General features: G+C 40.4%; 2 protein-coding genes across 2 annotated transcripts; both read left to right on the top strand.

The window, feature by feature from the left end:
- The first annotated feature begins 8008 nt into the window (after positions 1-8008).
- Positions 8009-32499, top strand: LOC125235569 (xanthine dehydrogenase-like). The gene is made up of 17 exons (XM_048142166.1): positions 8009-8123; positions 9452-9606; positions 10766-10926; positions 16895-17268; positions 17571-17794; positions 18063-18165; positions 18244-18371; positions 18640-18927; positions 19454-19615; positions 19996-20124; positions 20375-20862; positions 21131-21314; positions 22113-22308; positions 22894-23657; positions 24025-24213; positions 24795-24908; positions 32461-32499. Exons 1-16 carry the CDS (start codon positions 8072-8074, stop codon positions 24906-24908), a joined length of 3711 nt encoding a protein of 1236 aa, XP_047998123.1. The 5' UTR covers positions 8009-8071; the 3' UTR covers positions 32461-32499.
- Positions 32500-35639: 3140 nt separating this feature from the next.
- On the top strand, positions 35640-48562 carry LOC125235570 (xanthine dehydrogenase/oxidase-like). The gene is made up of 18 exons (XM_048142167.1): positions 35640-35682; positions 36266-36420; positions 37335-37495; positions 39009-39181; positions 40095-40295; positions 40688-40905; positions 41532-41634; positions 41841-41968; positions 42619-42906; positions 43203-43364; positions 43819-43944; positions 44608-45092; positions 45467-45650; positions 45921-46119; positions 46522-47282; positions 47350-47542; positions 47924-48037; positions 48429-48562. Exons 1-18 carry the CDS (start codon positions 35640-35642, stop codon positions 48494-48496), a joined length of 3762 nt encoding a protein of 1253 aa, XP_047998124.1. The 3' UTR covers positions 48497-48562.
- The last annotated feature ends 7555 nt before the right edge of the window (positions 48563-56117 follow it).

The raw sequence follows: 56117 nt of genomic DNA, 5'->3' as shown, positions 1-56117 counted from the left end.
TTGATAATAAATAATGGGTTTAAAGACTTCGAAATAATCTGTAAACCAGTATTTATAAACGTTGGTGAAACACGTGATGACAATATAGGAATTTGTAAATAATGAAAACCTTACTTTTTACACAACGAAAAACAACTGAACATAAACATTATAAGTAAATCACTAAATAATTGCCTTAGGTCGAAGTTGCATGGTAGGGTGCACAGTGTGAAGGCTGGCCGCATTGATCCTCTGAATAGCCATGCTAATCCTAAAATTGTGGCTAGCCCTTGGCATTTTATTATTCATAGTATCCAATCCATACTAATATTATAAATGTGTGTGTGTGTCTGTTTGTTTCTCCGTCTTTCACGGCAAAACGGAGCGACTAATTGACGTGATTTTTCAAATGGAAATAGTTCAAGAGACGAAGAGTGACATAGGCTAATTTTTGTCTCTTTCGAACCCCCACTTCCCTAAAATGGGGGGAGGGGGTGTATGGAGCATTTCGCAATTTTCAAAGGCCCACAATTTACATTTTAAAGTATAAATAGATAAACAAAATATTGAAGCGATATATAATAGCGTTAACGCCAAACGCCATAACACACTTTAAACAGTGAGGCGTCACATTTTGCTGGTTTTGAAGTCATAAAAGTCAAAAACACATTGGTCATAAAACCGCAACTGAAAGCAATGTAAACTACGAGTATATTCCTTTTCCTAACTTTGTACGTTTTGTGGAGCTAATAATATTTCTCCAGCTAGCAACATTGCCTACATTTTATATTTAGGAGCTTAGTTTCATTGCGGTAAGCGTCTCGAATACAATTTTTCCAATCCGTCACCAATTTAAACACTTTATACAGCGGTTACAAAAATATATAGACTGTGACAATTGGCTGAAGTTTTTGGGCGTCTATTTAGAAAGAGCTAGTCATTATGAGTAGGAAAATACATTCAACTTCTTAACTAAGAAAAAAACTTTAGTAGAAAATCTGTTCTCGAGAGATTTGCAGACAGAGCTAAATATTATGTCGATGAGATGAGTTATTTCCGCCGCTTATAATATCTAAAAACGCTCCATTTATTTCTCGCCTATTTTGGAAACGCCGTCTCGAACTTTTGCACATCAATTTAGATTAGATTCGATTTCGATTGTATATATCACTAGCTTCGCTCTCGAAAATTGCGGAATGCTCTCATAGAAACCCCTCTCCATTTTAGGAAAGTGGGGAGTTATAAAGATACAAAAAGTAGCCTTTGTCACTCTCCGTCCCTTCAACTATCTCCACTTAAAAAAACACGTCAATTCGTCGCTCTGTTTCGCCTTGAAAGACGGACAAGCAAACAGACGCACACACTTTCTAATTTATAATATTAGAATGGAAATTAAGATTAAAACGTTTAACCCTTAAATGCATGAATTTTTCTTTTAAAAAGATATTAATATATGTGATACAACGGTTTTATGACTCTAGGAAAAATAACAAAAACAATATTTAATACCGATTTTAATACGAAATCAGTGTTAGAAGTTAAATAGGCCAAAACTTATTTATATACAATACAATACTGAAGTGCGGGGTGGCGAGGGGCGACGTCGAGTGAAAACCCAGTGGTACTAATAATCAATTTATTACGACTAATCTTACACAGATACTATTTTATGAGTACTTCCCTGAGCCTATGTGACCTAGCTGGGGTAGGTGCACATGGGAACAGGTCAGTAGTTTAGCTTTCAGACACCAGAGCGCTTAAACTAGGTTAGGTCACTAGGTGTGCATCAGGCTAATCCCTGCCGCGAAAGTTCAACGATTCCCGGTCGAGGCCGGAGGGTCATGTTTCTACGTTGACCAAACGTTAGCGTGTTCTATTTTTTCCACTGGCGCCATCTATTGGTGCACCGCGGAAACACTAAGGAAACATGCAAGGCGCAGATGCGTCGGCGCGTCGGCTGCGCTGCACCCAACGCTGTGTACGTAGTTCGATACTATTAGCGACAGATGGTGTTGTGTGGCGGTAGTGGTGCTACAACTACTCCCCCTCTGTCTACGAAGTCGCCCCGACGAGTGGGACAGGAATTATTTGCTTGGTTACTTCATCTTACGTGGTCTACCACGGGGTTTGCCCACCCCTTTGACAGCAGTTGATTGCTTCTTGGGTCTACCCCTCTTTCTAATAGGCAGGGTAGGTGCCGGTAGCGCAGAATCTTCAGATCGGAATGGGGTTAAAGCTGACGCGTGATATATTCCGACAGGAGTACGAGAGTCCGTAGCAGCAATCTCAAAGGAGCTAGGGCCATGTCGACGTAAAATAATATACGGCCCGTCGCGTCGTGGAGCAAATTTCGAGCTGAATCCCTGACTAGCTTTGCTTAGCACATGCGTGGTAGCTAGGACTAAATCTCCAGGCTGGTAGTCGGGACACGCTTGTCTTTTCTTATCTACATATTCCTTCCTCTTCTCTTCTTTTCCCTCTTGCACTTCTCGTGCTCTCACTAATGTGTCAGCTATCATGAGCAATCGAGGAGTCACTTCTTGGATGAAGTTCTCGTTGCTAACAACTGCTCGAAGATCACGTTCCACGTCATCTGGCGTTCTTAACTCACGTCCGAAAGTTAAGTAGGCGGGCGTATAACCAGTAGAGCTCATCATAGCAGTATTCATCGCAAAACGAATGCTAGGCAGTTTCTCTGCCCATGACGTATGGTCATCTTCAACAAGGATAGCTAACTGGGTCTTTAAATCCCGATTTCTTCGTTCGACCGGGTTACTTTCCGGATGATACACCGGTGTGAGACCATGCTCGATGTTGAGACAGTACGTCAATTGCTGCATCACACTGCTGACGAATTGCGTACCATTGTCACTTATAAAACGACGAGGGGTGCCATATCTTAGTATTATCTCGTCTAGCAGAAGCTTGGCACATTCTTCGGCGGTGGCTCGTTCTAACGCGAACAACTCCACCCATCGGGAGGCAACATCTTCGACGATAAATATCCAGCTATGGTTTCCAGCTGTCTTAGGTAAGGGTCCAAATAAATCGAACGCAACTACCTCGAACCGCTGATTATGCGCCGTAGTCTGGAGCAGACCAGCAGGTTTTTGGTTAGAGCATTTGTAACGTTGGCATTGGAGGCAGTTACGAACGTAGGCTTCTACTTGTTTCCTCATGCCTTTCCAGAAATAGCGCTTTGCTATTCGTTCAAAGGTCTTCTCCATCCCATAATGACCAGCGGTCGCTGCATCGTGATATGCTCTTATAATGCTTGCTTGCTCTTGTTTGGGGATAACTAACTGGCTGGATTCTATATCAGAATCTGGACCGTATCGATACAGTAAACCATTATTCATGAAGTATCCCTTTCCACTCCAGTATCTAGCATTTTCTTCATTGTTACCTTCCAAACTGTTGACTATCTTTACTATATCATCATCTTTGCTTTGTTCTGTCCTTATCACTTCTTTACTCTTAGCCGGCATATCTACTACCACCGTACAGAGTCCACAATCAACTTCTGTTGCCGGATCGCAGCTGGGGCGTGACAGTGAGTCCGCGACGACATTTGTCCTTCCAGGAATATACTTGATTGTGATGTCGTAGGGCTGCAGTAGTAGAGCCCATCGGGCTAAACGTCCAGTCGGTGATTTTAATGACATAAGCCACTTGAGGGCCTGATGATCCGTCATAACTGTTATCTTGCCACCTTCGATATACCCTCGAAATTTGTTGACAGCCCAGATGAGAGCCAGCGCTTCTCGTTCCGTAGTGGAATAATTACGTTCGGGCTTGGTCAGGAGTCTACTGGCATATTCCACGGGGTGTTCTGTTTCACCCTCCCCCTGGACCAAGACTGCCCCGATAGCATAGCTGCTTGCGTCTGTCTTAATAGTATAAGGCTTTGTCTCATCAGCTTGGGCAAGTACAGGAGTAGACGTCAGGAGTTTACGAAGTTCGGAGAAGGCATTCTCCTGTTCTTCTTCCCATTTCCACACGACGTTCTTCTTGGTGAGACGTGTTAGTGGTTCGGCGACTTTCGCGAACCCGGGAATGAACCTTCTATACCAGGAACACATCTGGACGAACGATAACAAGTGTTTCAGATTTCGTGGAGGTAGCATTCCCAATATGGCACTAACTTTCTCGGGATCTGGCTGTATTCCTTCAGCAGTTAGGTAGTGCCCTAAATATTTCACCTTTTGACAGCAAAAGTTACACTTGTCACGGTTTGCTGTAAGATTATACTCATTGAGTTGATCGAAGACTTCTTGTAAGTCCTTAATGTGATCTGCGAAGGTTGGTGACATGACAATCAAATCGTCCAAGTAGACCATCAGTTTGATGTGACTGAGAGATATTCTAAAACGGTCCATCATCCTCTGGAATGTGGCCGGGGCATTACGTAACCCGAACGGCATTCTACAAAATTTATACATCCCGAAGGGCGTGACGAAACCAGTTTTGCATTGATGCTCCTCTTTAACGCGTATCTGCCAGTAGCCAGCACGAAGGTCTATAGTACTCATGTACGGCGTCGGCTTGGCATTATGGAGTAGGTCGTCAATTCGTGGCAGTGGGTATGCGTCAGGCGTAGTAATTGCATTAAGTTTGCGATAGTCCACGCACACCCTTGTGCCTCCATCTTTCTTTGGGACCATGACTACGGGCGCAGCCCACGGCGATGAGCAGGGCTCAATAATCTTCTCTGCAAGCATCTTTCCTACTTCCTTCTTCAGGATCTCGGTCTTCACTGATGATAGACGGTATGGCGGTACGGAGATTGGCTTGTGATCACCTGTCTCTATTGCATGTTCAAAACCTATAACAGGCTCACCATTAGGTTTAAACGCATCCTGGTTCTTGTCCAAGAACTCTGCCAATACGGTGATATCCACAGATGATATGGAAGTTGATGGGAAGAGCGTGTAATCCAGGCCATCTATATCACACTCTTCGTCATAATTCTGAAGGCTGATTTCAGCATCCTTGTACAAAGCTTCTAATATCGGCGAATAAGTCTGAGGTAATTCGTGGTGGGATCTCTTCCTTGGTGGAGGCGTTGGAGCATCAATTCGTATGAGAGGCCCGTAGGAGCCCTCAGTGTTACTCCCTTCTGGTAATGAAGGTGACAATGAAGGATCCTCATCAGGAGTTATGGCCGCTAAGTCCACTTGTTCTCCAAACACGAAGCTCTCTTCATAAAGCTCAAATATCTCGGATGGGTCATCGGTGAAGTGCCACGTACACTGAGGCAAGCTGATCTCGATATGCGCATCTTGAATAAATCCTACTCCGAGGAGTGTGCGAGTGCGCCGTGATTCTGGCAAAACCAATAAGGTTGTGAGTACCGTGCGGCCATTCACCTTTATAGGTGCCTGTGTAACTAGCACGTACCGGTGCCTCTGAATACCATCAGCTAATGTCATACCGACTCTCAATTCCTTAAATTTATATCCTTGCCTACTCAACTGACAGTACAAAGAGTATGAGGCAATACTCGACTTAGCACATGTGTCGAGGTACACAGCATTAGCCACTCCTTCTATTTCAACATAAATAACTGGCCGATCTCTAGCGTCGATGGCAGATGCGACTGAACAGAATCCTATTTCCAGTGTGGCTGGGGGTACTTTCTTCGAATGACAGGTTGGGCAGTTGCTACGAACTACTCCAGGAGTACCACAGCCATAGCATTTAAATTTAGGCGCAGTTGGAGAAGGGTACTGCGCAACTGCATCTAATGTTCCAGTCTTCGTAGCTTCTTTAGACACACTGTCCTTATGTGTTGCCAGCTTCCTGCAATTCTCAGCAGCATGTCCAAAGTTCTTACAGTATCTGCATCTGCTTTTCTTCGTGACTACTGGACGGGCACCTTGGACAGAGTGGCAAGGTGCGGTAGAGGTTCCGGCGATCTTTTCATTCAAAACATGTTCGGCGGCTTGTGCAGCTTTAGCGAGTTGCTTGAAGTCCCTCACATCGGATCGTGGAACTTTATCTCTGATGTCCAGACGTAGTAGGCCATACAATATGTCTAGCTGCACAGTTTCAGAATGTCCAGGGCTCGGAAGTTGCGAAAACAGTAGTCGCTTGTTCCTTATAAACTCCTCAGTTGTCTGATTTGGCAGCTGCTTCTGCATTATGTCAAGGTATAATATGTAGGGCTCGCGTACAGGAGCGAAGTTTTCTCGAAGACGTACTTCGAAGTCTGACCATGATGTCACGTTGCTTTTCACGCCTAGCCACCAAACTCCAGCTTCACCTTTCAGCAAAATGGGTAACTCGCTGAGCGCTGTCTGGTCCCCGATGTCAGCTGACCGCTTAAAAATATTCACAGCGGACAGGAAAGCCTCCACAACCTCAGGATCCTTGGTGCCATCGTAACTATATTGGCAGTTAATGAAAGAGCCCCTAGGTTGTGACGCAGAGGGCATCTTCTCCAGAAGTTGAGCGAACTGTTCCGGTGAAAGCATTGCTGGGTGGGAAGATGGCTTTCTCTTGTATGTAGTAATGCGCCCAGAGCGCGTGACAAAAGTTGGTATCTTAGGCTTCGAATTGCCGCAGCCTCCCCGGCTCATTTAGATAACGAAGGTCGTCTGGGAACGTCGTAGCGTAGCTCGTAGCGCACCGTAGCTCGTAGCCGATGACGTCACGAGACGCGTAGCACGGCGGTGACGTAGTACAGTGATGACGTCACGACGCAGACTGGCCCCACGTTGGGCGCCACTGAAGTGCGGGGTGGCGAGGGGCGACGTCGAGTGAAAACCCAGTGGTACTAATAATCAATTTATTACGACTAATCTTACACAGATACTATTTTATGAGTACTTCCCTGAGCCTATGTGACCTAGCTGGGGTAGGTGCACATGGGAACAGGTCAGTAGTTTAGCTTTCAGACACCAGAGCGCTTAAACTAGGTTAGGTCACTAGGTGTGCATCAGGCTAATCCCTGCCGCGAAAGTTCAACGATTCCCGGTCGAGGCCGGAGGGTCATGTTTCTACGTTGACCAAACGTTAGCGTGTTCTATTTTTTCCACTGGCGCCATCTATTGGTGCACCGCGGAAACACTAAGGAAACATGCAAGGCGCAGATGCGTCGGCGCGTCGGCTGCGCTGCACCCAACGCTGTGTACGTAGTTCGATACTATTAGCGACAGATGGTGTTGTGTGGCGGTAGTGGTGCTACAATACTCTTTATTGCACACCTCACATAGTTTACAAGTAATACACAAGAACCAAAACAAATTAAACAGAGGTAACAACAGGCGATCTTATCGCTTATATAAATATATATTATAAATATTGGTAAGTTTTATTCGTAAAGTTTTACTACTACATATTAGAAAGGTACACTATTTGTGAAACCCCCATGATGAAATGTTTAAACATAAACTAATTACTAACTCCGAAAAAATCTGCCTAAATCACATACTTAAAATCGCCATCATCCTGTTTTTTCACACTTTTCTGCCATTTCATCTTTATTCTTAAATCATTAATATCATTATATTATTGTTTTTTTTTATTATTTATTAAATAATAATAAATACTGAATAATAATTAAGCTATAAATGTGATTTTGGATAGCTACATATTGAGCCACGGGCCATCAAATATGTGATGCATATACATATACATCACCATGCATATAAATAAGGGTTAACGTATCTTATTAGGAACTCATAAAACGTGTCTTAAAGTTCATATATTTCTGACCTACGATACCTTGTACCACTGGGCACGGCCCAAATTAGCCGGTTTTTTAAACTTTTTGCGGATACGTAACTCCAAACCAGTTAGAGCTAAAAATATATTTAGGGTCCTTATAAAATTTTCCTATAGCACGCAATTCTTACTAATTTTATACCTTATTAAGTCACAAAAGAGTTTAAAATAACTTAAATAAATATGAAGAGTTGTCGGTGATCGACCGAATAATTGGGCAATAATCAAAACCAAAAAAAAAAATAAAAATTAAACCTGTTGAGACCTAAAATTTGGGAGTACCTACGTCCAGTGTCGGTTGGGTTTGCATGGTGATAAGACTGACAAATGTACTTGAGAGGATTATAATAAGAGTGACCCTATCATGGAGCCCCTGAAACGGGTTAGTTTCCTCGTCAATGGGAAACCACAATCAGGTACCTACATATTTATTTGAATAAAACTCTGGAACTCTGTTCAAGAAGAGGATAATGGGTTCAAATCCTGGTAAAGTCATTATTTTTGTGTTTACCTAACTTCGAATCTTGATTTTGGCAATTTAAAGTGACTCTAAGCAATCGGTTAGCCTAGGTCACGGCCGCAGGATACTGCTACTGCCTAGTTCACTAAAAGTTTATAACTTAAGGGCGTTCCCTGCGCCAATGACCTTCGATTTGAATCCATTAATATTATGATAGTTTCTAAAGCCTATTTTTTTTATTGTTGGTAATAACTTTTGTTTTAAATACTTCAAAATTAAAATCTCTCTTGTATTTTTAGAAAAGTCAAAGGTAAATCCAAACATATCGATTTCATGTATGTAACACCCTTCACTAAAATCAAACTTCGATAAAAGTGTACCATGTTTAAAAAAATCATAAAAAAAATAAGTAAGTTTTTTTTTTCAAAATACGGCTCTTACGAATAGAGATAAAAGATTGAAGAACCGATGGCCATTGGTTTTATAATTCTATCTATTTTAGGAGTTTCAACACTTTAAACTTAAAACTTGTCAAAAATCGATGAAAATCGTTAACATAAAAAAAATATATTTTAACATAAAAAACCTCCAAATGTGGGCAGCACCAGTCGTGCACCTAAATAATACACAAATCTGTACATATGGTGTACAGTCTGTACAAACGTTACCCTATCTGTTATACTTTTAAAGGAGGTCAAAAAAGACGAGGGGCGTGGGTAACAATTTGAGGCGAAGCCGAAAATTGTTAATAAAGACGCCAGGAGTGTTTTTTGACTCAGTTAAACACCGTTGCATACAATACTTTTTCTACAACCATGCACTTAGTTTTTAATAGTTTTCTTGAATAACTTTCGTAAAATTCACACTGTTTCCTGTATTTTGACGCAAATGTTTGCACTGCCAGCGCAGCTGCCCAAAGCCATCCCGTGCACGCGCGCAGTATCGCTATAACAATGCGTTACCGTGGTTACAGAGCAAAACAATGCCTTTTCAATTTTTTCGTTAAGTACTGCGCGCATGCGCGGAAAGCCGGCGGACGCTGGCTTTGGAGGTAGGGGTTTGAGGGGGGGGGGGGTTATGTAGGGTTTTAAAGATCTATGCACGACCCTGTAAATGACGAATAATAGTTCGGGAGTAGAAAAATAAAATCTACTTTTTAACTGAGAAGTGAATTGACGTAATTAATTAATTGGTTTTAATTTTTTAATCAATTGGTGCAATTAGGTGTTCATTACATTTTTTTATCTGTGCAGTTTTCTAAAAATCTGTCAACTGTATTTCCAGTGGGATGCGAGACAAGTTCAGACCTGTCCCTGCTGGAGTACCTGCGCGTGCGCTGCGAGCTGCGCGGCACCAAGTACCTTTGCCGCGAGGGCGCCTGCGGCGCATGCGTCGTCGCCGCTGCCAGACCCGGCGAGCCACCCCATGCTGTCAATTCCGTGAGTACCTCGGCCGGGCCGTGCCGGCAGCAAAGGAAATGCAAGGTGCTCATATTGGTACAAATACGGGTGACAACATACAAGAGGCAAGGTACAACATGAGACCCTATTAGGGTATAGCGGGTGGCAACCATAGCCTGAAGAGAGCAACGGATCTTTTTCTTCCCTGTTACGATTGACGCTGCCACTGCCGATCGCGCATTATGGGTGCCAAGCCGCAAGGCATTCTATAAGGATCGCTAGCTCATTGGCACCATCTTATCTTCTGATATTATGCTATTTATTTTCGCCTTGAAGTCATCATGCATTGGCTCTTACCCAAAGAATATAATACTCACTAGGAGAAGAACGCCAACTCCATCCAAAAAAATGCCCCCTTCCCATCACACACACACTTACAAAGCCTTCACACGTTTATACTAGTGGCGGCCTCACACGAATTCCAACGGACATTACTGGAACTAAAATTGACAACAACCGGTTCAGTGGTTGTGGGTAGTAATTTTATCGATAAACATAATTCGTGGGTAGTTGAATTTTGTTTTGGTGTAATGAAATAAAAGGCTCACTCATCTCCACAGCATCTTTTACATTCATTCGTAATACCGTCCTTGTTTGTTGGTAAAATCTTTTTTTATCTATCTCTTTTTTTCCCATCGTAAAGTAATTATTTTACTGCTGCTACGAGTGCTGCAAGCTGCAACTGACAAAAACTTCCTTCAATCTGGTAAATATTTTTATATATTATATTTAATAAAATAATTTTATTTGTTCCCTAGTTGTAAAGATGGCAACACCATCTGTCTAGCTATACCGCAATCCTGTAAAGGATTCATATAGGGGGTGCAAGCACACATTGCTGGCCCTTAGAGTTGGTCAAAGGCGCCTAGCCCTATCAGAGATAACATATATACTAGAGAAATTTCATCGGGTACCACGGCGGGCGGGTGGTCTAGTGGTAAGGACGTTAGCCGCGTAAGCCGAAGCCTTGTCGTTTCTTCTTTCGTGTATGATATCTATTTCAGTTTGTAATTTATATATATAGTAGTGTGACTACTTGAAAAACAACAAATCAAAAAATATTTTGGATTTGTTCCATAGTTGTGTTTCTGTGACTAGTTGACTTTAATTTTGTTTTAAAGGTATGTTTTCTTTTTAGTGTCTTGTGGCAGTAACGTCATGTCAAGATTGGGAGATCACGACGATAGAGGGCGTTGGTAACAGACTAAAGGGCTACCACCCGATACAGAAGACCCTCGCTAAGCTCAACGGGACACAGTGCGGGTACTGCTCGCCGGGATGGGTCATGGCCATGTACGGGTATGTAGTATCACAATATTCTGGGTGTGTAATGATTGGTATAACTTTTTTTGGTATAGTAACATTTGATATAACAACATTTGGTATATATTTAAGGGATATAATCACTCATATGAAATAATTAACATTTGGTATTACTACAAAATATCTACTTTTATTTTGTATAATCATGATTTCGTATAACACTTATTTATAATAACCGTTATATGGTATAACTATCTATTGATATACGATTAGTATGATGATGATGATGATGATGATGATGATGACGATTAGTCTAAATATATAAAAGAAGAAGCTGACTGACTGACTGACTGACTGACTGACATATCAACGCACAGCCGAAACCGCTGGTCCTAGAGGTTTCAAATTTGGCACGTAGGTTCCTTATATATTGTAGAGGAGCACTAAGAAAGGATTTTCGAAAATTCCCCTCCTAAGGGGGTCAAATGGGGGTTCAAAGTTTGTATGGGGAAACAAGAATAGTTTGACTATTTTATTCGAAACTTCACAGGAAGATTCCTTAAGACATATGACTGAATACGTGTTTCAGGTTTTTTGAAAATTTAACCCCTAAAAGGGTGAAAAGGGGGTGATAAAGTCAAAAAACTAATATGGGTATCGTTTTTACGGTTTATTGGGTCGCTGATCACGATAAATACAACGTTTTTAAAATCTAACGAGGCGGAAGTGAAATACCTTCTCCCCTGTTATAGTGCAATGGGGTTTAAATATCAAAAAATATATAAAAGAAGAAACTGACTGACTGACTAACTGACATAATATATCAACACACAGCCGAAACCGCTGGTCCTAGAGATTTTAAATTTGGCACATAGGTTCCTTATATAGCGTAGAGGACCACTAAGAAAGGATTTTTCAAAGTTCACCTCCTAGCATGATAATTTGACAGGGACAGGGACAGGGACAGGGACAGGGACAGGGACAGGGACAGGGACAGGGACAGGGACAGGGACAGGGACAGGGACAGGGACAGGGACAGGGACAGGGACAGGGACAGGGACAGGGACAGGGACAGGGACAGGGACAGGGACAGGGACAGGGACAGGGACAGGGACAGGGACAGGGACAGGGACAGGGACAGGGACAGGGACAGGGACAGGGACAGGGACAGGGACAGGGACAGGGACAGGGACAGGGACAGGTACAGGGACAGGGACAGGGACAGGGACAGGGACAGGGACAGGGACAGGGACAGGGACAGGGACAGGGACAGGGATAGGGACAGGGATAGGGATAGGGAAGGGATAGGGATAGGGATAGGGAAAGTATAGGGATAGGGATAGGGATAGGGATAGGGATAGGGATAGGGATAGGGATAGGGATAGGGATAGGGATAGGGATAGGGATAGGGATAGGGATAGGGATAGGGATAGGGATAGGGATAGGATAGGGATAGGGATAGGGATAGGGATAGGGATAGGATAGGGATAGGGATAGGGATAGGATAGGGATAGGGATAGGGATAGGGATAGGGATAGGGATAGGATAGGGATAGGGATAGGGATAGGGATAGGGATAGGGATAGGATAGGGATAGGGATAGGGATAGGGATAGGGATAGGGATAGGATAGGATAGGGATAGGGATAGGGATAGGGATAGGGATAGGATAGGATAGGGATAGGGATAGGGATAGGGATAGGGATAGGATAGGGATAGGGATAGGGATAGGATAGGATAGGATAGGATAGCGATAGCGATAGCGATAGCGATAGCGATAGCGATAGCGATAGCGATAGCGATAGCGATAGCGATAGCGATAGGGATAGGATAGGATAGGATAGGGATAGGATAGGATAGGATAGGGATAGGATAGGATAGGGATAGGGATAGGGATAGGGATAGGGATAGGGATAGGGATAGGATAGGGATAGGATAGGGATAGGATAGGATAGGATAGGGATAGGGATAGGGATAGGGATAGGGATAGGGATAGGGATAGGATAGGATAGGATAGGGATAGGGATAGGGATAGGATAGGATAGGGATAGGATAGGGATAGGGATAGGATAGGGATAGGGATAGGGATAGGATAGGATAGGGATAGGGATAGGGATAGGGATAGGGATAGGGATAGGGATAGGGATAGGATAGGATAGGGATAGGATAGGGATAGGGATAGGGATAGGGATAGGGATAGGGATAGGATAGGGATAGGGATAGGGATAGGGATAGGATAGGGATAGGGATAGGGATAGGGATAGGGATAGGGATAGGGATAGGGATAGGGATAGGGATAGGGATAGGGATAGGGATAGGGATAGGGATGGGACGGGGACGGGGACAAGGATAGAGATAGGGACGGGGATAAGAATAGGGATTGGGGTCGGACTAATCGGTCGGCAATCGATATCTAGGCAGTGTAAAATGCAGGTGGCTCAGTGCGAAGGGATTAGTAAGTAGGCATCGGCGAGTATCCTGCATCCGTAATAACTATTACATTCAATGTGCTGTAAGAAGATCGTTGTTTGCTTTCCTTTTATATGTTTACGTTTGCAATAAGTATAAGCAAAATGGAAAAAATTGTAAGCGATAATGCAAGGAAGTACTTTTTATCCTACCGACAATAGCGTCGAGATACTGGCTATGTGGGTTGTATGAAGTTTCCCCAGTATAAATATTTATATAGGTAAAATACAAACATATTCGTACCTACTACCTACGCTGTGGTCGCTGTGTAAAAATTCTACAATCATTGCAAGAATTTCTTTTAAAACAATAGTAATATGTGTAAGTACTACAGTCAGCCCAAAAAGTGGTTTACCACTTTTCGATCAATAGAGTCGAAAAGTGGTAAACCACTTTCTTTGCTGACCGTGCAGCAAATAGATCAGTTACAATGGCCCCCCCAGTCGAGAATTGCCCCGCTTTACCTTAATCGAAGTAATCGCCGTCAGATGTACCTACAAAGAAACCTACGGATCCAAATGAAAATCTTATTTTTTGTAAACGTTTCAATAAGAATACTTTTATTACGCGGGCGAAGCCGCGGGTAAAAGCTAGTATGATATAACTAGCAAACAGTATAAAACATTTCATGAATTAATTTTATCCTTTTTTGAAGGGATCACAGTTCTAACCTAACCTAACCTACTTTTCTGATAGCAGTACATATGTTTAAGGGTTACAGTTCTAACCTAACCTAACCTATTTTTCTGGTAGCATCGCATTGTGTGTAGGGGTCACAGTTCTAACCTAATCTACTTTTCTGGTAAATGATAGATCTAATTTATTGTACTTTTTTTTATTCTGTGCTTTAGAAAGAATTTGCGTTATACGATTTATTTATTATCGGAAATAAGCATTAGTTTCTTGCCTGCCAAATAAAGAATTATTATACTCAAAGTATGTTATAATAAATGTTATTCGAAAAAATGTTCATTAAGTATACCATTTGTTAGTATATTATTTGTTGAATATGATTCAATAATTATATCAAATGATCGTTATAACGACTAAAAATATATCAAAAAAAGTTATATCGATCGATACGCACCCTAATATTCTTGCATTATCCCGGCTTTTTGCTACAGCTAGTGGGAGTTTTATGATCTGATTTTCTAACCCAGAGGGCTTTGTTGGAATAAATCTCTTACCCTCACGATATTTTCCTTCACCAAAAAGCGAGTAGCGAATATGAATGTTTTTAAGTACTCAAGTTTAGAAATAAGCGGTCATTTGAACTGTTTGAAGTTTTAACCCGTTACACATGTTTTTACCACTAGGCTACCATTTCTACTTTTGTACGTTTTCACAAGGTTAACTCGATCGTGAAATTTCGATTTGCTCGCTCGCATATTAGTATAATAAAAAACCGCCTTCAAAAATAAGCGCGTTACAAAACACGGAGAAATTAAAAAGCAAAAAATAATAAACCTTTTCTCGAACATGGTATGAAATATTGATGTTATGTGCCTTATAATTCGCAGCGAAGTATGACGTTGCAGGTGCGGCTAGGACGATTGATAGATAATGGAATTTCATACAAACCTTGCAGGCCAAGGCCGGCAAAGTCCTCTTTTTTAATTTCCAAACACAGATAATTGTGACATAGCATCCAGGTATTTAGCCAATTAAAAAAAACTATAAGGGGCTTTATAGACGTGCCGACTGCAACTGGTACGGGCCCTAGACAATATTTGATTTTGGGTGCGTTTTCATACAAAAAAATTTTATTTCGTTTCTTTTTTGAATTTTTTTTTAACTTTTTGTTTTTTTATAAGCGTATACGGGGTATAAAGGGGAACGAAAATTCGATTATTTTTGCGCTACGACGCACCGTTTAGGAGATACAGCCATCCAAAGTTACTATTTTCAGTAGACTTTATTTATTTCATACCATGTTTGAGAAAAGCACTATACATACCTCGGCGGGAAATGGGGTTGCCGGCCGAAGACATATAGACGGCCGAGCGAAGCGAACCCCCTTTGTCCCGGCCTCTGTAGTAATGTACTATTGAATTCAGATTTCTTATCGGATTGCAATAATCTAAACATCCACATTATGAACAAATCAATAATTTTTGTAGTCGGTACCAGACCTGTTCGTCGCCTTGCTATTTCTTGTTTGCCCCACCCATCCATACGCAGGCTGGCCCCGACTCCAAAAATTATTGATTTGGTTATAATTTGGATGTTTAGATTATTGCAATCCGATAAGAAATCTGAATTCAAAGGTTTATTATTTTTTGCTTTTTAGTTTCTCCGTGTTTTGTAACGCGCTTATTTTTGAAGGCGGTTTTATTTTTGTTAAAAAGTTTATTTATTTGTTGATTTTTAGTGGTTCCTATTAATATTATATGGATCAGTCCCAATATATGTACAGTAGTGAAAGAATTATCCTTTAACTCCTAACCATTGAGGAGTTGACCTTCCATCATCAGCTCAGCCACATAAAATTATTACCATCAGGCGTAAATACTGGTGTACCTTTGAAAGATACACTAAAAACATTACATGTGCCTATAACATTTGAAGAGTTCCCTCGATTTCTCCAAGATCCCATCATCAGACCCCGACTTGGTGCCAATGGGGCCATCTCGGGGTTATACCTAATCGATTGAAAAAAAAATTTTGAAAATCGGTCCATGATTCTCGGAGATATCGAGTAACATACATACAAAAAAAAATTCAGTCCAATTGAGAACCTCCTCCTTTTTTTGAAGTCGGTTAAAAATAAATATACAGATCTACCAAGCCAGACACGTTACCTTATTACAATCATGGTGTATACACGAGAACAAGCCCTTTTATTCTAAATCTATAGATTTAGAATAAAAGGGCTTGTTCTCGGCATATTATTTTTGGCCCTAAGAGGCGTATTATTGTCATAAATACTTAGTCCCTAACTAAGGTCATCTCCGGTCAAGTGAGGGAACAAGGTGAGACGTGAGACTAATCTAATAAGGTAGCTCCTGTTACTTGTTAACTGATAATAAAAATGTAGTCATTATTTATCTTGATTATTGCCCAATATTTCTCGTATTACAATAGTATCTGTCCAGCAGGACATGTGGGTTTGTACAGGTTCTTTATTTAATTCTGGACTTAAAACTGAACATGTGTATCTTATGAGGGCATGCGGTAGGAGATTATGATAATATTTGTAAAGTTTCTCCTTTTGTTTAAGTCGCGTTCGGTTACATCTACACATAGATAAACAAAAATATTTGAACATCGTTGTTTGCTTATAATTTGTATGTCCGGTAATGGTGTTCCGGACTTTAATGAAATGTAAGGGGTACACCGAGCGGATGTTGCCCTTGCCCGTATCATGGGACACACGCAGAGGCAACACCCGCCAGGGTGTAAGGACTATTTGAGAGTTAATGGAATTTAAAATGAACTGGGCTATTGGATGAAAGTGATGGACTAAATACTGGTTTGCTTATAATATTATTATAATTATATTAGTGTTCAGATAATTTTGTTCGTTTTTTTCTACAGTCTGTTACAGAGTAATGAGAACCTTACGATGCTGGATATAGAAAAGTCATTTGGCAGCAACGTCTGTCGCTGCACCGGCTACCGACCAATCTTAGACGCCTTCAAAAAATTCGCTTCCGACGCCCCAAAATCAGATATTATGGATATAGAAGACCTTAAAATTTGTAATAAAACTGGGAAACACTGTCGAAAAGGCAGTGAAGGTGACTGGTGTTTAGTGGAAGAGCGTGATGTTAAAGATGAGGAGAACATAGAGATTGAACTGAGTGATGGACGGTATTTTACTAAGGTGCATCAAGTTAGTGAGATATTCGAAGTACTGGAGAAGAAAGGAGATGATAGTTATATGCTTGTTGCCGGGAATACTGGTAAAGGTGAGTAAAAATTACTACAAAAGTAAAAACTACTCTTTATACAGAACACTGAAAAAGTTCGTTCAGAATCGGATTATTATTGTAGGTTTGGTATAAATATTGTTTCTTGTAATTTTATTTAGGTATTTTTCAAAACTTGAGTTATGGCCCGTGGCTAGGACAGCGTTATCGCTAGATGCTTGATGCTGCTAAAATATCTAGAAATACAAGTTTAGGGTTGATAATGATGATAATAATGAAATAGTGACTTTTTAAATTATAAAATTCGAAAGGTTCTTCTGAAACTACTGCATATTTTGCAGGAGCGTACCCCATAGACAAATACCCTAAAGTCCTCATTGACATCAGTAGCGTTGAAGAGCTGAAAGGCTACAGTTTCGATCAGAACCTGATCGTCGGAGCAGGAACCACTCTGTCTGAGGCCATGAAGACGTTTCACACTGTGTCGGGTTCAGAAGATAATTTCTGGTATTTGGAGAAATTGAAGGAGCATTTGGAGCTAGTGGCTCATATTCCTGTTAGAAATGTAAGTTTATTTAGCTAAATGTTGTTGACCTGATACGTGTTTAAGATTGATAACTTTATCAACGAATAAAAAAGGTCTATGTTGCTTAAAGGTATTTCAAAACAGGTGAAATAAATCTGTAAGTTCCACGTCAAATATCTGCTATCGAAGTCAGACAGTCAAAGTGTGAGTTCAAGCACTTTGTTCTTTCCAATCCAATATACTATGGAACTTAAAACATTACTTAAACACTTAAATGATATTTGCCTATTTGACATTTTTTTTACAGTTAGGATCCATAGCTGGTAATCTGATGGTCAAACATACGCACAACGATTTTCCATCAGATGTCTTCCTTCTATTGGAGACTGTTGGAGCTTATTTAACCATCCGTAAGTTTTCTATTTCACCAACAGAAACTATTTTAACTGTAACTTTTTGTTTGTTCTTACGAATGACATTAATTTCAGAACAAGCTGATGGGCGCCTAAAAAAAGTGACTCCTCAGGAGTTTCTAAAAGTGGATATGAAAGGAAAAGTTATAATAAACGTTCTTCTTCCTCCTATTGGAAAAAACTACAAACTTGCGACATTTAAGGTACATTTACTTTTTGAATAAACGTAAATTAAGGAACAGAAGTACGAGTAACTCTACTTATCATCGTTAAAAGATTTTTAATTTTGAAATCGTAATAACATTAGAAAATATCTCATGGATGAAAATACATAATACTATGTAATAACTATCTAACATTGCAACAAGATCACTAAAGGACTAAGACTAGCTTTTGGTTTCAACAAGATGAAGGAAGACCTTGTATCAAAGGGCGAACTAAGCGAGATAAGTACCTACTTTTTTTTTTCAGATCATGCCACGAGCCCAAAATGCGCACGCGATGGTCAACGCTGGCTTCTTATACAACCTAGATGAAACCAACACCGTTAAAGAAGCCAGGATAGTCTACGGGAACATTAACCCTCGCTTCGTGCATGCTAAGGAAACAGAGAAGTTCCTGATCGGGAAGAAATTGTTCACTAACGAGACGCTGCAGGGCGCTGTAAAAGTGTTGGAGAAAGAGCTCGTGACGCAGGAACACCCGCCAGAACCGTCGGCGAAGTATAGGAAGAATTTAGCTATCAATTTGTTTTACAAGGTAAATCAAGTCTTATTCACCTCGGACTATAATATGGGAGTAAAAGTGTTATTTTAGCTTGAAACATGGACTTAGATTTAGACACTTTTAGTTTGCTTAGATCTATGCCCTTTTAAACGTAACTTTGTGGGCAACTTACAAAGCAAGGCCGTTTTAACCTTCAGATATCGATTCATCGACATCATTATATTAGCCCTTTATCAATTACCACTCAACTATCGGTCCTGAGTCCTGAGCTAGTCTCACCCAATGATTGACGCATAGCTGACCTATATACCTCATCATCATCATTCGCTTGCCCTTATCCCATTTATTTGGGTCAACGCAGCATGTCCTTCCCTTCTTTACCTCTCTATCGTCCGTCATCCCATCACTTGCTTTCGTTTCATATCATCCAAATAAAGCTTTTCTATATTTATCTATCTATCTATCATCTTTATTTTATCATCACCTCACACAGTCCATCCATCTTTTCTTGACCTTCTACTATACTATAATTTATTTCATCAACTTTTTTATGTCCTAGGGTCTCCTCTCCCTATGCCCACCTTGGCAGGTGGACGCCCGCTTCGCCTCTGGAGCGATCACTCTGAGCAAGACTCGCCCCCTCTCCAGCGGCAAACAGGATTTCGTCACCAACCCTAAGCTATACCCGATCAACAAGCCTGTTGAGAAAGTAGAAGCGTTGGTAAGGTTTTATCACCATTATTTATTTGTTTGTAGATTTTATTACTGTCGGATTATGTCTGTTTATAGACGCTCCGACATTATAAAAGATTCAAACAAGGTCAATATGGGTGTGGAATATTAAAGGGGTATGTAGATTTCATTATCTATAATTTTTTGGATCCGTTTACTGCGCATTAATTACATTTGACACCATTTAATGTGCACATCGACTACACTAACTCATATCGCACATTTAACCGAAATGGCTTTATGGGTATCAAGAAATTTTGAAACTAGAATGTTATGTGTGCAAATCGACCACACTAACTCATATCTGGCAACTCGTGGCTCGTAACTTGTGGCAAATAATTTTGAGACTAAACTCATATTTATGTTTAGATCCAATGCGCAGGGGAGGCTCCATACTCTGAAGATTTGCCGAGTTTACCGCATGAAGTGTTTGGAGCCTTCGTTCTCGCAACTGTCGGCATCGGAGACCTCGACAGTATTGACCCCAGCGAGGCTTTAGTGAGTTTCTGTACTAACATAAATTGGTTTTTATTTATTAGTAGCAATACTTGCTTTAATTCTTCTTTTTCTTTATTTTGTCTCTCTTCGCGTTTTACTTTAATAAAGTTTTTCTTCATCTCTAGACACAGATTATATAACATTAAATCTTCAAGCCGTCCAAATTTCAGACTAAGTATAATTTTATTTATGATGACGACCTCAGTAAATATCCTGAGAATGATGTATTTATAAATTCATTTATTTTTAGCGGCACCCAGGCGTCGTCGCATTTTACTCAGCCAAAGACATCCCTGGTACAAATACTTTTACATCCGGCGACACCGCCTACTTTCTCAAAGAAGAAGAAGTGTTTTGTTCAGGTGCCGTCCGATACAACGGACAACCTATCGGAGTCATCGTGGCTGATACTAGAGCCATTGCAGAATACGCTGCCAAACTAGTCCACGTCAAATACAAAGGTGTATCTAAACCCGTAATAGATATAAATGAAGCAATGAAATATCCTGCTAGAGTAAGAAAGGCTGGAGAAAAGGATGGTGGAGGTGAAGAGAAAGGAGTGCTGTTTAATATAATAAGAGGGAAGCAGACAATATATCAGCAGACGCACTTTTGTATGGAGACGTTGGTGAGCGTAGCGAAACCGACGGAGGAGGGTTTGGAACTATATTGTACAACGCAGCATATGGATGGAACGCAGATTGTGGTATCCCGAGCTCTTAATATACCTGAACACAAGTGAGTATCTAGTTTATGAGACAGTCTTAAAGTGACAATGACAAACACCAATAATTTTACGAAAATTAATTTTTAATAGCACTCTCCTTAAGCAGGTCAATCGAGTAGCAGGTCCATGATTATTCACAAGTTTTTGTTTTAACAATGATCTTTTTCTTGCTCCCCTCCCTCTCATTGTTACTTTCTTTTACCCCCTCCCTCTCTCTCTAAAGTTTATTTTTTCTTCTCCATATAGCCACGTTCATATACGATTCATCTTTGTCTTCAGGATTGACATCCACGTACGTCGACTTGGAGGAGCATATGGTCTGAAGATCTCCCGCGGCTCAATGGTAGCAGTGGCAAACGCGCTGGTGGCTTACAAACTCAACCGACCCTGCCGGATAATTCTACCGCTTCCCACTTTATCCAAGGCTGTTGGGAAAAGATTTCCTTGCACTACGGAATATGAGGTTTTAAGCAAAAATGCTGTCTTTTTTCATTTTCTTTTACTTCGTGGTCATATGCAGCTCAACTCAGAAGTCCTCGTAAAGTATGAGGAAAGGTAGATCGTTATACTTTTTAGAGGTTTTCATGAGAATTTTGCGAAACCAAAATGTCACTATTATTTGCTCAGACAATGGTTATATTGTTGATGAGCCATTATATTTGGCAACGACAGACAACTCCCAGAATTGCTACGAGAAGTTGCGCTGGCATTACACAGTATACAATGTAACCACGGATACTGCTAGCAATACATGGTGTCGATCTCCAGTTTTGTATACACTCGTCCACATTTTATATTAATGGCCATTTGTCAATTTTTGAGCCTGATCGTAATCTATAAGGTTCAATATTCACTACGTGTTGCAGTTATATCAGTACAGTCACCTGAAACGTAGGCACAAAAATATCTGACACGATTTTATTTGCAGAGCCACAAGAGGCTAAGAGCGTGTCACTTCTTTTTGCGGCCTTCGGGTAGTAATATGTTATTGCAGTATTCTGGAATTCGCACCATGTTTAGATAGCGGTCACTGGAAGTGAATGAGACGCACACGAGTTTGAATTAATAACCAGCATTCGTTCTCATAGCAATTCTGTTATTTTTCAAAGAAATCAGGGATTATTATTTAGTCAAGAAAAAAGTAAGATAATGTTTAATCAACAAACACTTACAGAAGACAAGAAAATTAACATCAAAATTTCGTGCGTACATGAAGTGTAATAATTGATACATAATTAAAGTAAATATAATTTGCTTTTAGGTTGGAGTGGATCTGTTTGGAAAAGTGCGATATGGGAAAGAAAGCCTTTATACGGATAATGGTTACATCGTAGACGAACCTCTTTTCATATTTACGTTGGAAGTGTACCAGAACTGCTATGAGAAATTACGATGGCTGTACAAAGTATACGATGTTACTACTGACACTGCTAGTAATACTTGGTGCAGATCTCCAGGTTTGTATAGCTAGAGCAATAATGTAACAAAGAGGAAGTCAAAAGAATTACAAATATGGAACAAATGCAACAGGATTAAAAGAAGAAGAATTTGATTTGGAGCTAAAAGCATTGGTCCATGACTTATTATCTGATGACAATATGACAGTGAAAATTATTGTAGCCGAACATGATTTAGCTCTTAAAGAGTGTGGCTTTATAAGTTACAGATTTATATTAAAAAAAAAAAAACATTTATTGCAGGCAAAAGTCCACCAGAGTTAGTCCTTATTACCAAAAACCTTAAAGCTAGGGTTGATATTATTTAAAACTAATAACACTAAACTAACTAAATAAAATTTAAAAAAATAGCCTAATCTTTGGCCCGCCACATAAAGGACTGGGGCATGTAGACGAATCCAGTGACTCACGATCCGAAACAATTCTCAGGATTCTAATAGGGCTGCGATTTTCATCTTAGATTTATTTTAAGTACGAGTATCAAGTCGTTCTGTGTTTCCATAAAAAAAATACTTGAATTGCAAGTTTATACACTTGTCTTGATAATCTGTACCTACAGTAAGGTTAATAGCAATGTCATTTCAGGAACTCTGGAAGCAATAGCTAATATGGAATTCATCATGGAGCGTATATCCTACGAGTTGTCAATCGATCCCCTTACAGTGAGGTTGAGAAATCTCGACATAACCGCTATCGAACTCAGGTTTATGGTGGAGAGAGTTAAAAGAGAAGGCCAGTATACTGAGAGAAGAGACGCCGTCGACAAATTCAATAGTGAAAACAGATGGAAGAAACGGGGGCTTAGGTTTTCACTATTACGCTGGCAGGGCCTTGGTAACCAAATTTTAGATGTCAACATGTCAGTGTATTACGACGACGGGACTGTCTCCATAATCCACGGCGGCATCGAGATGGGCCAAGGCCTGAACACCAAAGCTGTTCAAATCGCTGCACATTTCCTTGGAATACCAATGGAAAAGATACAAATAAAATCTAATAACACAATTTCTTCTCCTAATGCTCTAATGTCAGGGAACAGTACGACTTCAATGTCCGTTGGAATAGGTGTTCAAAAATGCTGTGAAAAGTTATTAGCACGATTAGCGCCTTTAAGGCTTTCGCTATTAAACCCTAGTTGGGAAGTGTTGGTTAAAGCTGCGTATTCAGCCCAAATCGATTTGCAGACTCATGGGTTTGTGTCTCTGAAGGACTTGTTGAAATCTGATGTGTTGGGTGTGACATTGGCTGAGGTAGAAATTGATGTGTTGACTGGAGAGTGGGAGCTTTTGAGGGTGGATATACTTGAAGATGCTGGCATCAGTATTAGCCCGAATGTGGACATAGGACAGGTAAGCAGAACCCTGTACCACAATATAATAAAGAGTACTATCGTATCGTACCTACAGTATGGCTACTTCCTGCTTTCCGCTGAAAGTGCCGCCCACCTGCTCTCGGTTACCTTACCGCCTGTCTAAAACGCTACTAGTCGATTGATCTCACTCATAAAAGCATGCTACGCGATCTCCTACACTAACTTAAATTGTGTGCCTAGGAACGCGCTCCTTTCATATTATTTGATCGCCATTATCCAAGGTGTGCCTATACCTATATCCTGAGAGTGGAGGATCGACCAAAGTGGCGTGCTCTGGTTTCGCAGACCATGCTGCCCCATTCGCTGTTTTTAGTTTCTTACTTTTGAACCCCTATTGTAGGTAGAAGGTGCCTTCGTCATGGGTCTCGGCTACTGGACCACAGAGGAAACAATCTACGACCAGAACACTGGAGAGATCCTCACAGACCGCGCTTGGAACTACTACGTGCCACAAGCCAGAGATATTCCGCAGGATTTCCGGGTTTATTTCAAGGAGAAGTCGATACCTGACCCTCGAGTTCTTGGAGCTAAGGGTAAGGAGTCTTGGCTCATGAGCCAAACTTTACTAGGGTCAGTCAGATGTAGTAATTATTAGAATCTTCAAGTGAGATGTAACTAGGAACTTTTAAGTCTGTCGCGAAAAACCGTAAATGTATACAGAAAAGGTTACTTAAATTTAAACTGTGATTTGGTAAGCAGCATGTACCAACTCCCGCAGCAGTGCAGCTTATCTTTAGGCGGTCTTTTATGCTTGTTGGCCACAGAATTGCATATGGCACAAAAAAATTAATTATGTAAATTGAAACCCTTGGCCTTCTCATCAACGTCATCTTCCTTCTACAATAGTACCTTACGACACAAGTGCGTAAAAAAGGAAGTTTGAAACGAGTGGCGATAAATTAAAACATGACCGAAGGGAGTGTTTTGAATCGACACGAGTTACGAATTTCCTTTTCGCACGTGTGTACGACGTTTTTCAGTACAGAAAGATGGCCCTCCGAAGTTTCGACCTGGCATATATACAATGAACCACTTCTCGCACTAGTGCGTAAAAAAACACCATCTGTACTGAAAATCATATTTTGGATACTTTACCAGCTTAATTCTGTTGCAGCAATCGGCGAGCCCCCAATCTGTATGGCCGTGGCTGTTCCATTCGCGTTGCGTGAAGCCATTGTTGCTGCCAGGAGCGACGCTGGGATATCTTCTAAAGAGTGGTTCCCTATAGGTAAAATTATTAAACTTGACGTATAGGTAAGCCTTGGACCCTGAATGTATTGCAGTACCGGTGCGTAGACGTTATCATGTGTCATACAAGACTAGATGCCAGGACTTACGCAGGTCTTCTAAAAAGTGGTTCCAATATAGTAGTTAAGAACAAGGTCCGAGCATTTGGAATATTTTTTAAATCTGAAATGAATCTTGCATATCGTCGGGGATAGTGCAATACCGCGTATCTATTCTAACAAAACACATAGAGTTCAACACGGGAACAATTTATAAGGAAATTGGAACTTATTGACTTTGTTAGTTACGCGGTATTGCACTGTCCCCGACGATATAATATAATTGCATATAATACAACTTCTTGTAATATCTGAACAAACGTCAAACACATGGCTTGATTTTAAGATAATGTTAAAATACGTCAAATATTAGATACGGAACGGACATATGGTTTTTAGGGTTCCGTAGTCAACTAGGAACCCTTATAGTTTCGCCATGTCTGTCTGTCTGTCCGTCCGTCCGTCCGTCCGTCCGTCCGTCCGTCCGTCCGTCCGTCCGCGGATAATTTCAGTAACCGTTAGCACTAGAAAGCTGAAATTTGGTACCAATAGGTATCTCAATCACGCCAACAAAGTGCAAAAATAAAAAATGGAAAAAAAATGTTTTATTAGGGTACCCCCCCTACATGTAAAGTGGGGGCTGATATTTTTTTTTAATTCCAACCCCAACGTGTGATATATTGTTGGATAGGTATTTAAAAATGAATAAGGGTTTACTAAGATCGTTTTTAGGGTTCCGTACCTCAAAGAGGAAAAACGGAACCCTTATAGGATCACTCGCGTGTCTGTCTGTCCCTCTGTCACAGCCGATTTCTCCGAAACTACTGGACCGATTTACTTGAAATTTGGCACACATATGTAAACCTGTGGCCCAAAGACGGACATGTAATTTAATTAAATGAAATTTAATCACAGGGGTCACTTTTGGGGGGTAAAATTGAAAATTAAAAATCAAAGTTATTAAAACTATATTGTGTTACATGGGCGAATCAATTTTTTGACCGAATCAAATCTGTCCGCACATTCTTAACATAGTTGTGAAATTTCACCCTTAAATAATGAATTTTATTGGTATTTTTCACTTTACCCTGTATATTAAAACATAAACCTAACTGTTAAATCCAATAAACTGAAACTTTGTTCATTAGAAGTTCGATTTCTTGGTAACTCCAGAGACATTTTGAGTAACGCCAGAGACACCAAAAATGTCGGTCAAAAAGTTGATTCGCCCACATATCAAATGAAAGAGCATTTTATCAGCATCTGAAATATATTTTTTTTATATTTTTTGTTTTGGTAATTTAGAAGTAATTTAAGAAAATAAGCAAAAAATGACCATTCCCCCCCCCTTATCTCCGAAACTACTTAGCGTAAAATTTTCAAAAAAATACACGAGATAGCCCTCTCCCTGTAGATTACAGGAAAACCTATTAGAAATCTACAATCAAGCGTAAGTCGGACTTAAGAGAAAAAAACTCAGATTACGAATTTCACTCACTGCCGCTGCAAGTAGGTACTAAACGTCTTAAAATTGTGTAAGCGCGTTGGACAGGTATAAAAAAATTCATTTCTGTCTTTTTCTTTTTAGAACTTGTTCAAATTTTTTTTCATTTGTACAAAATGACTTAAGTTCCTACTAAAAAGGAGGCGCTTAAGACCGTTTATAAATTGACTGAGCAAAATTTTATTCAAATCGGTCCAAAAAAAGGTGTCTGTTGACGAAAACATAGAATTTGTGCCACCGAAAGCCCAAATCTGAAGTCAATTTTGCTCTATCTCTTATCGTTTCCGAGATATATACGTAAAGTCTTGAAAGTGCGAAACGTTAACTTTGCCATCATAGTCGTTCAGGCGCTCATGAGTTCTTTGTATGGAAAAGTCGAAAACCGACTCGCACTTGACCAATGTTCATAGAACGTTGTGGTTTTTTTTATTAGCAAAAATGACTTAAGCGCCTTCAGAAGTGCAGGTGCTTAAGACCGTTTGTAAGTTAAAGTTAGCTGTGATGGCTCAACGAAGAAAGAAGATTTCAATATCCTACTTATACATATTTTATTAATTTAACTATACAGTTTTTATTACTCAAGCCAAGCGTTACGTTAGCTATTGCTATTGAAAGGAAAACTTGTGTATAAAGCTTGAAACAAATTATGGGACGCGTCTGACGGACGCGGCTGACGACCGCGACTGATAAGCCGATGGCTTGCGTGGGCGACGGTCGCGCGACGGCGATGCCACGCATACGAAATCAAACCTTATCATAATTCATAATTCATAATAATTTATTGGTAATTTAAAATTACATGTCAATAGTTACAGTGCGTATTTACATTTAGTTTATTACAATATTTCAAACCATTGGTTTCACATAACTAAATAACTCCTTGTGGTCGTAAAACGTCTGCTCGAGAAGCCATTTTTTAAGTTTTGCCTTAAACAGTGCAGCACTATGCATATTTTTTATTTCGTGTGGTAGCTGATTGTACACCTTACGGCCCATGACGTGGGTAAGTTTTTTAGACTTAGCTAGTCGATGCGGCTCGAGCCGCAGTAATCCTGCGCGCGCGCTACGGGTCTCGTACCTTCGCGGGGGCTCTATGATGGGGTTTGAGCTCACTTCATCACGCACATTTGTTGCCATCTGTAATATTAAGAGTGAGGGCAGCGTTAATATACCAAGTGACTTGAAGAGAGGTTTTGCTGAGCTGGTTTGGGGAAGGCGCACTATCGCGCGTACTGCTCGCTTTTGGAGACGAAACACTCTCTCCCAGTCGGCGGCCGCTGCCCACAGCTCGATGCCATATTGTAGGCGCGAGTGCACCGATGCAAAATAACAGGCACGGACCATTTCGGTTGGGAGTATTCGTGCCAATCTTTTTAGGGCAAAACATGCAGTTGCCAGTTTTTCACACAATGTATCTATATGACCTCCCCAGGTGAGGCCGCTGTCTAACTCAAAACCTAGGAAAGTTGAGCTCATTACTTGGTCAATAGAACTCCCGTTCGCTAGTACTGACAGCTGTCTCATTTGACGCCCAGAGAGGTCGAAACTGATGAAATGCGTTTTAGTTGTGTTCAGAATAAGGCCATTACTCTGAAACCAACTTGACACCGACGCAGCGGTCCTGTTCAGTCTGTATCGATATGGAAGTAGACGATGCGATGAGACGTGACGGCGACGGTCGCGCGACCGTCGCCCACGCAAGACACGGCGTAAGTGTGCACAGTCTTAAAACATTCAGCGCCTCAGATTGCGGCAGGACACCATCCGATTCATCCGAACGCTCAAGGCCACGTCCACGGTTTATGTATAGTTTGCACAATTCAGTGTCATATTCATTATCTAGATCGCGGCAGTGGACGGCGTTTGTCGCGTTTTTAGGTGATTATCTGATTATCGATGGATTATCGCATCGATCTAAACTACCGCGCAGCAGCGCGAACTGAATTAAACTTATGTTGGTTGCAATAAGACGTAGATTTGTTTAAAAATATGCACACCTGTAGGCCTAGCACATGATGGCCGCGGGAGTATGTCGCCGCGAGATAGACTACCCGTCCTTATGTCATTAATACAGTTAGAAGAAGACGTGGCATCTATCTCGCGGCGACATACTCCCGCGGCCATCTCATGTGCTAGGCCTACTGCCACCTGCGGTAATAAAATTTTATGGCTTGCGCGATGATCACATTTATTAATGTCATAACCGCCAATTGCTTGCATTTGAAATTGAACTTTAATTACTAAGAAATAACGTTGTTTTTGTAAAAAAAATGAAAGTAGTTTTTACTACATTGCGAAGTTTTCGTTTGTCAACTAGACGCACACATTTGCAACTAAGCGATCGGACACTTTTGAGTGTCGAATTTGTAGGTGACAGTGTATCTAGCCTCGTGGCGCCGAATGTATTTTCTAAAGTACATAATGGTTTCAATGGAATTTTAACTCTCATGTAAGCAAATAAAATAATATAATTTCTTTTGTTTCTAAAATTTTTCGAATAACTGAAATTGAATTCAATCTCAAGTACAATAAGAATCAAAATTCCCTAGCAAAAATTTTCTATGGTGGGCGCCACGAGGCTAGGGAAGTTTAAATCGATGTTATCGCATCGATCTACTGAGGGGGGCGGTGCCTACAGCAGTTGTAGTTGTATGCATACCTAGCTCACGCACACAGACGCGTCCACTGGCGCCGCGCCGGTGTCCGCGTGCGCTCTCTGCAATGTCTCTGCAAATTCTATGCACAGCGCAGAATATGCAGAAACCGCATGGTGGTCTTTGGCAGAAACTCAATAGACATTTTTAGGGGTAGGGTACGTGAAGTAACATGGTAAATTAAAAATTATCATTAGTAGAGCAGGCTCCAAGGGGATGTTCGTTTGCAAAAATAGCGCACCTCATTCTGACTTCAGATATATATTTTATAGATCCCGGACACCATATAAACACATGTTGCCAACCAGTTTTGTGGTCCCCTTTCCCGCACCCTGGCAATCAAAAATCGCACACAAAGAAAAAACAAATTTTCATCAAACCATGCCGTGTGGGGTATCGAATGAAAGTGCTTACTGAGTAGTTCACGAATATATGGCATAATATAATATTTCTTACACTTCCTCTAAGAAGTTTTATGAAAGTTTACTAAAATGCTCGATTTTCGAGTTAACTTTAAACCACTATTGCTTGAGAAGTTATGAATATATTTTAATTATTATTATTTTAAATAACTAACAATACTATCCCTATCCCTATCCCTATCCCTATCCCTATCCCTATCCCTATCCCTATCCCTATCCCTATCCCTGTCCCTGTCCCTGTCCCTGTCCCTGTCCCTGTCCCTGTCCCTGTCCCTGTCCCTGTCCCTGTCCCTGTCCCTGTCCCTGTCCCTGTCCCTGTCCCTGTCCCTGTCCCTGTCCCTGTCCCTATCCCTGTCCCTGTCCCTGTCCCTGTCCCTGTCCCCTATCCCTGTCCCTGTCCCTGTCCCTGTCCCTGTCCCTGTCCCTGTCCCTGTCCCTGTCCCTGTCCCTGTCCCTATCCCTATCCCTATCCCTATCCCTATCCCTATCCCTATCCCTATCCCTATCCCTATCCCTATCCCTATCCCTATCCCTATCCCTATCCCTATCCCTATCCCTATCCCTATCCCTATCCCTATCCCTATCCCTATCCCTATCCCTATCCCTATCCCTATCCCTATCCCTGTCCCTGTATCCCTATCCCTATCCCTATCCCTTCCCTATCCCTATCCCTATCCCTATCCCCTGACCCTGACCCCGTCCCGTCCCTCGTCCCCGTCCCTGTCCCCGTCCCTGTCCCTGTCCCTGTCCCTGTCCCGGTCCCTGTCCCTGTCCCTGTCCCTGTCCCTGTCCTTGCCCCTGTCAAATTATCATGCTAGGAGGTGAACTTTGAAAAATCCTTTCTTAGTGCTCCTCTAAGGAACTTCCGTGTCAATTTGAAATCTCTTGAACCAGAAGTAAAGATAAAAACTAAACCTATACTTATGGCTATTTTGGATATTTTATCCTCATTGCACAACAACAGTGGAGAAAATTTCTTTTGCACCTCATTAGATTTTGAAATCGTTGTATTTATCGTGATCAGCGACCCGATAAACCATAAAAACGATACCCATATTGTGTTTTTGACTTTACCCCCTTTGCACCCCTTTAGGGGTCAAATTTTCAAAAAAACCTGAAACATGTATTTAGTCATATGTCTTTAGGAATCCTCCTGTGAAGTTTCGAATAAAATAATCAAACTAATCTTGTTTCCCCATACAAACTTTCAACCCCCCATTTCACCCTTTTAAAAGGAGAATTTTGAAAAATCCTTTCTTAGTGCTCCTCTACCTATGTTCCAAATTTGAAATCTCTAGGACCAGCGGTTTCGGCTGTGTGTTGATATGTCAGTTAGTCAGTCAGTCAGTTTCTTCGTTTATATATTTTTTGATATTTAAACCCCATTGCACTACAACAGGGAGAAGGTATATCACTTCCGCCTCGTTAGATTCTAAAAGCGTTGTATTTATCGTGATCAGCGACCCGATTAGTCATAAAAACGATACCCATATTAATTTTTTGACTTTATCACCCCTTTTCACCCTTTTAGGGGTTAAATTTTCAAAAAACCTGAAACACTTCTTTAATGATATGTTTTTAGGATCCCTCCTGTGAAGTTTCGAATAAAACAGTGAAACTAACATTGTTTCCCCATACAAACTTTGAACCCCCATTTGACCCCCTTAGGAGGCGAATTTTGAAAAATCCTTTCTTAGAGCTCCTCTACACTATATAAGGAACCTACGTGCCAAATTTGACATCTCTAGGACCAGCGGTTTCGGCTGTGCGTTGATATGTCAGCCAGTCAGTCAATATCTTCTTTTATATATTTTTTTGATATTTAAACCCCATTGCACCACAACAGGGGAGAAGGTATTTCACTTCCGCCTCGTTAGATTTTAAAAACGTTGTATTTATCGTGATCAGCGACCCGATAAACCATAAAAACGATACCCATATTGATTTTTTGACTTTATCACCCCCTTTTCACCCTTTTAGGGATTAAATTTTCAAAAAACCTGAAACACGTATTCAGTCATATGTCTTAAGGAATCTTCCTGTGAAGTTTCGAATAAAATAGTCAAACTAATCTTGTTTCCCCATACAAACTTTGAACCCCCATTTGACCCCCTTAGGAGGTGAATTTTGGAAAATCCTTTCTTAGTGCTCCTCTACACTATATAAGGAACCTACGTGCCAAATTTGAAATCTCTAGGACCAGCGGTTTCGGCTGTGCGTTGATATGTCAGTCAGTCAGTCAGTCAGTCAGTCAGTCAGTCAGTCAGTCAGTCAGCTTCTTCTTTTATATATTTAGATTATGAAAAAAATCACAAAAGTAGAACATTATAAAGACTTTCTAGGAAAATTGTTTTGAACTTGATAGGTTTAGTAGTTTTTGAGAAAAATAAGGAAAACTACGGAACCCTACACTGAGCGTGGCCCGACACGCTCTTGGCCGGTTTTGTTGAATAACCCTGACATATCATATCAAATCGATATCGTAACTAGAGCTAATATAAGAAGTATCCTAATATTATTAGGTAATGTTTTAATTGAGAATTATAGGTCTTAAGATATAGAGTTTGAATTATTATCACCTGAATTTAAACATTTGCATTAAAACTGTTTTCAACACCCAGACAAGGAAATAAGACCGTTCCTATTTCTTGCATTCAAATTAAAAAAGGATTTATGTTAAAAAAAATTGAACATCCATACTAATAATATAAATGGGAAAGTGTGTGTGTCTGTTTGTCTGTCCGTCTTTCACGGCAAAACGGAGCGATGAATTGACGTGATTTTTTAAGTGGAGACAGTTGAAGGGATGGAAAGTGAAATAGGCTACTTTTTGTCTCTTTCTAATGCGAGCGAAGCCGCGGGCAAAAGCTAGTTTGATATAAAATTATTAACAATAAGTATGTTTTATTTTCAGATGGCCCGTATACTAGAGAAGCGATACAAACACAGCGACGAAACATAGTGACTTCAAATTTAATTAAATATCCTGTATCCTATATCAATTATACAACATAATAAACTCTTATGATGTACGGAACCGAACGCCTGTTATTTGTTTGATATCCTAACTTGATAATACAATTAACAAATAACAAAGAACAAATAAATAACAAATAAATATTGGAGACACCTTACACTGATCAACTAAGCCCCAAACTAAGCAAAGCTTGTACTATGGGGGCTAAGCGACTATATATACATACTTAAATAGATAAATAAGTACATCTTATACTTTTAAACGAGCAATTCTTGTATATTTATTTATTTATTTATTTACACTGACGATCTCGGAAACCGCTCTAACGATTTCGCTGGAATTTGTTATGTGGGGGTTTTTGGGGGTGAAAAATCGGTCTAACTTATCCTTAACGGCCTAGCCACGACAATGGTCTAAGGCGGCGAGCGGGGCGGCTGGGCTGCGCGGGAAACGCGCGCGGGCGCTAGCCATGCCACGTACTTTTAGAAGCGGCGGCAGGGCCTAGGAGCGGCCAGAATGTTTTCATATTTAAAAACATGTTTTTTACTGTCGAATATGACTCTAAAGTGCATAGAATGCTTTAATTAGTCAATTACGTCTTGTACAAGAGAATATGTGTGATGACTAAGTACATGGAATTTATTTTATGGCTAGTTAAATGATACTTAATATAAATAAACACTTAGAAAAAAATTAACAGTAAATACGAATAAATACTATACAATAATATGTTTGAAAACATTATTACATACTACATACGCGAAAGTACAATTCAATTTTCATTAAATAAAGGTTTCGGGTTCAAGACGCTCATAATAAAAACAAAATATTTTGTTTCGCGCGGAATCGCTAGCCCCATCTAGCCGCCTAGGCCGGTCGCGCCGCTGTAATGTCGTGGCGGTGCGGGCGCGGCGCGCTACAGTTGTTCGAGTCGCGCGCCGCCCCGCGCGCCGCTCCCGCGGGTAGGCCCGTAAAAAGTAAAAACCCGCGCGCGATTTCGAACAGCGGCAAGGTCGTGGCATGCCTCGCGCGCGCTGCGTTTTTGTTTTTGTGACTTACCGCTTGCCGCTGCCGCAAGACGCCTTAGACCATTGTCGTGGCTAGGCCGTAAATCCCGGAAAACGCGAATTTTCGAGTTTTCATGCGTTTTTCTTCGCGCGCCATCTCGTGTGCAGTAGTTGTACTGTTAAGACAGAATTCTTTCGGTCGATGTAAGTACTATTTATTGCAAACACTAGAAGGCGACACAGGTCAAGGCTGAAACGAATAGAAAAATACACTATTTGAGTTTTTGTGGCGAAATGCGCGCCATCTCGTGTGGAGTAGTTGTGTTGTTAAGGCTGAGAATTCTTTCGCTCGATGTAGGTACTATTCATTTTTGAACTAGATGGCGACACATGTCAAGGATACGAAACAGAACCGAGCGAAGCTCGGTCGCCCAGATATTACTTATAAACATAGAAAACATCCATGACTTAGGAACAAATATCAGTGCTCATTACCAAGATGTATTTTGAATTTTACCGCAAACTTAACCAAACCAAAGTTTTAGTGCTAAGAACCCATACAACAAGTACCTAATTTATAAGTTTAGTTTTCTAAAAAAAAATATTGAGCAGCAATGTATTGCGTGCACTCATGTGACATCTGGAAGACAGTTGGTACGTCAAGTCAGCTAAGAATAAGTTCTTCGTTTATTGAACAAAAATAAAATAGTAATTAATACATAGCAATGCTGTATTATTTTTTATGAACAAAAATATATAACGAAAATCGTCTAATTACGAAAGTCATATAAAACACACCATTATTTCCATCATATCATGATTCCCCTTTCGAAATTATCAGAGCATTTTTGTCATTGGAAATTACCCTAATGCACCATACCTAGTATTTTTTTAATGAACCATATGAAAATAGGTTCTGTAGGGCCTATGCTTTACTTTTATTTTTTGTTACAAAATAATTCAGCCCGCAATGTATTGATATTTTATTCCTAAACGCTAAATAGAATTCTGATACCTGGCTAACTAAAATGACAGTATTAGTAAGCATGATAATACATTATTAAAAGCAAGCCAACGTAAATGATTGGCAAGTTGGCAAGACACACGCAGAAACTAAAATAGGCGGGGATTTCAAAAGAAAGGACAAAGCAATACATATAATTTCGACTTTAAATGCATCAAGGTATGAAAGTAGGCATTACAACGTGAATCAGTCGGTATCATGCTCGTAATTTATCATAATAACTCTGCACGTTTGGAAACAGACATCGTGGGGAAACCGGACTAATTCCAATACGGCCTAGTTACCCTTCGGGTTGGAAGGTCAGATGGCAGTCGCTTTCGTAAAACTAGTGCCTACGCCCAATCTTGGGATTAGTTGTCAAAGCAGACCCCAGACTCCCATGAGCCGCGGCTAATGCCGGGATAACGTAAGACCGTTTTTACATTACCCGATCCGATATCGGATGTCGGAAGGAATTCAACAGAAAAAATCCAAGATGGCGCCTGTGACGTATGGGATATCAGTCCGACATCCGATATCGGATCGGATAATGTGAAAACGCACTAAGGAGGAGGAACTCTGCACGTTCTTTCGTAAAACTAGTGCCTACGCCAAATCTTGGGATTAGATGTCAAAGCAGACTCCAGGCTCCCATGAGCCGTGGCAAATGCCGGGATAACGCAAGGAGGAGGAACTCTGCACGTTTGGTACATATACATACATGCATCAACATTTTTGACGCCCGTACGCCTCGTCCTTACGATGTAATAGAAAAGTCAATATTATTAATCGTAAGCAAAATTAATTGTAAAGTGCTACGTATGGATAATAATATAGCAACATAATAACAACTAGTAATGCTTAAATAGATACAATAATGAAGGTTTAACGTGTTACACACAATTTAAAACATAACTATTAAAAATAATAAGCAAAGTAACCGAAACGTAATGGTAGTATTCAAATAATTTAAAAGTTAAAAACAATTTTTTACACCTGAATAAACGTGATTCAATAATCAATATTTTTGTGAGTCATTTGAAATGGAATCAGTTTTATTGCCTTTACAAAAATAATTGTTGGACTGCTATTAGTTCTTGAGCAGAATGGATCGCGTCGAATTTCGCGTCAATGGCGAACTCCAATCGGGTGAGTAAAATATCTAATTCATTTTATTTCTTAAACATAATTTCTTCAATGAAACATCATCCTTGTGTTATCCCGGCATATACTAATCCCAAGGTTTGGCGTAGACATTACTTTTTTACGAAAGCGACTGCCGTCTGACCTTCCAACCCGAAGGGTAACTAGGTCTTATTGGGAATTAGTCCAGTTTCCTCACCATGTTTTCCCTTCACCGAAAAATAATAATAATTTCTACAATAAAAAATAACGAAAAAACTAACATCTTGTTTAATTTTGGTGGCCTACAAATGCCTTCTGCCTTTTGCCCCGTACCGGGCAAGGATTTTATAAAACTGACAGATCCTTAACAAGGGCGGATCCAACTTCGCCCGATCTGCGGAACCAGCTTTATGACCCCCATTTGGTCCGCAGGTCGTACTTTTTATAGCAAGTCATAGGTTTAGACTAATATGTATTCTGTGGCTTAGATTAATAACTAGGCTGTCATATAAGTAACTTAGCCGTATGGCCGTTTGTGAAAACCCATGCACAATTTATAATGTGATCACAATTCGCGGCGTATGAATGTGAACAAGATTCTATTCAGTTGGCAGCGACGTGCGCTCAGACCTGTCCCTGCTGGAGTACCTGCGCGTGCGCTGCGAGTTGCGCGGCACCAAGTACCTGTGCCGGCAGGGCAGCTGCGGCGCGTGCGTCGTGGCTGTCGCTAGACCTGGAGAGCAACAGCATGCTGTCAACTCTGTAAGTATTCATTGATAACTTCAAATAATAACCGCCAAGGAGTGGAATGCCCTGCCTGAGTCTGCGTTTCCGCATGAGTAAAATCCAAGTCTCTTTAAAGTAAGAGTACCTAAATAGGTATCTCATAGGTAAGCGTGCTCCACCGTAGACCGCATCATCATCAGGTGTGATCGTGGTCAAAACGTCTACCTATTCATACTAAAAAAAAAAAAGACATGCATACCTTACGGTCGGTGTCAACTGTCAACTCTGAAAGTAACTATTGTACTTATTTAGGAGAACGTCCAATGTCCGTATCCGAGCCAAAGCGTCCTTCACTTAAGTTTTCTATGGAAAGCATCATTACGAAAGCATACCGAAGACCGGGCGAAGTGGAGAAGACTGAGCAGGAAAGCGGACTATGGGCCGGGAAAACGCTAAGTTGAAGAAGAAGAGAAAGCATCACGTAGTCCTGCGTATTTCCGGACCGATACGACCTTCGATAAAACAACGTACACCAATCTTAAAGGCCGGCAACGCACCTTCAGCGCTTCTGGAGTTTCGGATGTCCCTAGGCAGTAATTGCTATACCATCAGATGACCTGTCTGCTCGTTGGCCTACTATCGCATAAATAAATCATCCTTAACAATCCTTAATAATTTGACGACCGGTCTGGCATAGTTGGTAGTGACCCTGCCTGCTAAGCCGCGGTCCCGGTTTCGAATCCCGGTAAGGGCATTTATTTGTGTGAAGAGCACAGATATTTGTTCCTGAGTCTTGGATGTTTTCTATGTATATAAGTATGTGTTTATCTATTTAAGTATGTATATCGTCGGCTAGCATCCACAGTACAAGCTTTGCTTAGTTTGGAACTAGGTTGATCTGTGTAAGGTGTTCCACAATATTTATTTATTTAATCGATTGGCTGTTGCAGTGTTTGGTGTCAGTGACGTCATGCCAAGACTGGGAGATCACGACGATAGAGGGCGTTGGTAACAGACTAAAGGGCTACCACCCCATACAGAAGACCCTCGCTAAGCTCAACGGTTCACAGTGCGGGTACTGCTCGCCGGGATGGGTCATGGCTATGTACAGGTGGGTACTTTATTTATTTATGTAAGTAAATTTTATTTTGCAGAAAAACTTATTTTTCACCACACCAACTTTACTGGTAAAGGTTCTCTTGATTACTCGAAAACGGATAGCAAAATTGCTTTTTATTCACAAGAGTGCAAAGTAGGTAATTTCATACACATTTTAACTTGGTGCCTTAAGCGGGCTGGTAGATTTTACCTATAAATGAATCAAAATTTGTTTAAATATTTTTTTTAATATTATTTTAGAATTTATGTAATACTTATGTAGCTAATTATGTGTTCTCCATGAATAAATTATTGAATCTGAACCATGCCGCTTATAAAACAAATAACTATTTAATATCATTCAGAAATATCTGGAAGCTACTTATGCCACATAATTTTAAACTAAAGTAAACATTGAAAAATCTTGCGAATTTCTGGTACTCCGAACCGCCGAACTTTATTTGCACATATTTAATAATATTCAAACGGTAGACTACATGTCTAAAACATACTTGTATTGTTAGGTAGGCATATATTAATTAGACAAAAACACAAGCGACTCGAAACTATTTTGTTGCAGAAATTAAGTGATTTTCAATGTTGACATAATTATTATTTGTATTATTGTCATGCTAAGCAAGCATAAAAACGTTTGTTTTTATTATTTCATAACATATGTAGTAATCACTTACCTACTTAAAACTGCATGGTGCAACATGATGAAACCAAATAAACAGCGTTTCTCAATTTCAGACTAGGTTCAGAACAATAAACAACTCATTACTAAAAAAACATTTTTTAGTACCATTTTTAGGGTTCCGTAGTCAACTAGGAACCCTTATAGTTTCGCCATGTCTGTCTGTCCGTCCATCCGTCCGTCCGTCCGTCCGTCCGTCCGTCCGTCCGTCCGTCCGTCCGTCCGCGGATAATCTCAGTAACCGTAATCACTAGAAAGCTGAAAAAATGGAAAAAAATGTTTTATTAGGGTATCCCCCCTACATGTAAAGTGGGGGCTGATATTTTTTTTCATTCCAACCCTAACGTGTGATATATTGTTGGATAGGTATTTAAAAATGAATAAGGGTTTACTAAGATCGTTTTTTGATAATATTAATATTTTCGGAAATAATCTCTCCTAAAGGAAAAAAAAGTGCGTCCCCTCCCTTCTAACTTTTGAACCATATGTTTAAAAATACGGAAAACTACGGAACCCTACACTGAGCGTGGCCCGACACGCTCTTGGTCGGTTTTTTTTTTACTGGAATCGCTCTATTAAGTGCACGCTCATATTGGGCGTATAGCGGGGCGGAGCGTGCGGCGTGCATGGCAAACAATTGAAGCTCATACAAGTGTCCTGAGTCGACGCTGCACAGGGTAAACCCACATTCGCTTCACGCCCCGCCGAACGCTCCGTTCCTACTCAGGCCTCGTTTACTCAACGCGTCTACTCAGGCCTTAAACTAATATAACAAATGACGATATCTTCACTGTCAAATAAATAATTTATTTTCTTTATTTCTTTACAGTTTGCTTCAATCCAGACGACACCTTACTATGCTAGAGATAGAGAAGTCTTTTGGAAGCAACATTTGTCGATGTACCGGTTACAGGCCCATCCTTGAGGCTTTCAAGAAGTTTGCCAGTGACGCCCCTGAACCACTACTGGATATAGAAGACTTGGATATTTGTCGTAAAACAGGTAGAAACTTAGTGTTGTCTCCAATCGAAGGATATCGCCTTCTAGACTTTATACTTACGATTAACTTTCCATTAACTTCGGCCATTAAAAAAAAAACCAGGCAAGGGCGTGTCGGGCAAGTGTCGGGCCACGCTCAGTGTAGAATTCCTATCAAGTTCCAAAGTTCTGTTTATGTTTTTTTTTTTTCATATTTTTTAAAATTATGGTTCATAAGTTAAGGGGGGGGGGGGCGCAATTTTTCAAACTTTTGGAGCTATAATTTCCGAAAATATTAACAAATTGTTAATAACAATATCAAAAAATAATTTTAGTAAACTCCTATTCATTTTCCAATATGTCACACGTTAAGGTTAAAACACTCCCCACTTGACGTGTAGGGGGGATTACTCGAATAAAACATTTTTTTTTTTCAACTTTTTATTTTTGCACTTTGTCGGCGTGATTAATATACATATTGGTACCAAATTTCAGCTTTCTAGTGCTAACGGTCACTGAGATTATCAGTGGACGGACGGACAGACAGACATGACGAAACTGTAAGGGTATTACATAATATTGAGTGAGGACAAACATTAAACTAGCCACCTTCGAGCCGGAAGGGCAAACAGTGAGCTCTCTCCTGTTACTTCGTCTGAAGATGCTTTCACCGTTCAAGTCTTGCACGATCTTGATATACTGTTACAATGAGGAGGCACACTCAAAGGTTATGACAGATGGCGCCACCCTTTTAGTCCATACGTGAGCGCGAGAAGATGATATGTTTTTTCTCTCTCACACGTATGAATGACAGTGACATGCCTAGACACTTGCACAGGCGCCGCCTGGCGGGATAAAAAGTCAGTGTGCCTCCTCATTAAATCGGAACATTATAAGTTCTGCATCATTCTTAGATACCTTTATAATTTGCTTTCAGGCAAATCTTGTCGAAAGGACCGCTGCGAAGACGATTGGTGCTTAGTCGACGCTACAGACATCGAGGTTCCAAAGACTATAGAGTTCCAACTAAAAGATGGAAAGATCTGGACACGAGTGCAGACAGTGAGGGAAATCTTTGACGTGCTGAAAAGGAGAGGAGACGATGATTACATGCTTGTTAACGGGAATACTGCTAAAGGTATAGTTTGCTTGAAACCTGTCAAGTTGTGATTAGCCTAGGTTAGTGTTTCAAAGCAGAATCTGAAGAACAATTTGTGGCTTTGACAGATTTTTGAAAGCAGATCCATAATTTGAGACTGTAACCGATAAAAATGTGTCCATGTGTGTGTTGCGTGTGTCTTTCTACGAATAACATGTTAGACCGTTTTTATGGTAAGCGACGTTTTACCAGATCACAATTTAGCAGATCACAGTGTAATCGAGGGAAATACACAATTATTGCGTAGTTATTATAATTTTACTACCTAATATACTAGTACACTTAAAATCACAAGTGCAGTTGCCTCAACTCCTCCAGCACTCTTTCTGACAAAATTATCCCCAAAAACATCTACTTATCCAAATTTTCAGGAGCCTACCCAATCCTCGAATACCCTCGCCTTTTGATCGACATCAGCGCTGTCCAGGAGTTGCGTGGCTACCGTCTGGACCAGAACCTAGTGCTGGGCGCCGGCTCCACGCTCACGGAGACCATAGACCTGTTCCAGCAGCTGGCCAGGGACGAGTTCTGGTATCTGGAGAGGATGAGGCGGCACCTGCTGCTGGTCGCGCATGTTCCTGTCAGAAATGTGAGGACTAAACTTGTGATAGAGAGACAGAGAAACTGCGAAGTGTGCTACTCGAGTGACAGAGACAACACTTGGTGCTGGGCGCCGGCTCTACGCTGACGGAGACCGTAGACCTGCTTCAGCAGCTAAACCTGTCTTTATCATCATCATCATAATTTATCAGGCCTTTATCACCCACTGCTGAGCATAAGCCTCTTTTCTAATACACGAATTCCTCACGGTTCTGGGCTAGGCTCAACCGGCTGTGACCCGCAATCCTTCGGATGTTGTCAACTCAACGAGCCAACGGTTGATTCAACGATTCCGTTAGCAAAATTCGCTAAAGTAGGTCTTCAATGTATCCGTTGTGTGGTGACAGATTTAGAATTTCACCACTCCCTTTCTTCCCGTGGTTGTAGTAGTAGTTGAATGTGGGATTTGGATTCAATTGTGGTTTGAGCGATGGCTAGCACCATGCAGTAACTACCATATCAAAATCTTTAGTTTCTTCCATTCCCTTAATTGCTAATAGTGGTACTAGCACTTGGGTAGTTTCATGTACTCTGCCTAACCTTTTTTGGGATGCAGTTATCTTTAATTAAGTACTTGCCACGATATTTAAAATGTTTATTTTATATTGTTTTCAGATAGGATCGCTTGCTGGCAATTTGATGCTTAAACACAAACACCGAGACTTTCAGTCAGATGTGTTCCTTTTATTCGAGGCCGTGGGAGCTCTTCTGACTATAAGTAAGTCATATCACATGTAATAAGTATCATTACTGCCTAATGTCTACCTTACCTAAGTCAAATGTAATTTTCAAGAACTAAATCTAAAGTTACAGAACCCAAAATTATTCTTTACTATCCTGTCCCAAACTGATCTAATTGGTGACCAAAAACGAATATTATATTACCTAAGACAATAATAAAATTACCTCTTTATTAAATTTTAGTAGACGGGAGAGGAGCTGTAATAAAAGTGACGCCGATGCAATTCCTCGATGTGGACATGAGAGGAAAAGTTATCGTTAACATTCTACTTCCACCTAAAAGCCGCAATTATGAATTTATTACATTCAAGGCAGGTTAATTTTGTTTAATCTAATATTGATTTTACATTTTTTGACGTCCGTGTTGTATCTCTTGATTTCTTGAACCACATTTTCCACACATACCTACACAGTTAATAGCATCAGAACAAACGGAAATCCGCGATCTCTGCCTAGTTCTCTGAGAAACAGGCGTGATTATATTTTGTTGATATGTATGAAAACTTTTTTTTTAAATTCAGTCTTGTATCGAAAACTAAAGAACATATTTTCTGTACCAATAATATTAGATACAAGCTTTTCCCCGCGGCTTCGCTCGCGTTAGAAAGAGACAAAAAGTAGCCTATGTCACTCTCCATCTGTTCAACTATCTCCACTAAAAAAATCACGCTCTGTTTTTCCGTGAAAGACGGACAAACAAACAGATACACACACTTTCCCATTTATAATATTAGTATGGATGTATAAAACAGCTTTTTTTATTATATTGTACCCAAAATTAAAGAACATTTCTGTACCAACCACAACCATTTATAGGTTTAATTTTATTTATAGGTTTAATTTTAGTTTTCTTGTTATTGTTTTAGTTCTTAAGAATGTCCTATAATATTTATTTTGGTAACCATAACACATGTAAGCAGACATGTGAACATGTGAATAACTAAAGAAACGAACATTCCAGATCATGCCTCGCTCCCAAAATGTCCACGCCATGGTTCACTCCGCCTACTTATTCCACCTAACCACAGAAAAAACTGTCATCAACGCCCGTTTAGTATACGGAGGCTTAAGCCCTGACTTCATCCATGCCAAGAATACAGAGAGATTCCTCATCGGAAAGAACCTGTTCAGTAACGAGACTTTACAAGGAGCTCTTCAGATCTTGGAGCAAGAGTTGGTGGTTGTCCCGAATCCGCCAGAACCTTCGGTGGAGTATAGGAGGAATCTGGCTGTTAATTTATTCTATAAGGTATGTCAGAGTCAAGGTTTTATTGTATGATATGAGGCAAATTAATAGATGGATTGCCTGGAAACTTTATGAGGAATTTAGGTTCAAAGAGCGAACATTTTAAGATTTACTTAAATGGCGTGCTACATACCTATTTACCTCCTCTTCTTCATCCATTGGTCTTATTTTGTGCCATACTACGCTAGGCTACTATCATAGTGACATCAGACGGGCTGTATTATTTCGCTCTGCCTAAAGTACTTATGAATTAGATGAGTACAGAATAGTCTATAATTTAATTTTCTTATTTTCTTCAGGGCTTGCTGTGCCTCTACCCAACGAGTACTTTGAGCCCTCGTGTGGCGTCAGGGGGAGTGACGCTAAGAGACACACGCCCCGTCTCCCAAGCGAGCCACTTTGTGCCCACCAACCCAGCTTTGTACCCGTTGAATGAACCTATACCAAAAGTTGAGGCTTTGGTAAGTTTGGCCTTATTTAGGGCAACTTGAGTTTCAAGGTTAGCCAACTAACTGGGAGTTAAGTTTATAAAGAACAATTTAAATCCGTGTAAAGTGTTTTTTTTTTGACGTCTTAAACGTTTATTATTTACCGCGTTTATTGTTTTCTGTTTATTATTTACCGCCGTTACACTTACCATGAAGTGAAAAGCAAAAATACACACAGTTTTTTAAGTAGTTTCATAATCTATGTTAATACCAGACGATGGCAAACAAACATACAGCCTACCTGATGGTAAGCAGTCACCGTAGTCTGTAGAAGCCTGCAACTCCAGGGTTGGTACACTTGGTACTCTTTAGAAATCTTTAATACATTCCTTTTTTTAAAGAACTCTATGTTGTTGATCATACTATTAGTATAATAGGCCTTCCTAGTCAACTAAATAGGTTGTAACCAATATAATTTAACATTCAGATCCAGTGCGCTGGTGAGGCTCCATATACTGAAGACCTGCCGCGACTGCCACACGAGGTGTTTGGGGCTTTCGTGCTAGCTCGCAAGTTCGGCGATATCGCCCGGATCGACCCTAGTGAGGCCTTGGTAAGATTCTCATTGGCCCTATATTTTTAATTTCCGGAGCTTCATAGAGAGAAAACATCTATTCTGTGGTCCTAGTCAAAAGAGATAATAGGCTAGTTTCCTATTTTTAAAAGAAAATATTTTATGCAGTGCACGAAATAAAGCATCACATAATTAAAAGAAAAATATCAAGTCAAGGAGAAAGATATAAAATAAATGAATTGACCGTGACGTCACTCCTCAGTATTTCATAGTAATTCCATATTAGCAAATCGTTTTGACAGTTCTTAAAAAGAAGCTGATTTGACTAGTAGGAAACCAGGATATAAGTAGACACATAATGATATAACTATTTAAACCTACGCTCCGGAAGACGTATACCCCTTTTACCTAGGATCACAGAAATAATAAAGAAATATTATAATAAGGCTATTTGTTTACTAACTAATAAAATTAATTCAAATTATGATGGACCTTCTCAAATTTTACGAAAGCATATTAGCGTACTTTAAACTATCCAGTTGGTAGTGAAGTCATAATCGGTACTAACTTGAAAGTTTTGGGACAAGCAAGACCCAATCCGTTTCTTTCGCTATTATCCTATCACTAATATCCTAGTCACTATTTTTTTCTCTCTTATCGTACATAGTGTACATACACACCATTAATTGCTAAAATTTTCAGAAATATCCAGGCGTGCTAGCGTTCTATTCTGCCAAAGATATTCCCGGCGTCAACTCCTTTACGCCAGGTGATTTATATGGCTACGTAAAGTTAGAAGAAGTATTCTGTTCTGGCCACGTAAAGCACCACGGACAAGTTCTCGGACTAATCGTTGCTGAGTTAAGGGCTATTGCTGATTTCGCTTCAAAACTTGTGAAGGTCGAATATAAAAATGTAAAGAAACCTGTAACCGATGTGAAGAAAGTGAAACATGATCCAAATAGAACTACACTGCTTAGAGAATTTAAGGGAGAAGATAGGGGTAAGGATGTGGTGAAAGAGATAAAAGGTGAAGAAACTATATATCAGCAGATGCATTTTAGTATTGAAACGTTAGTGAGCGTGGCGATACCTACGGAGGAGGGGTTGGAGGTGCGCTGTGCTACGCAGCATATGGACTTAGTGCAGCTCATGATCTCACGCGCTCTTAAGCTACATGAGAATAAGTAAGTATACCTACACTTCTGAAGTAGCTATGTCTTTGTGGAAATGCACAGTTAGAAAAATATACCTTCACGTAAATACATGAAATATATTTTGTTTCTTTGATTTTGCCTAGCATTCCTAAACGCAGAGTTGATTAGTTTTGCTGAGAATACATTGCTCGAAAGAGTAGAGATGGAATTGTTGTACATATTTTGATTTACTCTTTCGAAAGTATTGAGTGAGAGAGTATAAAAGTATGCATAAAATACTGCTATTATTTCGATGTTATCTAAAGATATCCAATAAATGGTCTTCAATATCAGTCTGACCACCGTTCCATCTATACAATATACTCGTATCTTTTTTTGAATTTAAAAGTGGTCTTATTTTACAGAATAGACGTGTATGTCCGGCGTCTAGGCGGAGCGTATGGGCTGAAACTATCACGTGCCAATCAAGTCGCCGTAGCCAGCGCGTTGGTAGCTCTCAAACTTAATCGGCCCTGCCGGGTCTTGCTGCCAGTAGAGACAGTCGCTAAGGCTGTGGGGAAAAGACTGCCTTGCTCCATTGATTTTGAGGTTAGTTCAAATCTAGTTACAAGGGCATTTCACGAGAGAGTTGAAAACATAATGCTTCTGTCTATTTATGAGAATTGCTCGAAGCTTTGATGTTTGAGGCATGTAGATTCAGCAGTCGCGACTCAAGTATTGTAGTTAAAGCTTAAATTTCAAATTTCAAATCTCATCAATCATCATATTGTGTATATTATGTATTAATGTGTGTGTGTGTATTAAATTAATGTTGTCTATTGATCAAGAAACATTTTATCAAACCAAAATACTTTTTAGGTAGCTGTCGACAAATCAGGCAAAATCCAATATTGCAACGAATATCTATATCAAGATCATGGTTACTTCTACAATGATACGGCAATTACTGATGGTGTCTTCGGGTCATACCAGAACTGCTACAACCGCTCGCGATGGAACTGCAAAGTCTTTAGTTCGACCACAGACACCGCTGTTAATACGGCGGCTAGGGGGCCAGGTACTAAGTGCATTCCCGTAATATTAAAAGATATAAATAAAGAAGAATAAAGAATAATTTATTGAAAAAACCTTATTGCTAATATTACATTTATGCGTTTACTTATCTTACGTGCAGTGATACGTGCGCCCGAACTAGGAAAAAAAACCCTCCCTACCCACCCTAGCCTTAACCCTAGGAAAAAATAATTCTGAATCGTCGAAAATTAATAAACTAGTTTGGTTGGTCGCCATCCGGTTGCCTGTTGTACGACTGAAGTCTGTCCTTTTACACAGCTCAACGAAAAATGTGGATAGGATATGGTTTCATTTCGAACCAACACATTCCCTGCGCTAAGCGCTGAGTGAAGAATACAAAGAAATAAAGTAATGCTACTGGCTTATAGCAATTTATAATTTTCAGGTACCTTAGAAGCCGTTGCTTGCGCCGAATTTATTTTAGAAAGAATAGCTTATGAGATGTCCTTAGACCCTGCTGAAGTTCGCCTGGTCAATGTAGACCCGAAATATGCAAATACTATGAGGGAAATGTTTACGAAACTAAACAAGGACGCAGAATATGCAAGAAGGAGAAGACTTGTAGATAAATACAACACAGAAAACAGATGGAAGAAACGGGGGCTTAGATATTCTTTTATGAGGTTCTCTCCTTTTTTGCCTGCATATTTCGATGTAAACTTAACGGTTTTTCAGGATGATGGCTCAGTTGCTATAGTCCACAGTGGAATAGAAATGGGCCAAGGAGTTAATACTAAAGCTGTTCAGATCGCTGCATATTTTCTTGGGATACCGATGGAGAAAATTCAGATTAAAGCGAATGTTACTACGTTTGCTCCAAATGCGATATTGTCAGCGGGTAGTGTGACGTCCATGAATATTGGGATAGGGGTACAGCAGTGCTGCGAAGAGTTGTTGAAGAGGTTAGTTCCCATAAGATCGAAGATGGTGAATGCTACTTGGGAGGAGGTGATCAAAGCAGCGTTCTTAGCCAACGTGGACCTGCAGACGCACGGGTTCGTACCTGATGCTCCGAATAGTGATGCTTTTGGAGTGACGCTGACTGAAGTGGAGATAGATGTGCTGACAGGAGAATGGGAACTGCTGAGAGTAGACCTGATTGAAGATGCAGGATTAAGTGTCAGCCCGGGAATTGATATCGGACAAGTGAGTTATTATCACAAGTTTTCTTAGACGAAAATTAGAAACCTTTCTATGTTTTCATTTGTTGTAGGTAGAAGGAGCCTTCATCATGGGCCTAGGGTACTGGACGACGGAGCGGGTGGTGTTCGCAGTCGACACGGGCGAGGTGCTCACGGACCGTCCCTGGAACTACCACGTACCGTTAGCGAGGGACATCCCGCAGGATTTCCGCATCTATTTCAGGCAGAACTCTTATTCGGATAAACGGGTTCTTGGTGCTAAGGGTAAGTATGCGGAGACCTTCTTAAACGAGTATCCGTTGTAATATGAGCATGTGATGAGCATCATTCAATAGAAAGCATTGTTCTTGATGATACCCTAGATACTCTTTAGACATTCAGACATGGTGTTGTTTGCTTGATTACCAGTTTGGCCTAGTGACAGGTGACCTTGCCTGCGAATCCAGGGGTCTTGGGTTCAATTCTCGTTAAGGGTATTTATTGATGCGAGCATAGACATTAATTAATTCGTGAATCATGGATGTGTTCCGTATATTTAAGTATTTTAACATCATTGTCTGAACCCACAACAGAAGCTTTTTTGACCTAGCCTCAGCTTATTCAATCTGCCTAAAAATCTCCTATATTATTTTGTTTGTTGCACAGCGATTGGTGAGCCACCTATGTGCATGTCAGTGTGCATTGCCTTCGCGCTGCGAGAGGCAATTGCTGCCGCCCGAGCTGATGTCGGGATACCCTCCACCCAGTGGTTCCAAATAGGTAATGTAGTATCCAACTCGTTAGCTATCATAAATAGGCTTTTTCTGACACCTCATCTCCACGAGGAACTTGGTGAGTTAAACTCTTTTATTTTTAAACCAGAGGAAAAATTGAAAAATTCACACTCCTGGGAGGACTCAAATCTGCAACCTTTCTGGGAATGTCAGTGCAGCCAGTGCTAGTGGTCCGTGGCTCAGTTGGTAAAAGCGGCTGTACTAGCATTCCAGGACGTTCAAATCTTGCTAGTGGTGTATTTTTTTAGTTACTTAAAAATAACTCTATAAAGTATCGCTCGCAGACATTTTTTCCCGATAAAAACATGTTAGTTAAAACTTTGACGTCTAATAAGAGCTATGTACTGAAACATTAATGCATTTTTTCTGTGTTTCAGATGGACCCTACACAAGAGAAGCTATACAGTTGCACACAGAAACGAAATATTGTGATTTCACATTTTAATAATTGTGAAACTTAAAATGAAATGTTCTAAAACATAGAATATTACAATAAATGCGAGTAATTTATAAAAAAAAAAATATCTTTATTCTAGACCAAAGTCAATACAGTGAGTAAAAAACTAAATAGTGAAACTAGTGAAATAAAAACTTAATTTGATCTGACGATACTTTTTGTTTGAAAAAAAAGCCATTTTCATCCTAATAGATCCGAACCATGATATATTTGAGATGATTTTCAAGTTTAAAGAAGATGTCAAACACATCAAAGCTATAATAGGAATCATAATACTCAATTAAGTATTTAAATATATGCCTGAAACACTTCCAAAATTTCCAAATATGTCATGAATGTAATTGTATCCCAAAACAAATAATAAATTCCCAAAATATAACCCTAAATCTCCTCAATCTTGGCAAAGTTTGGAAACCGTATTCACTTAACATACTAATCACAATAAATATAAAACTACTTTCGCAACATCCTATCTCATTTCACTATATCATTGGCAAGTGAATCTTGTGGTTATAGGTTTTAGGTTGATTTTAGCGGAGTGAGTTGAGTTTGAGATAGGTTTCCCTGGTGGTGGGTTAATCAGTATGGTAATGCGACAAGATGGGTTTCGTGGGTGAGTTGGGAGACATCGGGGACACACCGCGAGGCGGGATGGTCAATCATGTGTGCTCGTACAGAGGGCCCGATCAAGAACTTGCATTACATTGCGGTATATGATTGGCGGTCTGTCGCCAGAGTGCAGCACTATTACATACACTAAATTTTAATCATAGAGTAACTTAGTAATATTCTGCCTTAGTGCGTTTTCACAACCGATATCGGATGTAGGATCAATGTAGATGTAGGAACGATTTCAAAGACAAAACTCAAAGATCGCGGGTTAAGGACTTAAGGCGAAGTCGATGAACTATGGATGATAGGCGATGCGATGCGACGCGACGGCGGCGTCGCGCATTAGTCGTCAACGCAAACCACGGCGTAACTAACGTTTTTTTTATACTTGTCACTCGCACTAATATGGCAATTATGGAAGCGCTGGTGGCCTAGCGGCAAGTACGTGCGAATTTCGTTCCGGAAGTCGCGGGTTCGAACCCTGGCTCGCATCAATGAGTTTTTCGGAATTTATGTACGAAATGTCATTTGATATTTACCAGTCGTTTTTCGATGAAGGAAAACATCGTGAGGAAACCGGAATAATTCCAATAAGTTCTAGTTTACCCTCTGGGTTGAAAGGTCTAGTGCCTACGCCAAATCATGGGATTAGTTGTCAAAGCGGACCCCAGGTTCCCATAAGCCGTGGCAAATACCGGGATAACGCAAGGAGGACGATGATGATGACTAATATGGCAATTATGACAGGACGACGCAGATGCATAAAGATCTAGTAGTTTCTAATGGGGTGGCAATGCGCATGTGACACTCTTTGAGTTGCAGGCGTCCATAGGTTACGGTGACCGCTTTCCATCAGGCGGGCCGTACGCTTCTTTGCCACCGACGTAGTATTAAAAAAAATCTAGCGAATCGGATGTCTATTGTTAAACTCGAGAAGTCTGATTACTCAGATTACAAGTCGTATGTCTGGTCGGGCCGTGTGTCCCCGCCTTAACGACCCGATAAATCAGGGTCCGTAATGAGTCCCGTGTAAACACGCCCGGATTAAGGACGATCTGTTTCGCCAAACGGTGTGCCCACTGGCCCAGCCGTGGGCTTAGTGGCCTCAGTGGGGTCGAAGCTGAGTGGATAGTTTGGGCGATTAAACCACGTTATAAACGTTGGTGTTCATTAATAACCTAACCACAAATTATACATACATACATACAACATACATACAATCACGCCTGTGTCCCATGAAGGGGTAGGCAGAGCACATGAAACTACTCAGGTTTCAGTGCCACTCTTGGCAAATAAGGGGTTGAAAGTTGAAAGAAAACGAAACTGTGACAAATTATACATTTTGAAAAAAACCCGTTACATAGTGGACAAACATGGCTAAGAACACTCCCGAATAATTCAGCTTGATTTCAAACAATAATAACTAAATCTAAATCGGTTCATCCATTCGGGAGCTGCGATGCCACAGGCAGACATAAGTGCACACAGGCAGATAAACGGACATGTCAAACTTATAATAATACCCGTCGTTTTTGCTTCAGGGGTTAAAATTTATAAAAAAAATATGTGCATTTGCCATCAGATACATCAGAGCGCGTAGGGTGCTCAAAAATATCTGATCACGCCTATACAGCGTGTGGATTCCATACGGGCAAATGTATCCAGTTATATTATCTGATCATACGAATCGTATAGGATAATCTTTTGGATTTTTTATAGGATAGGGATCTTTTGTTAAAAAGTGTTATTAATTTTTTAAAGGGTTACATTCTGGTGGCCTATAAACTATTGTCATATTTTCACTTGTCAGAGCACTATTTACATAACATTGTATGTCATAAAACTTGGAAGTCAGAATATTTTTTGAACATAGCTGTTTTACGTCATAGCTGTGTTATGTCATATTTTTTATTGCAATATTTTTTATGTTTATTAAATTTTAAGTCATAAGTTTGCTGAGCATAATTGTCTTTATTTCGACGTATTACTATGCATAGTATTAATATTGTATACAAAAAAAAAGTCATATACATATTTAAAAATCATAATACGTTCCATTTATAACTCTGTTTAGGCTCGAATTTAATGTACTAATAGCCCAGTTAGGTGCGACGACGACAATTTCATCGACAAACAAACAGTTTACAGAGTAGGTTTAGGTTAGGTTAGACCTGTAATTTACACAGAAGCAAACGTATTACAGGGTAGGTTTAGATTAGGTTAGAATTGTGACCACACAGAAACAAACGTCTTACAGAGTAGGTTTGGGTTAGGTTAGAACTGTGACCACACACAAAAACGACCAGCTTACATAGTAGGTTTAGGTTAGGTTAGAACTGTGATCACACAGAAATAAACGGCTTACTGAGTAGGTTTAGGTTAGGTTAGAACTGTGACCTACACAACATACATACATACATACAATCACGCCTGTATCCCATAAAGGGGTAGGCAGAGCACATGAAACTACTAAAGCTTCAGGGCCACTCTTGGCAATAAGGGGTTAAAAGAAAACGAAAACTGTGTGTGGTGACCTACACAACAACGAATGGATTTTATATTATGTTTAGGTTATGTTAGAACTGTGACCACACACCAAAACAAACAGTTTACAGAGTAGGTTTAGGTTAGGTTAGACCTGGGATTTACACATAAGCAAACGTATTAAAGGGTAGGTTTAGGTTAGGTTAGAACTGTGACCGCACACAAAAACAAACAGTTTACAGAGTAGGTTTAGGTTAGGTTAGACCTTTGATTTACACTTAAGCAAACGTAACTATTACAGGGTAGGTTTAGGTTAGGTTAGAACTGTGACCACACAGAAACAAACGGCTTACAGAGTAGGTTTGGGTTAGGTTAGAACTGTGATCACACAGAAACAAACGGCATATAGAGTAGGTTTAAGTTAGGTTAGAACTGCGACCCTACACAACAACGAGCCGCTTTTAAATTAGGTTTAGGTTAGGTTAGAACTGTGACCAAACAAACAATTTACAAATTGTAAAATTTTAGAAAAATATATAATTGAAGTAATATTATGCGTAATAAATTGTACTTAATTAAAACAAAAAAATTAAAATGTTTCAAGGGGTTATAGTGAACTATTATGGCTGATAATAAATATGCTAAAAATCGTTATGTATAAAACAAATTATCAAACCTGATAAGTGTGCTGATAGTTAGTATGACATTTGATTATTATAATCTAAGTTTGTATGAATAAGGAGTATATGACATCTATTAAGTATGACACTAATTATTAGAGCAAAAGAAGTATGACAAAAAATAATATGATTTCCTATATGTATGCACATTGATGATGATGACGTAAGTTACCCGATATGGACCTATATGGATTTAAAAAATCAGACCAAGCAGCAATGTACGCTGTCCAAATTTATTAGACATGTCATAAACGTCATGTCGTAATGACGTTTAGGTAGGTACGTTAAAAAAATTGACTTAACTATTTAAAAAAAACATGTAGTAAGGCACCTTAGGTCGATAATCATAATCATAATCATAATCATTTATTAATAGTTAATAAAAATTACAGGTCATAAATCAATATAAGTGATTGCCTATATCTAATAGGACAAAATTGAACAAAGTTAAAATAATTAACACTTGCAAAGTGCAGGGGGTTCCACCACCTGGCTATAGAGTTCTTTATGGTCATAGAAGGCCTGCTCGATTAGCCAATTCTTTAGTTTAAATTTAAATATTGTGTTGCTGTGCGAGTTAACTATGTCGTTGGGTAGATGGTTGTATACCTTCGGACCCAAGACGTGTACGAGTTTGGCTGACTTGGCCAGCTTGTGCGGCACGACCGGGAGCCTTCTCTCAACTCGAGATGAACGCACCGCATAACGGCGGGGGGTTTCATTACTCTCAATCTCAGGTGTACTTTTTACTAAATCTCGCGCGTACAGAGCTGCTTGTAGTATCAGCATAGATGGTAGGGTTAAAATTCCAAGGGACTTAAAATGAGGCTTCGCCGACTCCATCTGCGAAATGCGAACTATACTACTAATCGTTATAAAGATTTATTTATTTGAAAAACATATTTCAATGACATTACAGATAAATCCAATGCGCCATGAAACTTAAATTTTTTCAACAGTAAATAAGAACACAACAAAAAAAAATACATTACAAACAATAAAATTAAACTATTGATTTGGGCGATGACGTAACAGCGTGGCTCCGTAGCGTCGTTTGCCCCGGTGTAGAATTTGGCAGGTTGCCCCAAAACCGCCGAAAAACCACACCTTTTGTCCAGAAGTCTTCGCTCGCGATGGTGTCCTGCAGCGGCCGCGGCACGCGCACTACACAGGAACTGAAGTTCGTAGTGGCGCTGTGTAGTGGCGCGACTGTAGCTGGTGCACCCCAAGATATTTGCCAGTATGGAATACACACGCTGTATTAATAAAGCGCTTTAGTGCGTGTACAAACAATAAATTCGGCATTCCGATTTTTTTATCGACGGCGTATTTTATGACATCTGAAATTCGAAAAAAAATATGGATATTTTTTTTATTTACAATTACTTTCATAACACTGTTGTTTTAGGTTTTAACAAAAGTAAACATATAAATAGCAAAAAAACATGTTATACTAAAACCATAGCGTGTTTCAATATCATTGTATAGTTATGAACGACTTTTAATAAGAACAAGCAGCTGAAAGATAACGGGACAATAACCGGGCTATTATGCGACAGTTCTAAGGCGACAATGTCGCTAATTCGGTCGCAAATTAGTCGCACTAGGCAATATGGCGGCACGGGGACACTATACTGTTAATAAGATTACGGGCGCTTTACACGGTACGGAGACGAGGAGACGACACGATTTTGCCCGTGTGGTGACGGGTGGGTGTCGTAGAAGTCGACTGTGGGATTTGGGTTAAATTGTGGCGTAGTCGAGAGGCTGGCAGCCTGTCACTGTAATGTCATGACTTTAGTAGTTTCATGTGCTCTGCCTACCCCTTTATGGGATACAGGCGTGATTGTATGTATGTATGTGTATGTACGATTTTAAGAAGCAAATTAACGTACAACGATATCAGTGGCTGTACACTGAGAGAAAATACAACCAGTTTTCATGTTCGTTCAACAAGATTTTTGGTTAAAATAGCGCCTACGTGCTCTTTGGTTCAAACAACAAGCTACTTGTCATTTGAATCGGCAATATATTTGAATCAACAAGTCGATTTTATAAAAACAACCTGACACATATTGTTTTAAACATTCGTTTGGCTGATTCAAACGGATAAACCGCAACAAGTCGAACGTTAAATTCACAATGCAAATTTCTCTCATTGTAGGTAACAAATCAAATTATTTTATCAAAGGCGTCTAGGCTTCAGAGATAACATCTTCTTCCTCGGTTCCTCATGGCTGAGGGTCGCGACCACATGAGGTCGTTATTTTTCGCACCAAAGCTCTCCACTCCGCACGGTCTTCTGCAGTCCTCATAATAGGCGCCTGTGTTAAACCCTGGCAGGCCTTCTTAACGCTGTCCACCCAGCGGGTCGGTGGATGGCCACTTCCCCGTCCTCCATCCACCATGCCAACCATAATGCGTTTCTCTAGGTTTTCCGGCTCCCGTCTGGCCACGTGTCCAAAGTAGTACAGGATTCGCTGGAGGCATATGACAGACAAGCGGACGTGAATTTTAAGTTCCGCCAGGATCGACACATTGGTGCGGCGCGCCGTCCATGGGATAGCCAACATCTTACGCCAACACCACATCTCAAATGCATCGATTCTGCTCCGAGTACTCGCCTTCAGAGTCCAGGTTTCTGAACCATACAGGAATATAGAGAAGACCAGGGTACGCATTAGCTTGGTTTTCGTTGCTTTACTGATTCCTCTGTTCCTCCAGATCTTCTCTAACCGCTTAACCGCAGATTTTGCGATCTGTGCTCTTCTTATCACCTCACGTTCACAATCGCCATCCGCAGTTATTAGTGAACCGAGGTAGATGAACTCCTGTACGGTATCTATATCCGACAGCTCTCCAGTTCGGACTACAGAGCCTGTCCTCTGCACAAACATTAGTTTGGTCTTGGATCTATTAATATGGAGACCGTATTCCGCGCTCACTACTTGTACCCTTTGCAGAAGCTCAGCAAGTTCCGATTCGTTTGTGCCTATAATGGTAGTGTCTGCAAAGCGTAGATTGTTGATGAGCAGCCCGCCTACACGTATGCCTCCATTCCAGTCCTCCAAGACCCTCCTCATGATGTGTTCGCCTATAAGATTAAACAGCTGTGGCGAGAGAATGCACCCCTGTCTGACTCCACGTTTGGTCTGAAAGCGGTCTGATTCGGTGTTGTCAATTCGCACCCTGGAACTACCATCAAGATACAGGTTCTGTACGAGGAAGATTAGGTGGTCCGGTATACCCATATCTCTCATCACTTCGAACATCTTTACCCAGCTGATGCAATCAAATGCTTTGGCGTAGTCTATAAAGCATAGAGCCATCGGCACATTGAACTCCCTGGCTTTTTCAATCAGCTGCCTCAAGTTCAAGATCTGCTCTCTTGTGCCTCTACCTCTTACAAAACCTGCCTGCTCAATTGCAATCTGCCCGCCGATGAACCTTTCCAGTCGTCTATTGAGGATATGCAGTATAACCTTACTCGCATGTGATGTGAGAGAAATGGTACGATAGTTCTCGCATTTTCTGGTGGAGCCTTTTTTGTGTAGTGGAACAACAACGGATTCCATCCAGTCCTCGGGCCATTGACCAGTTCTCCACACTTTTAAACATATGAGGTGCAGAACTTGTATCCCTTCTGGGCCTAGCCATTTGAGCATTTGCGCCGATATCCCGTCCCCACCACAAGCTTTGTCCTTCAGGCGTAAAACGGCGACTTCCACTTCGTGTAGTAGGATATCTGGTTCCCTTTTACCAAGGTCCATCCGTTCTTCAATGAAGTCGCTGTTCACAGAGTAAAGCTGCTGACAGTATCGACGCCATCGTGC

This window comes from Leguminivora glycinivorella, chromosome 17 (assembly GCF_023078275.1).
Source record: "Leguminivora glycinivorella isolate SPB_JAAS2020 chromosome 17, LegGlyc_1.1, whole genome shotgun sequence".
Classification (NCBI taxonomy): Eukaryota; Metazoa; Arthropoda; class Insecta; order Lepidoptera; family Tortricidae; genus Leguminivora; species Leguminivora glycinivorella.
Note: the sequence above shows the minus strand (reverse complement) of the source record. Positions and strands in the feature narration are given on the sequence as shown.

Excerpts from the sequence above, each read along its gene's own strand:
- LOC125235569 (XM_048142166.1), top strand. The coding sequence starts at position 8,072 with ATGGAGCCCCTGAAACGGGTTAGTTTCCTCGTCAATGGGAAACCACAA. Across the intron at positions 18,166-18,243 it reads TGGAGCTTATTTAACCATCC|AACAAGCTGATGGGCGCCTA; the intron begins GTAAGTTTTCTA and ends CATTAATTTCAG. Across the intron at positions 23,658-24,024 it reads CGAATGTGGACATAGGACAG|AAGGTGCCTTCGTCATGGGT; the intron begins GTAAGCAGAACC and ends TATTGTAGGTAG.
- LOC125235570 (XM_048142167.1), top strand. The coding sequence starts at position 35,640 with ATGGATCGCGTCGAATTTCGCGTCAATGGCGAACTCCAATCGG. Across the intron at positions 36,421-37,334 it reads AACAGCATGCTGTCAACTCT|TGTTTGGTGTCAGTGACGTC; the intron begins GTAAGTATTCAT and ends TGGCTGTTGCAG. Across the intron at positions 47,543-47,923 it reads ACGGGTTCTTGGTGCTAAGG|CGATTGGTGAGCCACCTATG; the intron begins GTAAGTATGCGG and ends TTTGTTGCACAG.